This window comes from Triticum urartu, chromosome 7A (genome assembly GCF_056163025.1).
Source record: "Triticum urartu cultivar PI428250 chromosome 7A, HENAU_Tu73, whole genome shotgun sequence".
Classification (NCBI taxonomy): Eukaryota; Viridiplantae; Streptophyta; class Magnoliopsida; order Poales; family Poaceae; genus Triticum; species Triticum urartu.
Genome location: NC_141879.1, coordinates 554,692,527 through 554,764,615, shown reverse-complemented (window position 1 = coordinate 554,764,615; position 72,089 = coordinate 554,692,527). Strand labels below are relative to the sequence as shown.

The 72,089-nt window shown below is 45.4% G+C and overlaps 1 protein-coding gene across 1 annotated transcript; it reads left to right on the top strand.

The window, feature by feature from the left end:
* Positions 1–18,880: 18,880 nt before the first annotated feature.
* LOC147960415 (uncharacterized) lies at positions 18,881–44,341 on the top strand. Its single transcript, XM_087533339.1, has 2 exons — positions 18,881–19,385; positions 44,223–44,341. Exons 1-2 carry the CDS (start codon positions 18,881–18,883, stop codon positions 44,339–44,341), a joined length of 624 nt encoding a protein of 207 aa, XP_087389465.1.
* The last annotated feature ends 27,748 nt before the right edge of the window (positions 44,342–72,089 follow it).

The window sequence follows — 72,089 nt, the reverse complement described above, 5'->3', positions numbered from 1 at the left end:
GGGTTTATGATCAAGATTATATATGAACAATATTTGATTCTTCTCTGAAATATTTTATGCATGATTTAATATCTTTGCAAGTCTCTTCAAATTATCAGTTTGGTTTGGCCTACTAGATTGATCTTTCTTCCAATGGGAGAAGTGCTTAGCTTTGGGTTCAATCTTGCGGTGTCCTTTCCCAGTGATAGTAGGGGCATCAATGCATGTATTGTATTGTTGCCATCGAGGATAAAAAGATGGCGTTTCCATCATATTGCTTGAGTTTATTCCTCTACATCATGTCATCTTGCCTAATGCGTTACTCTGTTCTTATGAACTTAATACTCTAGATGCATGCTGGATAGCGGTCGATGTGTGGAGTAATAGTAGTAGATGCAGAATCATTTCGGTCTACTCACCGCAGACGTGATTCCTATATACATGATCATGCCTAGATATTCTCATAACTATGCGCTTTTCTATCATTTGCTCGACAGTAATTTGTTCACCCACCGTAGAATATGCTATCTTGAGAGAAGCCACTTTTGAAACCTATGGCCCCCATGTCTATCTTCCATCATATTCTTTTCCTATCTATGTACTAGTTTTATCACTGTTTATTTTGCAATCTTTATTTTCCAATCTATACAAGAAAAATACCAAAAATATTTATCTTATTATTTTTATCAGATCTCACTTTCGTAAGTGACCATCAAGGGATTGACAACCCCTTTATCGCATTGGTTGCGAGGTTCTTGTTTGTTTGCGCAGGTACGAGGGACTTGCGTGTACTCTCCTACTGGATTGATACCTTAGTTCTCAAAAACTAAGGGAAATACTTATGCTACTGTGCTACATCACCCTTTCCTCTTCAAGGGAAAACCAACGCAAGCTCAAGAGGTAGCAAGAAGGATTTCTGGCGCCGTTGCCGGGGAGGTTGCATCAAGTCAAGAATACCAAGTACCCATCGCAAACTCTTATCCCTCGCATTACATTATTTGCCATTTGCCTCTCGTTTTCCTCTCCCCCACTTCACCCTTGCCGTTTTATTCGCCCTCTTTTCCATTCGCCTTATTTCTGTTCGCCTTCTTTTCACTTGCCTCTTGTTTGCTTGTGTGTTGGATTGATTGTTTGTCACGATGGCTCAAGATAATACTAAATTGTGTGACTTCTCCAATACCAACAATAATGATTTTATTAGCACTCCGATTGCTCCTCTTACCAATGCTGAATCTTGTGAAATTAATACTGCTTTGTTGAATCTTGTCATGAAAGATCTGTTTTCTGGCCTTCCTAGTGAAGATGCCGCTACCCATCTAAATAGCTTTGTTGATTTATGTGATATGCAAAATAAGAAAGATGTAGATAATGATATTGTTAAAGTGAAGCTATTTCCGTTTTCTCTTAGAGATCGTGCTAAAATTTGGTTTTCATCTTTGCCTAAAAATAGTATTGATTCGTGGAATAAGTGCAAAGATGCTTTTATCTCTAAGTATTTTCCTCCCGCTAAGATCATCTCTCTTAGAAAGGATATCATGAATTTTAAGCAACTTGATCATGAGCATGTTGCACAAGCTTGGTAGAGGATGAAATAAATGATACGCAATTGCCCTACTCATGGATTAAATTTATGGATGATCATACAAATTTTTTATGTTGGATTGAATTTTGCTTCTAGAAATCTTTTAGATTCGGCCACGGGAGGCACTTTTATGGAAATCACTTTAGGAGAATCTACTAAACTTCTAGATAATATTATGGTTAATTATTCTCAATGGCACACCGAAAGATCTACTAGTAAAAAGGTTCATGCTATAGAAGAAATTAATGTTTTGAGTGGAAAGATGGATGAACTTATGAAATTGTTTGCTAATAAGAGTGTTTCTTCTGATCCTAATGATATGCCTTTGTCTACTTTGATTGAGAATAATAATGAATCTATGGATGTGAATTTTGTTGGTAGGAACAATTTTGGTAACAACGCTTATAGAGGAAACTTTAATCCTAGGCTGGTTCCTAGTAATTCCTCTAATAAGTATGGTAATTCCTATAACAACTCTTACGGAAATTTTAATAATATTCCCTCTAATTTTGAGACTAGTGTTAAAGAATTTATGATTTCGCAAAAGAATTTTAATGCTTTGCTTGAAGAAAAAATGCCTAAGATTGATGAGTTGGCTAGGAACATGGATAGAATTTCTCTTGATGTTGATTCTTTGAACTTATATCTATTCCACCTAAGCATGATATCAATTAGTCTCTCAAAGCCATGATAATTTCCATTGATGTGTGCAAAGAAAGAACCGCTAGGATGCGTGCAAAAAAAGGAATGCTTTATAAAAGCGTGTTCTTCTAGTTTTCACGATAATAAGGATGAAGATCTAAAAGTGATTGATGTGTCTCCAATTAAATCTTTGTTTTGCAATATGAATCTTGATAATTATGGGACTGGAGATGAGTCAACTTTAGCTAAAAGGCATCCCAATGATTCGGAGTTTTTAGATCTTGATGCAAAAATTGGTAAAAGTGGGATTGAAGAGGTCAAAACTTTACGTATCAATGAACCCACTATTTTGGATTTCAAGGAATTTAATTATGATAATTGCTCTTTGATATATTGTATTTCCTTGTTGCAATCCGTGCTAAATTATCCTCATGCTTATGATCGAAATAAAGCTTTTACCAAACATATCGTTGATGCTTTAATGCAATCTTATGAAGAAAAGCTTGAATTAGAAGTTTCTATCCCTAGAAAACTTTATGATGAGTGGGAACCTACTATTAAAATTAAAATTAAAGATCATGAATGCTTTGCTTTATGTGATTTGGGTGCTAGTGTTTCCATGATTCCAAAAACTTTGTGTGATGTGTTAGGTTTCCGTGAATTTGATGATTGTTCTTTAAATTTGCACCTTGCGGATTCCACTATTAAGAAACCTATGGGAAGGATTAATGATTTTTTTATTGTTGCAAATAGGAATTATGTGCCCGTAGATTTCATTGTTCTTGATATACATTGCAATCCTTTATGTCCTATTATTCTTGGTAGACCTTTCCTTAGAACGATTGGTGCATTTATTGATATGAAAGAAGGAAACATTAGATTCCATTTTCCGTTAAGGAAAGGCATGGAAAACTTTCCTAGAAAGAAAATTAAATTACCTTATGAATCTATTATGAGAGCCACTTATGGATTGCATACCAAAGATGAAAATACCTAGATCTATTCTTGTTTTTATGCCTAGCTAGGGGCGTTAAACGATAGCGCTTCTTGGGAGGCAACCCAATTTTATTTTTGTTTCTTGCTTTTTGTTCTGTTTAGTAATAAATAATTCATATAGCTTCTGTTAAGATGTGGTTTTATTCTTTTAATTAGTGTTTGTGCCAAGTAGAACCTTTGGGAAGACTTGGGGGGGGGGGGAGTTTTTGCGATCTTGCTGTAAAAAACAGAAACTTTAGCACTCACGAGATTTGCTTCCATTTCTTACTGGAGAGTGAGATTAGGTTGATTCTTTTTGAATATTATTAATATACAAATTCCTCACGTCCAACAATTTATTTCAGAATTTTTGGGGTTACAGAAGTATTCGAAACCTACAGATTACTACAGACTGTTCTGTTTTTGACAGATTCTGTTTTCGTGTGCTGTTTGCTTATTTTGATGAACCTATGGCTAGTATCGGGGGGTATGAACCATAGAGAAGTTGGAATACAGTAGGTTTAACACCAATATAAATAAATAATGAGTTCATTACAGTACCTTGAAGTGGTGGTTTGTTTTCTTATACTAATGGAGCTCATGAGATTTTCTGTTGAGTTTTGTGTTGTGAAGTTTTCAAGTTTTGGGTAAAGATTTGATGGATTTTGGAATAAGGAGTGGAAAGAGCCTAATATTGGGGATGCCCAAGGCACCCCAAGGTAAAATTCAAGGACAACCAAAAGCCTAAGCTTGGGGATGCCCCGGAAGGCATCCCCTCTTTCGTCTTCGTCTATCGGTAACTTTACTTGAGGCTATATTTTTATTCACCACATGATATGTGTTTTGCTTGGAGCATCTTGTATGATTTGAGTCTTTGCTTTTTAGTTTACCAGAATCATCCTTGATGTACACACCTTTTGGAGAGACACACATGAATCGGAATTTATTAGAATACTCTATGTGCTTCACTTATATCTTTTGAGCTAGAAAATTTTGCTCTAGTGCTTCACTTATATCTTTGAGAGCACGGTGGTGGTTTTATTTTATAGAAATTATTGATATCTCATGATTCACTTATATCATTTTGAGATTCTTTTATAACAGCATAGTAATTTGCTTTGGCTATAAAATTAGTCCAAATATGATAGGCATCCAAGATGGGTGTAATAAAAACTATCATAAAAAGTGCATTGAATACTATGAGAAGTTTGATACTTGATGATTGTTTTGAGATATGAAGATGGTGATATTAGAGTCATGCTAGTTGAGTAGCTGTGAATTTGAGAAATACTTGTTCTAAAGTTTGTGATTCCCGTAGCATGCACGTATGTTGAACTGTTATGTGAAGAAGTCGGAGCATGATTTATTTATTGATTGTCTTCCTTATGAGTGGCGGTCGGGGACGAGCGATGGTCTTTTCCTACCAATCTATCCCCCTAGGAGCATGCTCGTAGTACTTTGTTTTGATAACTAATAGATTTTTGCAATAAGTATGTGAGTTCTTAATGGCTAATGTTGAGTCCATGGATTATACGCACTCTCACACTTCCACCATTGCTAGCCTCTCTAGTACAGCGCAACTTTCGCCGGTACCATAAACCCACCATATACCTTCCTCAAAACAGCCACCATACCTATCTATTATGGCATTTCCATAGACATTCCAAGATATATTGCCATGCAACTTACCACCGTTCTGTTTGTTATGACACGCTTCATCATTGTCATATTGCTTTGCATGATCATGTAGTTGACATCGTATTTGGGGCAAAGCCACCTTTATAATTCTTCCATACATGTCATCATGAGTCATTGCACATCCCGGTACACCGCCAGAGGCATTCACATAGAGTCATATTTTGTTCCAAGTACCGAGTTGTAATTTTTCGAGTTGTAAGTAAATAAAAGTGTGATGATCATCATTATTAGAGCATTGTCCCAAGTGAGGAAAGGATGATGGAGACTATGATTCCCCCACAAGTCAGGATGAGACTCCAGACGAATTCTAAAAAACAGAGGAAAAGAAAAAAATGAGAGAAAAAGAGAGAAGGGACAATGCTACAACCCTTTTACCACACTTGTGCTTCAAAGTAGCACCATGATCTTCATGATAGAGAGTCTCCTATGTTGTCACTTTATTATACTAGTGGTAATTTTACATTATAGAACTTGGCTTGTATATATTCCAATGATGGGCTTCCTCAAAATGCCCTAGGTCTTCGTGAGCAAGCGAGTTGGATGCACACCCACTTAGTTCTTTTGTTGAGCTTTCATACACTTATAGCTCTAGTGCATTCGTTGCATGGCAATCCCTACTCACTCACATTGATATCTATTGATGGGCATCTCATAGCCCGTTGATATTCCTAGTTGATGTGAGACTATCTTCTCCTTTTTGTCTTCTCCACAACCACCATTCTATTCCACCTATAGTGCTATGTCCATGGCTCACAGTCATGTATTGTGTGAAGATTGAAAAATTTTGAGAACATCAAAAGTATGAAACAATTGCTTGGCTTGTCATCGGGGTTGTACATGATTTAAATATTTTTTATGGAGAAGATGGAGCATAGCCAGACTATATGATTTTTGTAGGGATAACTCTCTTTGGCCATGTTATTTTAGAAGACATGATTGCTTTGCTAGTATGCTTGAAGTATTATTATTTTTATGTCAATATTAAACTTTTGTCTTGAATCTTTCAGATCTGAATATTCATGCCAAAATAAAGAAAATTACATTAAGAATTATGCTAGGTAGCATTCCACATCAAAAATTCTGTTTTTTGTCATTTACCTACTCGAGGACGAGCAGGAATTAAGCTTGGGGATGCTTGATATGTCTCCAACGTATCTATAATTTTTGATTGTTCCATGCTATTATATTATCTGTTTTGGATGTTTAATGGGCATTAATATACCTTTTTATATTATTTTTGGGACTAACCTACTAACCTAAGGCCTAGTGCAAATTGTTGTTTTTGCCCATTGCAGTGTTTCACAGAAAAGTAATATCAAACGGAATGAAACCTTCAGGAGAATTATTTTTGGAACAAACATGATCCAGGAGACTTGGAGTGGACGACAAGAAAGAAGCGAGGAGGCCACGAGGCAAGAGGGCGCGCCCCCCACCCTCGTGGGCCCCTCGCAGCTCCACCGACGTACTTCTTCCTCCTATATATACCCATATACCCCGAAAACATGCAGGAGCACCATGAAACCCTATTTCCACCACCGCAACCTTCTGTACCCGTGAGATCCTGATGACCCACAAGTATAGGGGATCTATCGTAGTCCTTTTGATAAGTAAGAATGTCGAACCCAACGAGGAGCAGAAGGAAATGATAAGCGGTTTTCAGCAAGGTATTCTCTGCAAGCACTGAAATTATCGGTAACAAATAGTTTTTTGATAAGGTAATTGGTAACGAATAACAAGTAAAAAGTGTAAATAAAGTGCAGCAAGACGGCCCAATCCTTTTTGTAGCAAAGGACAAGCCTAGACAATTTCTTACCGTGAAGCTAGTTTTCATCACGTACATATGATTTGCGTTCGATACATTGATAATTTGATATGTGGGTGGACCGGTGCTTGGGTGCTGTCCTTACTTGGACAAGCATCCCACTTATTATTAACCCCCATTGCAAGCATCTGCAACTACAACAGAAGTATTAAGGTAAACCTAACCATAGCATGAAACATATGGATCCAAATCAGCCCCTTACGAAGCAACGCATAAACTAGGGTTTAAGCTTCTGTCACTCTAGCAACCCATCATCTACTTATTACTTCCCAATGCCTCCCTCTAGGCCCAAACAATGGTGAAGTGTCATGTAGTCGACGTTCACATGACACCACTAGAGGGATGACAACATACATCTCATCAAAATATCGAACGAATACCAAATTCACATGACTACTAATAGCAAGACTTCTCCCATGTCCTCAGGAACAAACGTAACTACTCACAAAGCATATTCATGTTCATAATTAGAGGGGTACTAATATGCATAATGGATCTGAACATATGATCTTCCACCAAGTAAACCAACTAGCATCAACTACAAGGAGTAATCAACACTACTAGCAACCCACACGTACCAATCTGAGGTTTGGATGCAAATATTGGATACAAGAGATGAACTAGGGTTTGAGATGAGATGGTGCTGGTGAAGATGTTGATGGAGATTGACCCCCTCCCGATGAGAGGATCATTGGTGATGACGATGGTGATGATTTCCCCCTCCCGGAGGGAAGTTTTCCCGACAGAACAGCTCCGCCGGAGCCCTAGATTGGTTCCGCCAAGGTTCCACCTCATGGCGGCGGAGTCTCGTCCCGAAAGCTTGCTTATGATTTTTTCTCGGACGAAAGACCTCATATAGCAGAAGATGGGCATCGGAGGGCCACCAGGGGGCCCACGAGGCAGGGGGCGCGCCCAGGGGGTAGGGCGCCCCCCACCCTCGTGGCTGGTGGGTGGCCCCCTCTGGTACTTCTTGCGCTCAATATTTTGTATATATTCGGGAAATAACTTCCGTGAAGTTTCAAGACTTTTGGAGCTGTGCAGAATAGGTCTCTAATATTTGCTCCTTTTCCAGCCCAGAATCCCAGCTGCCGGCATTCTCCCTCTTCATGTAAACCTTGTAAAATAAGAGAGAACAGGCATAAGTATTGTGACATAATGTGTAATAACAGCCCATAATGCAATAAATATCGATATAAAAGCATGATGCAAAATGGACGTATCAGATCCCATCTTGGGGCCATTTCCGGCGCTCCGCCGGATGGGGAATCGATCACGGAGGGCTTCTACATCAACACCATAGCTTCTCCGATGATGTGTGAGTAGTTTACCACAGACCTTCGGGTCCATAGTTATTATCTAGATGGCTTCTTCTCTCTCTTTGGATCTCAATACAAAGTTCTCCTCGATTCTCTTGGAGATCTATTCGATGTAATTCTTTTTGCGGTGTGTTTGTCGAGATCCGATGAATTGTGAGTTTATGATCAAGATTATTTATGAAAAATATTTGATTATTCTCTGAAATCTTTTATGCATGATTTAATATCTTTGCAAGTCTCTTTGAATTATCAGTTTGGTTTGGCCTACTAGATTGATCTTTCTTGCAATGGGATAAGTGCTTAGCTTTGGGTTCAATCTTGCGGTGTCCTTTCCCAGTGACAGCAGGGGTAGCAAGGCACGTATTGTATTGTTGCCATCGAGGATTAAAAGATGGGGTTTATATCATATTACTTGAGTTTATCCCTCTAAATCATGTCATCTTGCCTAATGTGTTACTCTGTTCTTATGAACTTAATACTCTAGATGCATGCTGGATAGCAGTCGATGTGTGGAGTAATAGTAGTAGATGCAGAATCCTTTCAGTCTACTCATCGCGGACGTGATGCCTATATACATGATCATGCCTAGATATTCTCATAACTATGCGCTTTTCTATCATTTGCTCGACAGTAATTTGTTCACCCACCGTAGAATTTGCTATCTTGAGAGAAGGCACTAGTGAAACCTATGGCCCCCGGGTCTATCTTCCATCATATTATTTTCCTATCTATTTACTATTTTTGTCACTGTTTATTTTGTAATCTTTATTTTCCAATCTATACAACAAAAATACCAAAAATATTTATCTTATTATTTTTATCAGATCTCACTTTCGTAAGTGACCGTGAAGGGATTGGCAACCCCTTTATCGCGTTGGTTGCGAGGTTCTTGTTTGTTTGTGCAGGTACGAGGGACTTGCGTGTAGTCTCCTACTGGATTGATACCTTGGTTCTAAAAACTGAGGGGAAATACTTACACTACTGTGCTGCATCACCCTTTCCTCTTCAAGGGAAAACCAACGCAAGCTCAAGAGGTAGCAGACTGGAACCCGGAGGAGGACATCTAGCACATCTATAACGTGTAAGTGGGGTATGGTAAATTGTGAATGGTAGCGCTGTGAATATATGTTGACTAGTCGCACACAAATTTATCACATGAATTGGAGATGAACTTGTGTGGCATATGATACGTCTCCAACGTATCTATAATTTTTTATGGTTCCATGCTATTATATTACTCCTTTCGTCCCAAAATTCTTGTCTTAGATTTATCTACATACGGATGTATCTAGTCATGGTTTAATGTTAGATACATCTGTATCTAAACAAATTTAAGACAAGAATTTTGGGACGGAGGGAGTATCCATCTAGGATGTTTTATATGCATTTATATGGTATTTTATATGATTTTTGGGACTAACCTATTAACCTAGAACCTAGTGCCAGTTTCTGTTTTTTCCTTGTTTTTGAGTATCGCGGAAAAGGAAAACCAAACGGAGTCCAATTGACCTGAAATTTCACGGAGATCATTTTTGGACCAGAAGAAGCCCAAGGAGTACCGGAGATGGGCAAGAAGAGTCCCGAGGCCACCACGAGGGTGGGGGCGCGCCCTACGCCTTGGGCGCGCCCCACTACCTCGTGGCCACCTAGGGGACACCCCTGACTTGTTCCTGACTCCAACACCTCTTATATATACCCAAACTTCCAGAAAGAAACCTAGATCGGGAGTTCCGCCGCCGCAAGCCTCTGTAGCCACCGAAAACCAATCTAGACCCGTTCCGGCACCCTACCGGAGGGGGGAATCCCTCTCCGGTGGCCATCTTCATCATCTCGGCGCTCTCCATGAAGAGGAGGGAGTAGTTCACCCTCGGGGCTGAGGGTATGTACCAGTAGCTATGTGTTTGATCTCTCTCTCTCTCTCTCTTGTGTTCTTGGTTCCGAACGACCTTGATGTATCATGAGCTTTGCTATTATAGTTGTATTTAATGATGTTTCTCCCCCTCTTTCTCCTTGTGATGAATTGAGTTTTCCCTTTGAAGTTATCTTATCGGATTGAGTCTTTAAGGATTTGAGAACACTTGATGTATGTCTTGCATGTGCTTATCTGTGGTGACATTGGGATATCACGTGATCCACTTGATGTATGTTTTGGTGATCAACTTGCGAGTTCCGTGACCTCGTGAACTTATGCATAGGGGTTGGCACACATTTTCGTCTTGACTCTATGGTAGAAACTTTGGGGCAATCTTTGAAGTTCTTTGTGTTGGTTGAATAGATGAATATGAGATCGTGTGATGCATATCGTATAATTACCCACGGATACTTGAGGTGACATTGGAGTATCTAGGTGACATTAGGGTTTTGGTTGATTTGTGTCTTAAGGTGTTATTCTAGTACGAACTCTATGATAGATCGAACGGAAAGAATAACTTTGTGTTATTTTACTACGGACTCTTGAATAGATCGATCAGAAAGGATAACTTTGAGGTGGTTTCGTACCCTACCATAATCTCTTCGCTTGTTCTCCGCTATTAGTGACTTTGGAGTGACTCTTTGTTGCATGTTGACGGATATTTATATGATCCAATTATGTTATTATTGTTGAGAGAACTTGCACTAGTGAAAGTATGAACCCTAGGCCTTGTTTTCTGGCATTGCAATACTGTTTACGCTCACTTTTACCAATTTCTACCTTGATGTTTTTATATTTTCATATTACAAAAACCTATATCTACTACCCATATTGCACTTGTATCACCATCTCTTCGCCGAACTAGTGCACCTATACAATTTACCATTGTATTGGGTGTGTTCGGGACACATGTTATTTGGTTGAAGGGTTGTTTAAGAGAGACCATCTTCATCCTACGCCTCCCACGGATTGATAAACCTTAGGTCATCCACTTACGGGAAATTTGCTACTGTCCTACAAACCTCTGCACTTGGAGGCCCAACAACGTCTACAAGAAGAAGGTTGTGTATTAGACATCAAGCTCTTTTCTGGCACCGTTTCCAAGGAGGTTAGTGCTTGAAGGTATATCTTTAGATCTTGCAATCGAATCTTTTAGTTTCTTGTTTTATCACTAGTTTAGTCTATAAAAGAAAATTATAAAAATTGAATTGAGGATACCTCATATGCTTCATCTTTCTAATATATTTCATGAAAATAAGGATTCTGATAATTGTGCCAAAATGCTACAAGAAGAATGCATTAAAATGTTTGGCACTACATCTTTGAATGATGAGCATGATTGCAATGTTGTTAGTACGAACTCTTTGAATATCCATAGTACTAATGATGATTGCACTAGTCATGATGAAAATGTGTCTTATAAGCATGTCAATTTTTGTGGAGTGCATAGGGTTTGCAAGTACACACCAAATAGGGAAGATAGATTTTGCAAGAGGCATAAGTACTTAGAAACTAAATGGTTGCAAGAAAGGATAGATGTTTGTGCTGAAAATTTAAATTTTCTTAGCCATCCTTGTGAACTTTGCAATGAACATGGTCATTTAGATATCCAATGCAAATTGTTTCATGATCGAATCGTGTCCAAGAATTGTGATGACTTGATTTCCCTTGCGCATCATAATGAACTTACTTTGCTTCTGGGTTATGAAGAAATAAAACGTATAACTAAGGATATTCCAGAATTTGCCCTTGATAAAGTTCTTGATTTTGATCTAGAGGAAATTTATATGTATTGTGCGGTGAATTGCATTGAAAATCCTTATATTGCCAATTACATAAAGTCAAGAAAACAATTAGAAGATGAAGAGAATACTAATGAAAGGGAAGAGATTTCCCAATATCCTCCTTTTTTCTTATGATGAATCAGGTAACGAGGAGGAGCCTTCTATCCAACCAATATCATTAATAAGGAGCTCCAAAAAGAGGGTTAACCCACACATGATGCGAAGAATAAAAAGAAAAGACGTATAAGCAAAGGTAAAAAGGTATCCCTCCCAAATGATTTTGCTCCTATTACTCATTGTGATGACGATAATTGCTATACTATTGGTGCTATCCATACTATTAATGATGAGAGTGATTATGCTTATGATATGAAAAGGCCCAAGATTGGGGATGCTATGTTTGATGAGAATGACATGTTTGAGAATTTATTTGCTGCAATTAATGTTTGTCCCAAGCTTGGGGAAGCTATGTTTGATGAAGATGATATTTTTTGTCTCCCAAGTTTTGATGAGCAAATTTATTATGATGATAGCATGCCTCCTATTTATGATGATTATATTGATGAAAGTGGGTTTGGAAGAGCGTCAACTTTAGGAAGTAATGATCCCACTATTCTGGAGGGTGTTGAATCTTATTGTGACAATTATGAAAGTGGATTTGGAGAGGTCATGACTTTATTTAGTAATGATTCCACTATTTTGGAAGATGTTTCAATTGATTATGATGAGAACAAAGTTGCTACTTATGATGATTATTGTGATGACATTTATGCTATAAAAAGTAATGATGATTATATTTATAAAACTTGTCATGATTATGATTACCCTTTTTCTGAACATTAATCTTTTAATGTGGAAACAATTTATAGTATTCGAGTTTCTAATGATACTCCCACTATTCCGAATGAGAAGAATTTTGCTTATGTGGAGAATAGTAAATTTTCTATGCTTGTAGATCATGAAAAGAATGCTTTATGTGATAGTTATATTGTTGAATTCATTCATGATGCTACTGAAAATTATTATGAGGGAGGAATATATGCTTGTAGGAGTTGCAATAATATCAAGTTTCCTCTCTATGTGTTGAAATCTTGAAGTTATCCTTGTTTTACCTTCCTATGCAAGTTGATTCTTGTTCCCACAAGTTGTTTGCTCACAAAATCCCTATGCATAGGAAGTGGGTTATACTTAAATGTGCTAGTTATATTCTTCATGATGCCCTCTTTATGTTTCAATTCTTATCCTTTATGTGAGCATCATTGAAATCGTCATGCCTAGCTAGGGGCATTAAACGTTAGCGCTTGTTGGGAGGCAACCCAATTTTATTTTTGTTCTTTGCTTTTTCCTCCTGTTTAGTAATAAATAATTCATCTAGCCTCTGTTTATATGTGGTTTTATGTTTTAATTAGTGTTTGTTCCGAGTAGAACCTTTGGGAAGACTTGGGTGAAGTCTTTGCGATCTTGCTGTAAAAAACAGAAACTTTTGCACTCACGAGATTAGCTGCCATTTTTTACTGGAGATTGCGTTTAGGTTGATTCTTTTTGAAGATGATTAATATAAAAATTCCTCAGGTCCACCAATTTATTTCAGAATTTTTTGAGTGACAGAAGTATTCGAATGATACAAACTACTACAGACTGTTTGTTTTTGACAGATTCTGTTTTCATTGTGTTGTTTGCGTATTTTGATGAATCTATGAGTAGTATCAGAGGATATGAACCATAGAGAAGTTGGAATACAGTAGATATTACACCAATATGAATTTATAATGAGTTCACAACAGTACCAAAAGTGGTGATTTATTTTCTTATACTAACGGAGCTTACGAGTTTTCTGTTAAGTTTTGTGTTGTGAAGTTTTCAAGTTTTGGGTAAAGATTCGATGGACTACGGAATAAGGAGTGGCAAGAGGCTAATCTTGGGGATGCCCAAGGCACCCCAAGGTAATATTCAAGGACAATCAAGAGCCTAAGCTTGGGGATGCCCCGGATGGCATCCCCTCTTTCGTCTTTGTTCATCGGTAACTTTACTTGGAGCTATATTTTTATTCACCACATGATATGTGTTTTGCTTGGAGCGTCATTTTATTTTATTTTGTTTTGCTCACTGCTTGAATAATATAACAAGATCTTAAATTCTTAAATGTTAGAGAGTCTTCACATAGTTGCATAATTATTTGACTACTCATTGATCTTCACTTATATCTTTTGTAGTTTGTCATTTGCTCTAGTGCTTCACTTATATCTTTTTAGAGCATGGTGGTAGTTTTATTTTGAAGAAATTGTTGAACTCTCATGCTTCACTTATATTATTTTGAGAGTCCTAAACAGCATGGTAATTTTCTTTGGTTATGAATTTAGTCCTAATATGATAGGCATTCAAGATGGGTATAATAAAAACTTTCATATAGAGTGCATTGAACACTATGAGAAGTTTGATACTTGATGATTGTTTTGAGATATAAAGATGGTGATATTAGAGTCGTGCTAGTTGAGTAGTTGTGAATTTGAGAGATACTTGTGTTAACGTTTGTGATTCCTGTAGCATGCACGTATGGTGAACCGTTATGTGATGAAGTCGGAGCATGATTTATTTTTTGATTGTCTTCCTTATGAGTGGCGTCGGGGACGAGCGATGGTATTTTACTACCAATCTATCCCCCTAGGAGCATGCGCGTAGTACTTCATTTCGATAACTAATAGATTTTTGCAATAACTATGTGATTTTTTATGACTAATGTTGAGTCCATGGATTATACGCACTCTCACCCTTTGACCATTGCTAGCCTCTCTAATACCACACACCTTTTGCATGTATCATACACCCACCATATACCTTCCTCAAAACAGCCACCATACCTACCTATTATGGCATTTCCATAGCCATTCCCAGATATATTGCCATGCAACTTACCACCGTTCCGTTTGTTATGACACGTTACATCATTGCCATGTTGCTTTGCATGATCATGTAGTTGACATCGTATTTGTGGCAAAGCCACCGTTCATAATTCTTTCATACATGTCACTCATGAGTCATTTCACATCCTGGTACACTGCCGGAGGCATTCATATAGAGTCATATTTTGTTCTAAGTATCGAGTTGTAATTCTTGAGTTGTAAGTAAATAGAAGTGTGATGGTTGTCGGCATTCTGGGAACGGGGGTCCCCAGACTTGCCTGCCTGCGGCCTGCGGCGTGGCTCAGGTGGGGGCCCAGCGCAGCCCATCTTCATCAGCCCAAGCTAAAGACCCTCGCGAGGGGCCAAGCCTCGCGGGGTGGACAATAGGAAGCTTCCTCAAGAGCGGCCTCATCAAGCAGGCTCGCGAGGAGGCGGAGAGATCAATGCAAGGGTACTTCGCAAGGATCCCATGACGCAAGCCATGACGATCAAGGCCAGGCGAGCGCCAGGCGGGCGCCGGCCTGCGCAGGGTCCTTGTTTCCCCTTTGGTGCAAAGGGGGCAAGCACAGGCCAAGGTATCAAGCAAAGGTTACCATTCCGGTGCAACAAGACCAAGACCAGCTGGACGGCCAGACGGAGGTCACCGTGGAGCCCAAGATGGCGTCATCACAAGTGCTTTTGGTAGCCGAAGACCACCTTTGGTCAGGATAACTTGTACTAGATGTTCCCCTTCAAAATGGCCAATTGTTGGCGCCCTTCCCTCTCAATTATTCGGGGAGAGGCCCATGGCCTCTATAAATAGAGCTAGCCACCACAAAGGGAATGGAGGGAGGAGAAATCCAGTAGAGACTAAGTAGAACACACCGCACCAGCTCAAGAACACCCCTCGCGAGGCTGTTCTTCCCTTGTAATGTCCATCATCAGCCCCAGAGGCAATCCACCACACCACACACTGGAGTAGGGTATTACACCACAACGGTGGCCCGAACCAGTATAAACCTCGTGTCTCTTGTGTTGATTCATCATTTTCGTCTTAGTTCGCATGAGAGGATCAGACGTAGATCGGTAGGGGAGAGATCTCCGCGTGCACCCCAGTGTTCGAACCTCAAGGGTCTGCCGGAACCCGAAATCCGACATTTGGCGCGCCAGGTAGGGGTGCGCCGGAGTTCCCTCCCGACAGCCCGCTCTCCACCAACACCGCGTTCCGTCCTCATGGCGGACAACGCGCCGCCCGCTCCGGCAGCACATGCCGGCGCTGGGACTAGGGGGCTCCAGGCCTTGGCCCCCACCTTGCGACGGGTGCAGTGGCCGCGCAAGTTCAAGCCCGAGATGCCGCCGTGCTACGGCGGTGCGACGGACCCGCTGGTTTTCCTGCTGGCGTATGAGGACGCCGTCCTCAAGGCCGGTGGCGACAACCGGGTGATGGCCAACTGGTTGCCCATGGCCCTCACCGGTGTCCCGCGCATGTGGCTCCTCCACCTACCGATAGCTTCTCTGACCTCTTGGGAGGAGCTACGCGACCTCTTCCTCGCCCGTTTCGCCACGCCAGGGCCGCCCGTCGTCGCGGCTCTCCTGGGTGGTTCCCAAGCACCACCCTCGAGCCACCATGTCAAGCCATTCACCCGTCAGATCAGCACTGCATCCAAGCGCCAAGAGGCCCCCCGGGGCTGGGCGGCGCCCGAGGCCGATCTGACTTTCGGCGCGGATGATCACCCCTTCAACTCCTCCGGTTCGGGCACACTCCCGATGTTGTGCAACCCCACCATCTGCCAATTGGCCGTTACCATGACCCTCATCGACGGTGGTGCCGGCCTCAACATGCTCTCGGTGGAGGCCTTCAGCCTCCTTCACGTGCCACCGGAGCGGTTCCTGCCCAGCAGGCCCTTCTCAGGCGTCGGAGTCGGTTCCACCGCCTCCTTGGGGCAGATCCACCTCCCAGTGACCTTCGGCACCTACGACAACTTCCGCACAGAGCTGATCGACTTCGACATCGCCCCCATCGGCCTCCCCTACAATGCCATCCTTGGCTACCCGGCCTTGGCCTGGTTCATGGCGGCAACTCAGCCGGCGTACAACCTCATGAAGATGCCTGGGAGCAGCGGCGTCCTCAGCGTGCCAGGAGACGCGAGGGATGCGCTGCAGGTGCTCCAACTCGCCTTCAAGGCGGCCGCGGTGGCACAGCCCACCAGCACCGACGCCCTTGAGCCCAAGGGGGTTGCGCCGGCTAAAAAGAAGCAGTTGTTCACCCAGGACAAGGCGGAAACCAAGCAAGTACCGGTCGACGAGGACGGGTCCACCAGCGCCACCTTCACCATAGGGGCCAACCTCGAGCCCGAACAAGAGAAGGCCCTGATCGGATTCCTGCACACGAACAAGAAGGTGTTCGCATGGGAACCTGATCAGTTAGCAGGAGTCCCGAGAGGTGTGATCGAGCATCACCTCAACGTGTGCCCCAACGTACGCCCCGTGAAGCCGAAGGCAAGGAGGCAGTCTACTGAGAAACAGGCTTGCATTGTTCAAGAGACCCGGAAACTGGAAGCGGCAGGGGTTATCCGCAAGGTCCGCTACCCCGATTGGCTGGCTAATCTTGTTGTCGTGCCAAAGAAGGGGGGAAGGAGCGCATGTGTGTCGACTTCACCAACCTCAACAAAGCCTGCCCGCAGGACCCATTTCCGCTCCCCCGCATTGACCAGGTTGTCGACTCCACTGCAGAGTGTGAACTATTGTGCTTCCTGGATGCCTTCTCGGGCTATCACCAGATCAAGATGGCGGTGGAAGACGTGGAGAAGACTGCTTTCCTAACCCTGTGTGGGGTGTACTGCTATACGTGCATGCCATTTGGGTTGCGCAACGCAGGCGCAACCTTTCAGCGGCTGATGCACATCGCTTTAGGCTGGCAGCTCGGGAGGAACATTGAGGCTTATGTCGACGACATCGTGGTGAATTCTCGGGAGGCAAAAACCCTGATACAGAACCTGGAGGAAACCTTCGCGAGCCTCAACGAAGTGGATCTACGGCTCAACCCGGAGAAATGCGTGTTTGGAGTCCCCTCGGGCAAGCTCCTGGGCTTCCTATTATCCCATAGAGGCATAGAGGCCAACCCGGAGAAGGTCAAGGCGGTCGAGGACATGAGCCTGCCGAAGACCCTCAAGGAGATGCAGAAGCTCACCGGGCGTGTAACCGCGCTAGGGCGCTTCATATCCAAGCTAGGGGAGTGAGCACTGCCCTTCTTCAAGCTTATGAAGAAGAAAGGCCCCTTCGAATGGACTGAAGAGGCCGACAAGGCGTTCCAAGAACTCAAGAGGTACCTTACCAGCCCACCGGTGATGGTAGCCCCTCGCCCTCAGGAGCCCCTGGTGCTCTACCTTGCGGCCACGCCCTACTCCGCTAGCGCAGCTCTGGTGGCGGTCAGGGAGGAGCGTCGGGCCAAGGCCACATCGACTGACCAGGCTGAAGCAGAGCGAGGCCAGGAGGGCCTCGCGAGGACCGCGACACAGCCAGAGAGGGGCAGCCGCAGCAGGAGGGCGCACCCGGGGCAGGGGAGGCCCCTTTAAACGATCAAGAGCTGGGGGCTCCGTTGCCTCAGGAGATGCCTCGACCCCTGGAGGACGCAAGCTGCGTCAGCACCCTCAACCTCATCGAGCACCCCGTGTATTTCGTCAGCACAATGCTACGGGACGCGAGGGCGCGGTACCCCATGCCTCAAAAGCACCTCCTCGCGCTATTGGTGGCCTCACGCAAGCTGCGGCACTACTTCTAAGGCCACCCCATCAAGGTCGTCTCGGCATACCCCTTGGAGAGGGTACCCAGGAGCCCCAACTCAGCTGGAAGGGTCGCTGAATGGAACATCGAACTACAAGCATATCAGCTGGAATTCAGTACGACCAGGGAAATCAAGGGAGCCGCACTTGCGGATTTCGTGGCAGAATGGGCAGAAGCACCAGGTCTCGAGGCAGGCGAAGACCGGTCACTTTCCCCAGGAAGCGAAGCGCCGGACGGCTGGGTCATGTACTTCGATGGGGCATTCTCCCGACATGGCGCGGGAGCTGGCGTGGTGCTCGTATCCCCCACTCAAGACAAAATCTATTACGTCGTGCAACTCTGCTTCCAGCACGGAGAGAAGGTCTCTAACAATATAGCAGAGTACGAAGGCCTGATAGCAGGCTTGAAAGCCACGGTCGCTTTAGGGGTAAAGCGCCTCACCATCAAGGGCGATTCACAGCTCCTCGTCAACTTCTCCAACAAGATATACGAGCCAAAGGACGAGCACATGGAAGCTTACCTCGCTGAAGTCCGCAGGATAGAGAAACAGTTCTGGGGGCTGGAGCTACAGCATGTGCCTCGCGGCACCAATCAGGAGACCGACGACATTGCCAAGAGGGCGTCTAGGCGGCTGCCGCAGGAACCTGGCGTCTTCGAGGAGCGGCTCTTCAAGCCCTCGGCGGTGCCGTCGCTATCAGGAACGGCGCAACCAAGGGAGGAGCCTCCTCAGCCGCCTGCCTCGGGAGCTTCGGTCTGCGGCTCGGCCTCAGGGGCACGCCTGCTCCTGGCGTTGGAGCCTCAGGAAGGATGTTGGATCCCAGAGCTCAAGGACTACTTGATGCAAGGGATTCTGCCGGAGAACGAGGAGGAGGCGGAGCGTGTGGCACGGCAGGCCACGGCTTATTGCATCCAGGATGGCGAGCTCTACAGGAAGCGGCCAAATGACGTGTCCCTATGTTGCATTTCCAGGGAGCAAGGAAAGGAACTGCCGGCATACATACACAGCGGAGACTGTGGGAACCACTTGTCGTCGCGAACCCTCATTGGCAAGGCATTTCGCAGCGGGTTCTACTGGCCCACAGCACTCAACAACGCCGTTGAGCTGGTGAAGGCTTGAGAGGCCTGCCAGTTTCACGCTAAACAGATCCATCAGCCTACGGGGGGTGTGCAGACCATACCCCTCTCATGGTTGTTCTCAGTGTGGGGGTTGGACATTCTGGGCCCGTTCCCTCGGGCGCCAGGGGCTATCGCTACCTCTACGTCGCTGTGGACAAGTTCACCAAGTGGGCCGAGGTGGAAGCTGTCCGCACAATCCCGGCAGGCTCGGTAGTCAAGTTCATCAAGGGCCTCGTGAGCCGGTTTGGGGTGCCTAACCGCATCATCACTGACAACGGTTCGCAATTCACCAGTAATCTCTTCAAAACGTATTGTGCTAACCTTGGAACGCAGATATGCTACGCTTCGGTAGCACACCCCTGGAGCAATGGCCAGGCTGAACGAGCCAACGCCGAGGTCCTGAGGAGCCTCAAGGCCAGGACCTTCAAGAAGAAGCTGGAGGCCTGTGGCAGGGGCTGGTACAACGAGCTCCAGTCCGTGCTGTGGTCAATCCGCACGACAGCGACCAAGCCGACTGGCGAGACCCCGTTCTTCCTCGTCTACGGAGCAGAGGCTGTTCTCCCTCACGAGGTCAGGTGTCGCTCCGCATAGGTCCTGGCATTCGACGAGGCTCGGCAGGATGCCACGTGGGGGACGGATCTCGTGCTGGGGGAGGAACGCCGTCGGGAAGCTGCACTGCGAGCGACAAGGCATCAACAGGCTCTATGACGATACCACTGCCGCAACATCTGCCCAGGACCCTTGAGGTAGGGGATCTCGTGCTCAGACGGGTTCTCTCCAGGGAGGGGCTGCACAAGCTCTCTCCCATATGGGAGGGCCCGTTCAAGGTTGTTCATGTTTCCAGGCCTGGCTCCGCGCACTTGGAGACTCCGGAGGGAGTACCCATCCAGAACGCATGGAACATTCAACATCTCCGGAGGTTCTACCCCTGAGCGAGGCCTAGCGCCTAGGAAAGGCCCGGTGCCTGTGAAGAAGGCCAATGCCTGTGAAGCTATCGCGTTTTGGGAAAGGCCAGGTGCCTGTGAAGAAGGCCAATGAAAGCTATCGCGTTTTGGGAAAGGCCCGGTGCCTGTGAAGAAGGCCAATGCCTATGAAGCTATCACGTTTTGGGAAAGGCCCGGTGCCTATGAAGAAGGCAAACGCCTGTGAAGCTCGCCGCCCGTGACACTCTCACGTAATAATGAGTGGGGCTGTACATGCCCCGGAGTCTCCGGAGTGCCGCCCTTGGGCCTCGGGGGCTCCCGCCCACGCCCAATGGCAGCACTTAGCTCCACGCTGGTGAGAAGACGTTGAAGACTAGAATAGGTGTCGGACGCGGCTTTTTCATTTGCTTTATGCAATTGGCGTGTTTATTCCTGTCTGAAGTCTTATTGGAGTTGTTGGCGTTCCTGGCTTGTGACTCTCTGTCTTTTTCATCCACTCGCCTCGTTTTCTCTCGCACAAGTCTCGCGAGGGATGTTCGCGGGCGCCCTCGTGAGCGTCTTCTACCCCGATCGTCTGGAGCTTTCCTGTCTGAGTCCTCTGCGGGAGCACCCCTCCCAGTCCATGCCTCACGGGCATCACAGCACAAACGCAGGACGGCTGATCGCCCCCGCTACCGGGACCAAAGGTTACCCCTCTAACTAATCCTTGCAGGGCATGAAGCGCACGGCAAGGCCTCAGCCTCCGGAGGCGAGGGCCGCGTCAAGCTCCACCAAGCTCAAATGACTCCCGCACATGGACACGCAGCACGGAAACATAGCGCAGAAATGGCAAAAGCAACACGACACTTGACAGCAACAGCTCTAACACGCCCCCATGGGGCCCTGTACTACCTTCTTCTTACGCAGGAAAGGAAGGAAACAAAATGGACACAACCTGTCCAGCACCAACCTATAGCAAAAGCTCGAGATGCTCCTGGGGTTCAGGCGGACGCCTCCTCTCGCTTCACCAGGGCGCGGCGGCGGGTGGACCCGCTGCCTTCACCTAGGCAGGCGCGACGGCGCGGGGGCTGGTCACGGCCACCGCTGGAGGAGCTGCTGCCTGAGGGAGAGTCGCCGAAACTTAGTGAGCCCCGAGCACCGCCGCCGGCACGCCTGGCACTGTCTTCAGCCTGGTCGATGCTGGGGCTGGGCAGGCGGCCGCGGTCACCATCTTCGGGGCAGCACCCAGCGCGACGACCATCTTCCCCAAACACCCTCACGTAGAGGGTGACGTCGCCATCGAACTTGAAGTGCAGGGTGCACCGCTGACCCAGGCCGCGCGCGGGGGCAAACGTTTGCCAGCCGCGAGTCAGGGCCCCATTTCCGGAAGGGGAGACCTCCAGCGAAGCCCAGAAGGCCCTGCTGCAGCAACCATCCGCCTGGAGCCAGAAGCCGCACCGGGCGCTGGCCGGCAGCTCACCTACGAAGAAGCGGGGGAGCTGGAGCTAGGTGCTGATCGGGTCCGCCGACCACACGACGAACTCCGGCAGCACCTCCACCTAGCGAAAGCGCGGCCTGGGGGTCGCGCGGTCACGACATGCCTCCCCACGGCAGCCGAGCACTCACCACCGCGCAGGGAACCGCCTCCGTGGCCACGGGAAGCCACCGCGGGGACCATGGGATGCTTGCGAGGACGACCCCGGCCACGCCTGGCCGGGGGGAGTCGGGCCCTGCCTGGCGGGCCTTTCCCTTCTCTGCGGCCAAGAATCTCTTCGGAGCAATGAGAACAGCGAGTGGCCAAGAAGAAGAAGGGAGTAGCACAAAGGGGTGAACTAAGGAAGCTCACACGGCCCCGTACTTATAGCCGGGGAAGGCCAACCGCCGAGCACCATGACCTCAGGTAATCATGACCCATATCTCTGCATGCAGGGACTTGTCAAGTCGTGAAGTTGCCGAGGCGTCGTGGGAAGTGCAGACGCCCATGTCCAATCAACCGCCACGTGGCGCCCAAGGCCGCAGGCTGTTAGGGCCCGCGGCGCTTTGCGCTTGCCCCTTTGCTTCTTTGCTAAGCCAAGCCCGCACGCACCTTCGGCCCGAGGGCTACTGTCGGCGTTCTGGGAACGGGGGTCCCCAGACTTGCCTGCTTGCGGCCTGCGGCGTGGCTCAGGTGGGGGCCCAGCACGGCCCATCTTCATCAGCCCAAGCTCAAGACCCTCGCGAGGGGCCAAGCCTCGCGGGGCGGACGACATGAAGCTTCCTCAAGAGCGGCCTCATCAGGCAGGATCGCGAGGAGGCGGAGAGATCAATGCAAGGGTACCTCGCGAGGATCCCATGACACAAGCCATGACGATCAAGGCCAGGCGGGCGCCTGCCTGCGCAGGGTCCTTGTTTCCCCTTTGGTGCAAAGGGGCAAGCACAGGCCAAGGTATCAAGAAAAGGTTACCATTCCGATGCAACGAGACCAAGACCAGCCGAACGGCCGGACGGAGGTCACCGTGGAGCCCAAGACGGCGTCATCACCAGTGCTTTTGGCAGCCGAAGACAACCTTTGGTCAAGATAACTTGTACTAGATGTTCCCCTTCAAAATGGCCAATTGTTGGCGCCCTTCCCGCTCAATTATTCGGGGAGAGGCCCAGGGCCTCTATAAATAGAGCTAGCCTCCACAAAGGGAAGGGAAGGATGAGAAACCTAGTAGAGACCAAGTAGAACACACCGCACCAGCTCAAAACACCCCTCGCGAGGCTGTTCTTCCCTTGTACTGTCCATCATCAGCCCAGAGGCAATCCACCACACCACACACTGGAGTAGGGTATTACACCACAATGGTGGCCCGAACCAGTATAAACCTCATGTCTCTTGTGTTGATTCATCGTTTTCATCTTAGTTCGCACGAGAGGATCGGACGAAGATCGGTAGGGGAGAGATCTCTGCGCGCACCCCAGTGTTCGAACCTCAAGGGTCTGCTGGAACCCGAAATCCAACAATGGTCATCATTATTAGAGCATTGTCCCATGTGAGGAAAGCATGATGGAGAGTATGATTCCCCCACAAGTCGGGATGAGACTCCGGACGGAAAAAAAAGAGAAAAAAGAGGCCATAAAAAAAGAAAGCCCAAATAAACAAAAAATGAGAGAAAAAGAGAGAAGGGGCAATGCTACTATCCTTTTACCACACTTGTGCTTCTAAGTAGCACCATGATCTTCATGATAGAGAGTCTCCTATGTTGTCACTTTCATATACTAGTGGGAATCTTTCATTATAGAACTTGGCTTGTATATTCCAATGATGGCCTTCCTCAAAATGGCCTAGGTCTTCATGAGCAAGCGAGTTGGATGCACACCCACTTAGTTTCTTTTTGAGATTTCATACACTTATAGCTCTAGTGCATCCGTGCATGGCCATCCCTACTCACTCACATTGATATCTATTGATGGGCATCTCCATAGCCCGTTGATACGCCTAGTTGATGTGAGACTATCTTCTCCTTTTGTCTTCTCCACAACCACCATTCTATTCCACCTATAGTGCTATATCCATGGCTCACGCTCATGTATTGCGTGAAGATTGAAAAAGTTTGAGAACATCAAAAGTATGGATCAATCGCTTGGCTTGTCATTGAGGTTGTGCATGATTTAAATATTTTGTGTGATGAAGATAGAGCATAGCCAGACTATATGATTTTGTAGGGATAGCTTTCTTTGGCCATGTTATTTTGAGAAGACATGATTTATTTGTTAGTATGCTTGAAGTATTATTATTTTTATGTCAATGTTAAACTTTTGACTTGAATCTTTTGGATCTGAATATTCTTTCCACAATAAAGAGAATTACATTGATAAATATGTTAGGTAGCATTCCACATCAAAAATTCTGTTTTTATCATTTACCTACTCGAGGACGAGCAGGAATTAAGCTTGGGGATGCTTGATACGTCTCCAACGTATCTATAATTTTTTATTGTTCCATGCTATTATATTATCCATCTAGGATGTTTTATATGAATTTATATGGTATTTTATATGATTTTTGGGACTAACCTATTAACCTAGAACCTAGTGCCAGTTTCTGTTTTTTCCTTGTTTTTGAGTATCGTGGAAAAGGAAACCCAAACGGAGTCCAATTGACCTGAAATTTCACGGAGATCATTTTTGGACCAGAAGAAGCCCACGGAGTACCGGAGATGGGCCAGAAGAGTCCCGAGGCCACCATAAGGGTGGGGGCGTGCCCTACCCCCTGGGTGCGCCCCACTACCTCGTGGCCACCTCGGGGACCCCCCTGACTTGTTCCCGACTCCAACACCTCTTATATATATCCAAACTTCCAGAAAGAAACCTAGATCGGGAGTTCCGCCACCGCAAGCCTCTGTAGCCAGCGAAAACCAATCTAGACCCGTTCCGGCACCCTATCGGAGCGGGGAATCCCTCTCCGGTGGCCATCTTCATCATCTCGGCGCTCTCCATGAAGAGGAGGGAGTAGTTCACCCTCGGGGCTGAGGGTATGTACCAGTAGCTATGTGTTTGATCTCTCTCTCTCTTGTGTTCTTGGTTCGGTACGACCTTGATGTATCGCGAGCTTTGCTATTATAGTTGGATCTTATGATGGTTCTCCCCCTCTTTCTCCTTGTGATGAATTGAGTTTTCCCTTTGAAGTTATCTTATCGGATTGAGTCTTTAAGGATTTGAGAACACTTGATGTATGTCTTGCATGTGCTTATCTGTGGTGACAATGGGATATCACATGATCCACTTGATGTATGTTTTGGTGATCAACTTGCGAGTTCCGTGACCTCGTGAACTTATGCATAGGGGTTGGCACACATTTTCGTCTTGACTCTCTGGTAGAAACTTTGGGGCACTCTTTGAAGTTCTTTGTGTTGGTTGAATAGATGAATATGAGATTGTGTGATGCATATCGTATAATCATACCCACGGATACTTGAGGTGACATTGGAGTATCTAGGTGACATTAGGGTTTTGGTTGATTTGTGTCTTAAGGTGTTATTCTAGTATGAACTCTATGATAGATCGAACGGAAAGAATAACTTTGTGTTATTTTACTACGGACTCTTGAATAGATCGATCAGAAAGGATAACTTTGAGGTGGTTTCGTACCCTACCATAATCTCTTTGTTTGTTCTCCGCTATTAGTGACTTTGGAGTGACTCTTTGTTGCATGTTGAGGGATATTTATAGGATCCAATTATGTTATTATTGTTGAGAGAACTTGCACTAGTGAAAGTATGAACCCTAGGCCTTGTTTCCTAGCATTGCACTACCATTTACGCTCACTTTTACCACTTTCTACCTTGCTGTTTTTATATTTTCAGATTACAAAAACCTATATCTACTACCCATATTGCACTTGTATCACCATCTCTTCGCCGAACTAGTGCACCTATACAATTTACCATTGTATTGGGTGTGTGGGGAACAGGGCCGGCCCTGGGGAGGGGCAGGGGGGCGGCCGCCCCGGTCCCCCAAAGTTCAGGGGGCCCTCCCCAGGTATGCGTACATAGGCTATATGTCCAGCGAGGCAGAAGAAAAAAAAGCCCTATCGGGCTGGCCTGCTGGGCCTCACGCAGCATGCAGCACGCAAGCATCAGGCCATCGAGGCACAACGGCAGCAATCGTTTCTTTCCTTTTTTTCAGGTAAAAATAGGAGCGATTGATCCCTTCATATTTCATCTTGCATTGACGCAGCGATTTCTAGCGGCCGCCGAGGCTTCGATTATTCGCGACTGCGTGCTCGACTCTTCTTTCTCCTTTTCTCCTAATCCTAATTTAGATCATCAGTCCATCGCCACCGATTTCAATTCGCCGGGGCCCCGTCGTAATCCGGCTCCGGTTTCCGTCAATCGGTGATTCGGCCATCCGAGGTACTCCCTCCGTTTCGAATTACTCATCGCAGAAATAAATGTATTTTAGTTCTAGATATATCATTTTTGCGACTGAGTAATTTTGAACGGAGGGAGTATATAACATGTATTCTTATTGCGGTTTTGTAGATGCATAGCCGGCCTAGTGGCACTGTTCAACAATTAATGATTTTTGTTCAGCATTGTGTCATCCGGAAGAAAATATGCATCTGCTAGCGATAAAAGGAAAAAGAAAGAAAATACAAGGTATAACACAATATTTTAAGATGTATATATAGAGATGAGGGTTTTTCTACTAGTTTGATAATTGCGAAAGTTATTACAAATGAAATGAGTGTAGGTCCATTGTTTCCGGTAAGATGTCATGTTACAAGGAAGAAACAATTTGAGGAAAGTGATTGTCGAGAATAAATTCTAGAATTTGAGAAGGCTGTCCAAGATTTTTTTTGTTTTGGTTGGTAGAGATCACTTTTTTGAAGGGTAGATTTAAAGAACCTATGGTGTTTAAAGATATATTTGTATTTTTTTAGCTCGGAATCTATGAAGTCATTGATGATAATGAACTTGAAGAGTGGTGCACAAAATTTGCAAAAACTTTCTCTCTTCAGAGTTCATGTGATGTTGAGTATATGATCTTATTTCTGAATTGAAAATTGCGGGATTCACTTTGCCAGATGACCGTAATATATGCTATGGAGATTTCGAGCATGTAAGAGAAGTTGGTTGTTATCCTGATATCTCCATTGCTTATTGCATCTTATTTACTATACCTGTGACTATCGTATAGGCCGGAAGAAGCTTTTTGAAGTTGAAATTATTGAGGAACTATCTGAGGTCACCGATGACCCAAGAGTGGTTATATGGTTTGGCAACATTATGGAATCGAGAAGAAACTATTGGATGATATTGACAATGACCCCATCATAAGTGATTTTGCATCAGGAATGTTAGTACTATTATTAAAGGTAGTATTTATAAAGTATTTGATATGCATACTAGTACTGGATGCATTTAAGTGCTTGATAATGCATGTACCTATATTCAATGTTATTGTTAAGATGTCTATATTAAGGGCCCCGACTTTTACTTTCGCCCCGGGCCCCCAAAATCTCAGGACCGGCCCTGGTTGGGAACACAAGAGACTCTTTGTTATTTGGTTGCAGGGTTGTTTGAGAGAGACCATCTTCATCCTATGCCTCCCACGGATTGATAAACCTTAGGTCATCCACTTGAGGGAAATTTGCTACTATCCTACAAACCTCTGCACTTGGAGGCCCAACAACGTCTACAAGAAGAAGGTTGTGTAGTAGACATCAGCACACTGGCATTTGTCCTTTAGAATTTATTACTAGTAAATGTGTTATGTGTATGTGAAACTTGTGTGGTTGTTGCACATGCTCCAACACGCTCTTTGAAAAAAAAGGTGGCACGGCTTTGGATATAGCTGACGTGGCGATATCATACAGTAGAATCGTTCGCTATAGTTGTAATACTCCTACTAGGACGACAACTTCCAATGCATCGGTGATTACATGGGGAGCTAAGCACATTAAAAACTTTAGCAACTAAAGCTCCCAATGCATAGGTGCTTAACTTGTTGGTGCTAAGCATCCTTTATTTAATGATTTTGTAACTAAAGTTCTTCATGCATTGTTGTGATTCTTCCATTTAAGTCTTTTGTCTAGGTTCTCGTGCATAGTAGGGTCACCACACTTATCTCTCTCCTCTTAATTACCTTGCCACATCAGGCTTTTTGCCTACATGGCAACCTTAGCACCTGTACAAGGCGGAGAGTTGGGAGGGGCCTAAGCGTACAGGCATAGGGATACTTTAGATAGGAAGTCTTCGCGATCCATTATTCCCCATCTCGGTCAGAGAGAACTATTCAGCTAGTCTTACAGTGAAGTAACAATACCCGCTGCAGCAGATGGGACACTTAATTAATAAGCTGAACCAACGTGTTGGTGTTACTAAATCAGCCTTACCCAGTACTTCCATCATGTTTGCCAGTGGAGCACGCTTCCGCAAATACGACTACGCACCTCTCTCCTCCATTAACTGACATATGGGCCCTCTTGAGGTAGACCCACATGTCATCGGCCTAACTATTTACACTCCAAAGGATGGTATATCCTGGTAGTAGTACTAGTAGAATTGAGATTTAATGCACTTTCTTCCCCGTCTTTCACTCTTCTTCCTCCTCTCTTCTTCTTCCACCTCTCTTCTCCATCATCGGCTACACACCATTCCCCCCGCTCACTGCTCGCCCGCCCGCACCATCTTTCTTGGTAGCTCGCGTGTACCATATCCCCCCGCTCATTGCTCGGCCACACACGCCATCTTATGCGCTCGCCCGCCCGAATCCACTTCCCCGCTGGCTTGCAGGCACCGAAAACCCCAGTCACTTAGCACCCTAAAAAAACTATGGCAAAACCGACTAACACGCAGAGCCGCAATTGGAATCCCCCCCTATGTTCTCTTGGAGCAGATCCGTAACCATATGGACCTGCTCAGCACCATCCGTCTGGCCGCATGCTCGGTGTCTTTGTACCGTCTACTCATCTACAACCGGCCGGCTCTTTTCAAGACACCCTGCTTGCTGATGCCTAATCCTCGTAGGTGGCCCACACACCGACTTGATGATCCTATGGAGGTTGTCGTGGGGCCCCTCGACATGCTACCACTACCCGTCCACCTATCCTTCATGCGCGGCCACTACTGGGCGGGCATGAAGGTCAACTAGATCATCCTCATCCACCAATCCGATAGTCTATAGCGTCTCGTGGATATCTACACCCAGCGAGAGATCACCCTTTCATGATACCACCGCCATCGGACCTCGCGGCCCGCCGAACACTCCTGCCTTCTACGCACGAGACGCGTCGAGCTTTTGGCTCGACCTCTGTTTGCTGAAGGTTGTAATCTGCGAAGTGCCCACACCATCAGAAGACTACATTGGTTACAAGCTCATTGCCGTGTTCAACATGGGATTAGTCTATCTGGAATCCGGTCGCCATACATGGTTATGGCTCGTCGTCAATCCTCTTTAGCCAACATTTCTGTCTGATGCTATATTGCACGATGGCATCGATTACGCGGTCGACGCACAGATTGGCTGCCTATACTGGTGGAATCTATCGTCGTGTAACTGTTCTATCTCATCTCATCTTTACCTTATGAATACGACTGCCTATTCATTGTTACAAATTTAGAGTATATAGTATGTCTATAACCACATCATTGCTATATGTTCCTCTCATTTCCTAGATTTTTATGACCACACATGTTATTGTTAGAGTTGATATGAGAATAATTAGCATCTAATGATTGTTATAATAGATACTATGAGTATAACCTCATGATTGCTATATGTTACTCTCATTTCCAGGATTTTTATAACAATGCATGTTATTGCTTAGAGTTGATATGATAACTGTAGTAAGTGCTATGGTAGAATATGAGTAGGCCCTATCATATCTGTTTTCCTCTCATTGTTACATGATGTTTGAACCATGATATATTGCTAGAATATGAAAGCCATTGGCTTATTTTTTAACTTGGGGTATGATTATGACCACGGCATTGCAATTTTCTGTCTATGATATGTGTCACTGTTATAATAATCTTAATTCCACACATACTCTGAACATGATTGTTTATTTTTGTACTTTTGGTCTCCAATTTGAATTGTTGCAGCAGAAGCAAATGCGTTGGCCTTCATGATTCCAAGACCTGGAATCATACCAGCCGATGGGTGGTGGTTTATCGCTCGTTCAGCTGACAATGGTCATTTGATGCTCATTTGCATGTACCAAATTGACCAAACCATTTCATCAAACCACATGCAGTACAATGCTTGGGGCGTTCGTGACATTGATGGCTATGGCTGCTTCGTGTTCAAGAAAGATCCCAACTCCATTGGGCCAGGCATATTCAATTGGAGGCGGGTTTACAGCCTTGGCAACCACTCTGTGTTCCTCGGCCTCAATTATCCGATCATCCAACCAATCATCGATCATATCACCGGCGATGATTACTGTGCTATGCAACTTCCATTCACCAGGGGGAACTGTGTTTACACATCATACCATGGGTTTTATGAATCACCATATCCAGAGATTCGTCGACACAGCTTGTTGCTAGATAATCTTCAGTGTGTGAAAGGCATCAAGCATCCATGCGATGGATGGCTTTTGCAAACCCGACATGCAGCAATGTGGTTCATGCCAACAGCAAATATGCACAACTTGATTCGTACTAATATCTAGACTGAGCCATGTATCCTGCTGCTGTAGCATGACCCTCTTTTGTTGGATGTTATGTTTTCTTGTTAGTTTGAAGCACTCCTCTGGTTTGAAGGATAGATACCTTTCAGGGATCAAGTGCATCCTAACTCACCTGCGTAGGATATACTGATAATGATGATGGAGATGTTGTGCAGAAGCCATATATCAATTAGGCTTCAAGTGTGTACTTGTTGCTGAAAGTGTTGTCCAATGGGAATTATATTTTGTATTACTCATGTAGCCTACAAAGTCTGTCGCACAGTGATAAACCACAAGTATAGGGGATCACAACAACTTTCGATAAGTAAGAGTGTCGAACCCAACGAGGAGCTAAAGGTAGAACAAATATTCCCTCAAGTTCTATCGACCACTGATACAACTCTACGCACGCTTAACGTTCGCTTCACCTAGAACAAATATGAAACTAGTAGTACTTCGTAGGTGTTGTTGGATAGGTTTGCAAGGTAATAGAGAGCACGTAAATAAAAATTAGGGGCTGTTTAGATAAAGACACAACTAAGTTCGTTTTAGTAAAGAGCTTTTTGTTACGAGAAAGTTATTTGTCCCTAGGCAATCGATAACTAGACCGGTAATCATTATTGCAATTTTATTTGAGGGAGAGGCATAAGATAACATACTTTCTCTACTTGGATCATATGCACTTACGATTGGAACTCTAGCAAGCATCTGCAACTACTAAAGATCATTAAGGTAAACCCAACCATAGCATTAAAGCATCAAGTCCTCTCTATCCCATACGCAGACAACCTACTTACTCGGGTATATGCTTCTGTCACTCACGCCACCCACCATAAGGAAATCATGAACATATTGCAAACCCTACAGCGGGAATCCCTCACGCTTGCACGACACGGAGAGCACCATAGGACAGCACCAATAATAAAACATGCAACTCAGACCAATCACGATCATCAATTAACCCATAGGACAAAACGAATCTACTAAAACATCATAGGATAGCCATACATCATTGGGAAATAACATATAGCATTGAGCACCATGTTTAAGTAGAGATTACAGTGAGTAAAAGAGGGGTTACACCACTGCATAGAGGGGGGAAGAGTTGGTGATGATGGCGGTGAAGCTGTTGGTGAAGATTGCGGTGATGATGATGGCCCCGGCGGCGTCCCGGCGCCACCAGAAGAGAAGGGGATAGGGGGCCCCTTCTTCTTCTTCTTCTTCTTCTTCTTCTTCTTCCTTGACCTCCTCCCTAGATGGGAGAAGGGTTTCCCCTCTGGTCCTTGGCCACCATGGCGTGGGAGGGGCGAGATCCCCTCTGAGATTGGATTTCTCTCTGTCTCTCTCTGTTTTGGCGTTCTGGCTTGCTGTCCTTTCACCGTTTCGTATATATATATATGGAGATCCGTAACTCCGATTGGACTGAAACCTTCGCCGAGATTTTTTCTTCTGAAAATTAGCTTTCTTGCGGCCGAAGAAGGGCATTAACCGCCTTACGAGGGGCCCACGAGGGTCAGGGGCGCGCCCCCCTGCCTCGTGCCTCCCTCGAGCACCGTCTCGCGTTGATTTTCTTCCCATATTCTCCAAATGTTCCAAAAATATTCTCCGTCCATTTTTATCCCGTTTGGATTCCATTTGATATGGGTTTTCTGTGAAACATAAAACATGCAACAAATAGGAACTGGCACTGGGCACTGGATCAATATGTTAGTCCCCAAAAACAGTATAAAAAGTTGCCAAACGTATATGAAAGTTGTATAATATTGGCATGGAACAATAAAAAATTATAGATACAACGGAGACGTATCAGCATCCCCAAGCTTAATTTCTGCTCGTCCTCAAGTAGGTAAATGATAAAAAAGATAATTTTTGATGTCGAATGCTACCTAGCATAATCTTGATCACATAATCTAATCATGGCATGAATATTAAGATACGAGTGATTCAAAGCAATAGTCTATCATTTGACATAAAAACAATAATACTTCAAGCCTACTAATAAAGCAATCATGTCTTTTCAAAATAACATGGCCAAAGAAAGTTATCCCTACAAAATCATATGGTCTGGCTATGCTCCATCTACACCACACAAAATATTCAAATCATGCACAACCCCGATGACAAGCCAAGCAATTGTTTCATACTTTTGATGTTCTCAAACCTTTTCAACTTTCACGCAATACATGAGCGTGAGCCATGGATATAACACTATAGGTGGAATAGAGTATGATGGTAGAGGTTGTGTGGAGAAGACAAAAGAGGAGAAAGTCTCACATCGACGCGACTAATCAACGGGCTATGGAGATGCCCATCAATTGATGTCAATGTGAGGAGTAGGGATTGCCATGCAACGGATGCACTAGAGCTATAAGTGTATGAAAGCTAAACTGAAACTAAGTGGGTGTGGATCCAACTTGCTTGCTCATGAAGACCTCGGGCATTTGAGGAAGCCCATCATCGGAATATACAAGCCAAGTTCTGTAATGACAATTCTCACTAGTATATGAAAGTGATAACTCAAGAGACTCTCTATATGAAGAACATGGTGCTACTTTGAAGCACAAGTGTGCTAAAAGGATAGTAACATTTTCCCTTCTCTCTTTTCTCTCATTTTTTTATTTTTTTTCTCTTTTTTTGGTGGGCTTCTTTGGCCTATTTTTTATGGGCTTCTTTGGCCTATTTTATTTATTTTTTTAAAGTCTGGAGTCTCATCCCGACTTGTGGGGGAATCATAGTCTCCATCATCCTTTCCTCACTGGGGCAATGCTCTAATAATGATGATCATCACACTTTTATTTACTTACAACTCGATACTAGAACAAAATATGACTCTATATCAATGCCTCCGGCGGTGTACTGGGATGTGCAATGATCTAGCATAGCAATGCATAAAAAAATGGACAAGCCATGAAAACATCATGCTAGCTATCTTACGATCATGCAAAGCAATATGACAATAAATGCTCAAGTCATGTATATGATGATGATGATGGAAGTTGCATGGCAATATATCCTGGAATGGCTATGGAAATGCCATGATAGGTAGGTATGGTGGCTGTTTTGAGGAAGGTATATGGTGGGTTTAAGGTACCGGCGAAATTTGCGCGATACTAGAGAGGCTAGCAATGGTGGAAGGGTGAGAGTGCGTATAATCCATGGACTCAACATTAGTCATAAAGAACTCACATACTTATTGCAAAAATCTATTAGTCATCGAAACAAAGTACTACACGCATGCTCCTAGGGGGATAGATTGGTAGGAAAAGACCATCGCTCGTCCCCGACCGCCACTCATAAGGAAGACAATCAATAAATAAATCATGCTCCGACTTCATCACATAACGGTTCACCATACGTGCATGCTACGGGAATCACAAACCTCAACACAAGTATTTCTACTAATCCACAACTACCCACTAGCATGACTCTAATATCACCATCTTTATATCGCAAAACTATTGCAATGAATCAAACATATCATATTCTGTGATCTACAAGTTTTATGTAGGATTTTATGACTAACCATGTGAATGACGAGTTCCTGTCATCTCTCTAAATAGATATAAGTGAAGCAAGAGAGTTTAATTATTTCTACGAAAGGTATGCCCACGCTCTAACAAATATAAGTGAAGCAAAAGAGTATTCTACAAATGGCGGTTTTCTATGCAAAGAGAAACAGGCAATCCAAACTTCATATGATATAAGTGAAGCACATGAAGCATTCTATAAAGCCATACTCAAAAGATATAAGTGAAGTGCATAGAGCATTCTATAAATCAACCAAGGACTATCTCATACCAGCATGGTGCAGAAAAGAAAAATGAAAACTAAATGCAAAAGACACTCCAAGATTGCACATATCGCATGAATGAAACGAATCCGAAAACATACCAATACTTGTTGAAGAAAGAGGGGATGCCTTCCGGGGCATCCCCAAGCTTAGACGCTTGAGTCTCTTTGAATATTTACTTGGGGTGACTAGGTCATCCCCAAGCTTGAGCTCTTACCTCTCTTCCTTCTTCTCATATCGAGACCTTCTCGATCATCGAACACTTCATCCACACAAAACTTCAACAGAAAACTCGGTAAGATCCGTTAGTATAATAAAGCAAATCACTACTCTAAGTACTATTGCAAACCAATTCATATTTTGTTTTTGCTTTGTAGCTACTGTAATATAACTTTTCCATGGCTTAATCCACTGATATAATTTGATAGTTTCATCAAAACAAGCAAATTATGCATCAAAAACAGAATCTGTCTAAAACAGAACAGTCTGTAATAATTTGAACATTCACCATACCTCTAGTACTCAAAAAATTATACCTAAATTAGTAAAAATAAAAAAAATTGTATAGAAAGACAGTGCAAAAAGTTTCAGAACCGTTTGACGTTCTAGTAAGAAAATGTAAAATCGCGCACTACAGCCAAAGTTTCTGTCCTGCACCGTACAAACCAACAAGCATTGTAAACATCCTAAAGGAAAACCTTGGCACATTATTTTTATTTTTAAACTTTATAAAAGCACACAACAGAAATAAATGACTCTCTATAACTTCCAAGTTGTCTCCCTGGCAGCGCATTCTTTAAGCCATTAAGCTAGGCATATAGTGCTCAAGTAATGGATCCACCCGGATCCCAAGGTATATCAAAGCCAATTTGAATCAACAATGATTTGTAATTTAGTAGTGAGCACAAAGTAACATATATCAAGCAATGAAGAAGTCTAACTCTCTTCCTATGCATCGGCATGTCATAAAAGAACAATTCATGCACACATAGTAAAGGCCAATGCATAGTATAAACAATTTCTTGCAATTTTTTCGTGTGGGAAACATAGAGAGGTGGAGATATAGTTCCTCTCTCATAATAATTGCAAGTAGGAGCAGCAAGCACATGCATATTATATCTATCAAAATCATCATGTGTAATAGTAAAACGCAACCCATCAATATAATCCTTAATGAGGGTAAACTTCTCCGATATAGTGTAGTTGGGAGAATTCAAAAAGATAATAGGACTATCATGTGTGGGTGCAATAGCAACAATTTCATGTTTAACATAAGGAACTATAGCAAGTTCATCTCCATAAGCATAATTCATATTGGCATCTTGGCCACAAGCATAGAAAGCATCATCAAAAGGTGATATTTCAAGAGAATCAATGGGATCATAACAATCATCATAGCATTCATCCTTCGGTAAGCACGAAGGGAAATTAAACAATGTATGAGTTGAAGAGTTACTCTCATCAGAACGTGGGCCGGGTAGCTAATCCGCTCTTCCTCCTTTAGTTCTTCGCTCTCCTCATCATCTTTTTCATCCAATGAGCTCGCAGTTTCATCAATTTCTTCTTCCATAGACTCCTGCAAAATATTAGTCTCTTCTTGGACAACGGAGACTTTCTCCATAAAATCATCAATATCGGAGTTGAATTTATAATTCTCATAGCAATATTTAAGGATAGCTAAATTTTTAGGTCTATAAACTGAATCATCAAAATTTTCACACTCTTTAAACAAAGATTCAATTTCATAAGCACCCATAAAAGCAACAAATTCTTCTATTTATTCCACATCATAGTAATCATATATACCATTGCTACGTCTTGAGCTTGCGTTGGTTTTCCCCGAAGAGGAAGGGATGATGCAACAGAGTAGCGTAAGTATTTCCCTCAGTTTTTGAGAACCAAGGTATCAATCCAGTAGGGGCCCACGCTCAAGTCCCTCGTACCTGCACAAAGCGATAGCTACTCGCAAACAACGCGATTAGGGGTTGTCAAGCCCTTCACGGTCACTTACGAGAGTGAGATCTGATAGATATAATATTTTTGGTATTTTTGGTATAAAGATGCAAAGTAAAAAGTAAAGAAAGTAAAAAAGCAAAGCAAGATTAAAGTGATGGAGATATGATGAGAATAGACCCGGGGGCCATTGGTTTCACTAGTGGCTTCTATCGAGAGCATAAGTATTCTACGGTGGGTGAACAAATTATTGTTGAGCAATTGACAGAATTGAGCATAGTTATGAGAATATCTAGGCATGATCATGTATATAGGCATCACGTCCGTGACAAGTAGATCGAAACGATTCTGCATCTACTACTATTACTCCACTCATCGACCGCTATCCAGCATGCATCTAGAGTATTAAGTTAAAAACAGAGTAACGCCTTAAGCAAGATGACATGATGTAGAGAGATAAATTCATGCAATATGAAATAAACCCCATCTTGTTATCCTCGATGGCAGGGATACAATACGTGCCTTGCTGCCCCTTCTGTCACTGGGTAAGGACACCGCAAGATCGAACCCAAAGCTAAGCACTTCTCCCATGGCAAGAACTACCAATCTAGTTGGCCAAACCAAACGGATAATTCGAAGAGACTTGCAAAGATAACCAACCATACATAAAAAAATTCAGAGAAGATTCAAATATTATTCATAGATAGACTTGATCATAAACCCACAATTCATCGGTCTCAACAAACACACCGCAAAAAGAAGATTACATCAAATAGATATCCACAAGAGAGGGGGAGAACTTTGTATTGAGATTCAAAGAGAGAGAAGAAGCCATCTTGCTACTAACTATGGACCCGAAGGTCTGAGGTAAACTACTAACACTTCATCGGAGAGGCCATGATGATGTAGAAGCCCTCCGTGATGACGACCCTCTTCCGACGGAGCTCCGGGACAGGCCCCAAGATGGGATCTCGTGGATACAGAAAGTTGCGGTGGTGGAATTAGGTTTTTGGCTCTTGTTCTGATCGTTTGGGGGTACGTGTGTATATATAGGAGGAAGAAGTACGCCGGAGGAGCAACGAGGGGCCCACGAGGTAGGGGGCGTGCCCTAGGTGGGTGCCCCCCACCCTCGTGACCACCTCTTTTGTTCCTTGGAGCAGGGTCCAAGTCTCCTGGATCATGTTCGGTGAGAAAATCACGTTCCCGAAGATTTTATTCCGTTTGGACTCCGTTTGATATTCCGTTTCTTCGAAACACTGAAATAGGCAAAAAACGGCAATTCTGGGCTGGGCCTCCGGTTAATAGGTTAGTCCCAAAAATAATATAAAAGTGGAAAATAAAGCCCAATATAGTCCAAAATAGTAGATAATATAGCATGGAGCAATCAAAAATTATAGATACGTTGGAGATGTATCAGGCATCCCTAAGATTAATTCCTGCTCGTCCTCGAGTAGGTAAATGATAAAAAGAGAATTTTTGATGCGGAGTGCTACTTGGCATAATTTCAATGTAAATCTTCTTAATTGTGGTATGAATATTCAGATTAGAAAGATTCAAGACAAAAGTTTATATTGACATAAAAATAATAATACTTCAAGCATACTAACAAAGCAATTATGTCTTCTCAAAATAACATGGCTAAAGTAAGTTATCCCTACAAAATCATATAGTCTGGCTATGCTCCATCTTCACCACACAAAGTATTTAAATCATGCACAACCCCGATGACAAGCCAAGCAATTGTTTCATACTCTAACTTTTTCAAAACTTTTTCAATCTTCATGCAATACATGAGCGTGAGCCATGGACATAGCACTATAGGTGGAATAGAATGGTGGTTGTGGAGAAGACAAAAAGGGGAAGATGGTCTCACATCAACTAGGCGTATTAATGGGCTATGGAGATCTTATTATAATTTCCATAAGAGTTGTTGTAGGAATTACCATAATTATTAGAAGGATTACTAGGATATGGCCTAGGATTAGAATTCCCTCTATAAGCATTGTTACCAAAATTATTCCTACCAACAAAATTCACATCCATAGGTTCATTGTTATTCTCAATCAAAGTAGACAAAGTCATATCATTAGGATCAGAAGAAACACTCTTAGTAGCAAATAATTTCATAAGTTCATCCATCTTTCCACTCAACACATTGATTTCTTCTATCGCATGCACTTTTTTATTAGAAGATCTTTCAGTATGCCATTGAGAATAATTAACCATAATATTATCTAGGAGTTTAGTAGCATCTCCTAAAGTGATTTCCATAAAAGTGCCTCCCGCGGCCGAATCTAAAAGATTTCTAGAAGCAAAATTCAATCCGGCATAAAAAATTTGTATAACCATCCACAAATTCAAACCATGAGTAGCGCAATTATGTATCATTAATTTCATTCTCTCCCAAGCTTGTGCAACATGTTCATGATCAAGTTGTTTAAAGTTCATAATATCATTTCTAAGAGAGATGATCTTAGCGGGATGAAAATGCTTAGAGATAAAAGCATCTTTGCACTTGTTACATGAATCAATACTATTCTTAGGCAAAGACGAAAACCAAGCTTTAGCACGATCTCTAAGCAAAAAAGGAAATAGCTTCAATTTAACGACATCATTATTGACATCTTTTTTCTTTTGCATATCACATAAATCAACGAAGCTATTCAGATGAGTAGCAGCATCCTCACTAGGAAGGCCGGTGACTTGATCTTTCATAACAAGATTCAACAAAGCAGTATTAATTTCACAAGATTCAGCATCGATAAGAGGAGCAATCGGAGTGCTAAGGAAATAATTATTATTGGTATTGGTGAGGTCACATAATTTAGTAGTATCTTGAGCCATCACGACAAGCAAGCAATCTAACACACGAGCAAACAAAAAGAAAACGGGCAAAAAGAGGCAAATAGAGAGGGAGGATAGGGAGAGAGAGGGTGAATAAAACGGCAAGGGTGAATTGGCGGGAGAGGAAAATGAGAGGCAAATGGCAAATAATGTAATGCAAGAGATAGGGATTGTGATGGGTACTTGGTATGTTGACCTTTTGCGTAGACTCCCCGGCAACGGCGCCAGAAATCCTTCTTGCTACGTCTTGAGCTTGCGTTGGTTTTCCCCGAAGAGGAAGGGATGATGCAGCAGAGTAGCATAAGTATTTCCCTCGGTTTTTGAGAACCAAGGTATCAATCCAATAGGAGCCCACGCTCAAGTCCCTCGTACCTGCACAAAGCGATAGCTACTCGCAACCAACACGATTAGGGGTCGTCAAGCCCTTCACAGTCACTTCTGAGAGTGAGATCTGATAGATATAATATTTTTGGTATTTTTGGTATAAAGATGCAAAGTAAAAAGTAAAGGCAAAGTAAAAAAAGCAAAGCAAGATTAAAGTGATGGAGATTGATATGATGAGAATAGACCCGGGGGCCATAGGTTTCACTAGTGGCTTCTCTCAAGAGCATAAGTATTCTACGGTGGGTGAACAAATTACTGTTGAGCAATTGACAGAATTGAGCATAGTTATGAGAATATCTAGGCATGATCATGTATATAGGCATCACGTTTGTGACAAGTAGATCGAAACGATTCTGCATCTACTACTATTACTCCACTCATCGACCGCTATCCAGCATGCATCTAGAGTATTAAGTTAAAAACAGAATAACGCCTTAAGCAAGATGACATGATGTAGAGAGATAAATTCATGCAATATGAAATAAACCCCATCTTATTATCCTCGATGGCAGCGATACAATACGTGCCTTGCTGCCCCTTCTGTCACTGGGTAAGGACACCGCAAGATCGAACCCAAAGCTAAGCACTTCTCCCATGGAAAGAACTACCAATCCAGTTGGCCAAACCAAACGGATAATTCGAAGAGACTTGCAAAGATAACCAATCATACATAAAAGAATTCAGAGAAGATTCAAATATTATTCATAGATAGACTTGATCATAAACCCACAATTCATCGGTCTCAACAAACACACCGCAAAAAGAAGATTACATCGAATAGATCTCCACAAGAGAGGGGGAGAACTTCATATTGAGATTCAAAGAGAGAGAAGAAGCCATGTAGCTACTAACTATGGACCCGAAGGTCTGAGGTAAACTACTCACACTTCATCAGAGAGGCCATGATGATGTAGAAGCCCTCCGTGATGACGGCCCTCTTCCGGCGGAGCTCCGGAACAGGCCCCAAGATGGGATCTCGTGGATACAGAAAGTTGCGATGGTGGAATTAGGTTTTTGGCTCCTCTTCTGATTGTTTGGGGGTACGTGTGTATATATCGGAGGAACAAGTACGCCGTAGGAGCAACAAGGGGCCCACGAGGCAGGGGGCGCCCCTAGGGGGGCGCTCCCCCCACCCTCGTGACCGCCTCTTTTGTTCCTTGGAGCAGGGTCCAAGTCTCCTGGATCACGTTCGGTGAGAAAATCACGTTCCCAAAGATTTTATTCCGTTTGGACTCCGTTTGATATTCCGTTTCTTCGAAACACTGAAATAGGCAAAAAAACAGCAATTCTGGGCTGGGCCTCCGGTTAATAGGTTAGTCCCAAAAATAATATAAAAGTGGAAAATAAAGCCCAATATAGTCCAAAACAGTAGATAATATAGCGTGGAGCAATCAAAAATTATAGATACGTTGGAGACGTATCAGGCATCCCCAAGCTTAATTCCTGCTCGTCCTCGAGTAGGTAAATGATAAAAAGAGAATTTTTGATGCGGAGTGCTACTTGGCATAATTTCAATGCAAATCTTCTTAATTGTGGTATGAATATTCAGATTAGAAAGATTCAAGACAAAAGTTTATATTGACATAAAAATAATAATACTTCAAGCATACTAACAAAGCAATTATGTCTTCTCAAAATAACATGGCCAAAGAAAGTTATCCCTACAAAATCATATAGTCTGGCTATGATCCATCTTCACCACACAAAGTATTTAAATCATGCACAACCCCGATGACAAGCCAAGCAATTGTTTCATACTCTAACTTTTTCAAAACTTTTTCAATCTTCACGCAATACATGAGCGTGAGCCATGGATATAGCACTATAGGTGGAATAGAATGGTGGTTGTGGAGAAGACAAAAAGGGGAAGATGGTCTCACATCAACTAGGTGTATTAACGGGCTATGGAGATGCCCATCAATAGATATCAATGTGAGTGAGTAGGGATTGGCATGCAACGGATGCACTAGAGCTATAAATGTATGAAAGCTTAACAAGAAACTAAGTGGGTGTGCATCCAACTTACTTGCTCACGAAGACCTAGGGCAATTTGAGGAATCCCATTATTGGAATATACAAGCCAAGTTCTATAATTAAAAATTCCCACTAGTATATGAAAGTGACAACATATGCGACTCTCTATATGAAGAACATGGTGCTACTTTGAAGCACAATATATGAGACTCGCTATATCATGGAGAGCACGCTGTCGGGGGACCGGACGAAGTCCGCCTTCTTCTTCCCCTCGATGGTTGATGTTCAAGAGCTCCGGGCCTCCTTCAAGCCCCTATGGGGAGTGAAGACGGGGGGAGAGGGTTCGGGACACCCGGCGACGCGCATCATTCCTGCCGCTTGCGATGATCCTGCCTCAAATCGGTACCCCTTCTTCGTTGATTACTTTTCTTGCGAGTTATGCCCTCCTTTCTCCGATTTCTTCTGCGACGTTATGCGCACCTTCGGCTTTTGCCTCTTGGATTTTACTCCGAATGCGGTGGCGTGCATGGCTTTCTTCGCACAACTTTGTGAAGGCTTTGCCGGGGTGCAGCCCAACACGGCGCTCTTCTGCCATTACTTCTTCCCTCGAATCCAGCCGGGAGGAGCCGTCTCCAGTTGCGTCACCTGGATCCCAAGATCCAAGGGGGTGTACCCGGATGGTGCCGTGAAGGAGAGGTGGGAGGAATGGCGTGGCCGGTGGTGCTGGATTGAAGATGAAAACCCGCCGGAATTCTATAAGGTCCGCCGAGCGCCGCTGGTCCGCGGCAGCGATTGAAGCGATGTCGACGCCGCCGATGGGAGGCTCGCCGTCGCCACCACCAAAATTCTCCGGCTCACCCAGGCAGGACTCACCCTTGAGATGATCGGGGCGGACTTCATCCGCCGCCGGATCGCCCCGTTGCACAGCAAGGGGAGGCCAGCTTGGCTCTTCACGAACCCGGCTGACATTATGCGACTCCGCCCCGGCCTCGATCACAACTTCACAGTGCTGGCGCATGCCCACTTCTGCCAGCGGCTTTTCCAGCTTGATGTGTGTCACGATGGCGAGGTCGAGCGGACTGGCAAGGCCGTGAGGGCTGCCGCAAAGGTTGGCAAGGCCCTCAAGGGGCCATTTTTCAAGCTGCCAGCGGGGGTGGTCCCGTTGTGCAACAATTCGCGTCGGTCCGAGATCATCGCCATGATGCCGGACTGTAATGCGCACGGCCCTGTCCTGAGCTGGAAGGAGCCGAAGGTCGAGGATGTGCAGCAATTCTTCGACACCCTGATCGAGGCGTACGTCAATGCCGACGCCGAGCGGTGGCTTATCATGGAACCACCCAGGCAGAGCTGGATTACATCGCCACTAGGGCGAGGGAGGCACAGCTTGCCATGGAGGTCGGCAGCGCCAGGGGCGTGGAGGACATGGCCGCAATGGCGGCGGAGGAAGAGGAGCTCTCCCGGTGGGCGGCGGCCTCCGGGGAGGTCAGCAGCGCCAACACTGGATCTCCGCTCGTCGAAGACGCGGCTGACGAGTCGTCGGGGGAGGAGGAGGACACGGTGGCGAGCTCGACGCCAACCAAGGGAAGAGGGCGAATCCCGCGGAGGGCTGGCTCCGGTGAGCCGGCTCGGCCCGGCAGGGCTGCGCGGCCTCAATTGACCCTGGAGGGGTCTGGGCGCCACACGAGGGCCACGGCAGCCAAGAGGCTGATGAAGGCCGCTGAGAAGAAGAAGACAACAGCCCCTTCCTCATCCGGGCACGCACAAACCCCGCCGCCTCCTTCGCCTCCTCCGGCAGGCGTTGACTCGGATGATGATGCGGAGCTCCCTTTTGATCTCGGGCCTCTCAGCCCGGAGAGGAAAAGGAAACTGGTGGAAGAGGAGGAGACGGATGACGAGTAAGTTCTCCGTTCCTTACTGTCATTTCCATTTCCTTGAATTGGGTCGCTTGTCTTGATCCATTTTTGCTTCCGTAGGGAGACAGAGACGTTGGCCCAGAGGGCGAAGAGGGCGAGGACCTCGGCGAGCAGCCAGCCCCCGGCTGGGGCTTCAAAGACACCACTGCTAGTGCTGAGCAGCCCAGACAGCAGCCCGGACAACAGCCCCCGGCGCAGCCCCCAGCGTAAGTTCGTCACCCTCTTCTTACTCGACATGTGGTAGGTGCTCAATGCCATGACGCTGACCTTGCCGGGTTTGCAGGAGGGGAGCGGCAGCAGGAGGAGCCACAGAGGGCTACTCCTAACACACCACCCGCATCGACTACGCCGCCGCGAGGGGCATCCCCGGCAAGGGCATCAGGCACGGAGCCCACACCCATGGAGGAAGAGGGGAACTTGGGCGCTGGTGGCTCTGCCACGGCGCCAAATGCTGGCGGAGAGGGGACTTCTGCTTCACAGCCTGGCACTGGTGAGTCGCCTGTCCTTCGTCTCTGTTTTTCCCTTATTCTTTTCTTGGCTTCATTGCTCCCGTTGCTGCTCAGGCCCTCCTTCAACAGGTATGGAGGACGTGGATACCGTTGCTGGGAACATTGCTGAGGAGGCCGCCAAGGATGCTGCCGAGGACACCGCGGCGGGGGCCGCCAAGGCGACCGGCGAGGCTTCTACCAAGGGCACCAGCGGTGGACCTGCCGGTGGGGCCGGCAAGGCCTTTGCCGAGGAAGAGGTGGTGGGTGACCAGCCTCCCTCCTCCTCAACCTCGGGCCCCGGTAGGTATCTGAAGGTGGGCAACGATCTCTTCGTCCACCTCCCAGGGGCGTCAAGCCGGGCGCTCGCCGAAGGGGAAGTTTTTGACGGCGAGGTGCTTGCCGCCACCGGGCTTGAGGTGGTTGATGAGCCGGGCGTTGGTGGCGACGGTTCTCCAGAAGAGTAGCTTTTCCGTGCCATGGGGACCAACTTCCGGAAGCTCCAAGTGCTCTACCGTGCTCGCCTGGACAAGGTCAAGTCCAGGATGGCAACGGTGGACAACGTGGAGGTGGACTTCAAGGCGCGCGTTGCCGAGACGCAAACCTGGTTCCACCAGGCTCGCGAGGAGCAGAGGGCCTTCCAGGAGAAATTGGCGAGCGCGATGTGGAGCTCACCATGAAGATGGCCGACATCGAGAAGGCCCATGAAAAGGCGGCGAACTTGGCTGCCGCAGCCGAGGCCGCCCGGAACCAGCATCAAGCCACCTTGAATTCCCAGGAAGAGGACCTCGCCGCGTGTGAGGCGAAGCTTGCCGCAGCGCTCGGTGGCAAGGATGAGGAGATCGAGGCCCTTGTCGCGCGGCGGACTCGCGAGCTGGAGCAGAGGCACAAGGAGGCACTCGATGCCCAGGCTCTGGCCCATGCCGGCAAGGTAAGGGAGTTGGAGGTGGCGCAGGACGAGCTGAAGGAGCAGGCCCTCAAGCTGTCCAACGAGAAGAACAGGCTCAACAGCGCCTTGGTGGAGGCGCAAGGAGCGGTCATCAGCAGGGCTGGGGAGCTCTCCGAAGCGCAAAACTCCGTCAGAGACCTCAAGCTGAAGCTGGAGGATCTCGAGAAGATGCTGTCGGAGAGCAGAGCTCGGGAGGAGACCTTGACCAGGAGCTTGGAGGAGGAGAAGCAGCTGCGGGCGAACGAGGCCGCCTCCCACCAGGATTATGTGGCGGGCAAGAACAGATGGATCAGCCGCCTGGAGGAGGTCGCCGGCAGGGTCACCTCGCAGTTGGCCACCATGGGGATGCCACACATGAGGTACGCCCTTGAGCACAGCGGGACCATCAACACCAAGTTGACCCTGTTCTTCGAGGGCGTCCTCAGAGCCTTGGCGTATCTTCACTCCAACAGGGCGGCCACGCTGGCCGAGGAGGCCCGGTGACTCTGCCGGAGGGTCGTGACCAAGGTCCTCACCAAGACGGCGTACTGGAATCCTGATCTTGACTTCGCGGCCACGATGAAGAGCTTGCCGGATGGTGCTGACCTCACGGCGCTCAAGGAGCGCATCAAGCCCATCACCGACTGCATCGACGAAATCAAGAGGGTGGAAGGCCTGCGCCGGGATTAGGCATCCCGTTCTTCTTTGCCGCTGCGGGTTCCCGACCAAGACAAATTTTATCTTTACTTAGAACCGCGGCTATGATGTGATGTAATATAACTTTGAAGTACTCTTAATTTTCATGCATGTTATTTCCCCATTCGATTCCTCTTTGTATGCGTGCCCTACATCGATCGGGAAGGCTTGCCGGCGCGGAAGCCAATAGCGGCGTTTTGGGGACGGATCCCCATGGCCAGCCGGGTACGCGTGCTGCCGGATGAGCCACCTTTCCGTTCTGAACGCAGCCGCTCGAACTGTCGAGCTTGACTCGAGTCAGAATCGGGGGCGTTGCAGATCGCGGAAGGCTACTCTGCCATTCTCGACGCAGCCGCTTGAGCTATTGAGCGGACTCGAAACAGGGCAAGGGCGTTGCCGATCGTTGGAGAGCCCCCTAGCATGCAGGTTTCTCATACAAAGCAAATATCTCCGGGGGGAATAACCTCAAATAAGAAGGGTAGCACAAATAAGGGTTCAGTGCAACTTAGCTTCTGTTTGCGATCGCTCGAGTGTCGATTTCTAGCCTCCTTTCTTCTTCAAGGGTCACGAATATGATAGAGTGCCGGGCTAACTGCTAGAGCCGATTCTCACAATTGTGCCCCCCTACCTGGCGTGCCAAAGATGTCGGTGGGAACGACACCTATGGGATCACAAGAATCCCTACTACGGTTGCGGGGCGCGGGGTCGTGAGAAGAGTGGATCAAACAGATAGCACACGGTTCGTTTATCCAGGTTCGGGCCGCGAGGATGCGTAAAACCCTACTCCTGCTTTGGTGGATTGTATATCTGTGTTCTTGAGCTAGCTATGGGGCGTGAGGAGCTCCAAAAAGCCGAATCCCCCTCCTGGTCGCCTCGGGCCTCCTTTTATAGGAAAGGGGTTGCCACTGTAGCACCAGGAGGTGGAAAGGGAACAGTGATGTGAGGTTATCCCTCGCATTACATGACAAGGCGCTTTTAATGCGTCTTGCCCAGGTGTCCTTGCTTTATCGAGGACGGGTGAGAGCCCTGTCTCATCCGTCGCCGCTCCCTCTTGCGTCGACACGCGCCCTGGCCAGCGGCGCCCGCGGTGCCATGTAGGCAGGCAGGCAGCTGAGGTGGCGTAGTGGTGGGTCTCCATGAAGATCTGCATGCCGCCACGCAGGTGCCTGCCCAGCTGGTTGGGTTGGCAGCAGCATGCGAACGGCGGTGGAGGTTTGACTGGCGTGGGCCTGATGGTGGCCCAACGGGTTTTCTTGGCAAGGGCCTTGCCGGGGCCCCGGCAAGGGTCTTGCCGTGGTGCCTGCTGTCATCCCCGGCAAGGCTCTTGCTGGGGGCCTTGTGGTCCTCCTTGGCTGGGATCCCGCCAAGGATCATCATCTTCTGAAGGGTGTATCTGATCTCAAATGTCTTCATAAAGATCTGCATGCCACCACGGGGATGTCTCCCGAATCCTTGCCCCATGGGGCCAGTGGACTCAAGGGTGACTCACTCCGTAGGTTTGGGGCAAGTTGCCACGGCAAGGCTCTTGCCGGGGGAGGGGTCCGCTTCGTCCCCTTTGCTCTTTGTGGTCTTGGTCTTGGCGTCGTTCTGCTTCTCCTGAGCTTCGGCCTTACCTTGGCTCACCTCCCTTGCCTTGCTCATTGTGGTGGTGCCTGTGGCTCAGACTGCCCGTGCATAGTTATAGGGGTACAAAAAGTGTACCCCTCTTTTTGTACACCGACATTAGTCATAAAGAACTCATATACTTATTGCAAAAATCTAGAAGTTATCAAAGCAAAGTATTACGCGCATGCTCCTAGGGGGATAGATTGGTAGGAAAAGACCATCGCTCGTCCCCGACCGCCACTCATAAGGAAGAAATCAATAAACAAATCATGCTCCGACTTTGTAACATAATGGTTCACCATACGTGCATGCTACAGGAATCACAAACCTTAACACAAGTATTCTTTAAATTCACAACTACTAAACTAGCATGACTTTAATATTATCACCTCCATATCTCAAAACAATTATCATGCTTCAATCTTTTCTTAGTATTCAACACACTCAAAAGAAAGTTTCACAAATCTTGAATACCAAGCATATTATTATTAAGCAAATTACCATGCTATTAAGATACTCTCAAAATAATTTAAGTGAAGCATGAGAGATCAATAGTTTCTTTAAAACAAATCCAGCACCGTGCTCTAAAAGATCTAAGTGAAGCACATAGAGCAAAATTATAACACTAAAAAGATATAAGTGAAGCGCATAGAGCAAAACTACTTAGCTCAAAAGATGTAAGTGAAGCACATAGAGCAAAACTACTTAGCTCAAAAGATATAATTGAAGCACATAGAGCAAAACTACTTAGCTCAAAAGATATAAGTGAAGCACATAGAGTATTCTATCAAATTTTAATTCATGTATGGCTCTCTCAAAAGGTGTGTACAGCAAGGATGATTGTGGAATACTAAGACACAAAGACACAAATAATACAAGACGCTCCAAGCAAAACACATATCATGAATTCCGGGGCATCCCCAAGCTTTGACTTTTTGGTGTCCTTGGATTATCTTGGGGGTGCCATGGGCATCCCCAAGCTTAGGCTCTTTCCACTCCTTGTTCCATGATCCATCAAAAGAATTCACCCAAAACTTGAAAACTTCACAACACAAAACTCAAAATAGAAAACTCGTGAGCTCCGTTAGCGAAAGAAAACAAAAGACCACTTCAAGGTACTGTAATGAACTCATTCTTTATTTATATTGGTTTTAAGACTACTTTATTCCAACTTATCTATGGATTATAAACTATTTTACTAGCCATAGATTCATCAAAATAAGCAAACAACACACGAAAAACAGAATCTGTCAAAAACAGAACAGTCTGTAGTAATCTGTAGCTAGCGCAAGATCTGTAACCCCAAAAATTCTAAAATAAATTTCTGGACGTGAGGAATTTATATATTAATCATATGCAAAAAGAATTAACTAAATAGCACTCTTCAAATAAAAATGACAGCAGTTCTCGTGAGCACTAAAGTTTCTGTTTTTTACAGCAAGTTCAACAAGACTTTCCCCAAGTCTTCCCAACGGTTCTACTTGGCACAAACACTAATTAAACACAAAAACAACACCAAAACAGAGGCTAAATAATTTATTTACAACTAAGCAGGATCAAAAAGCAAGGGATAAAAATAAAATTGGGTTGCCTCCCAACAAGCGCTATCGTTTAACGCCCCTAGTTAGGCATAAAAGCGAGGATATATCTAGGTATTGCCATCTTTGGTAGGCAATCCATATCTAGGCATAAAAGCATGAAAGGGAAGGTGTGGAGCCTTCACCCTAGAGCAACAAGTATAGTCATATCTCAAGCAAAGTTGACGAGCATACCAATGCAACATATGAATTTGATCCCATAATATTTTCCCTTTTGTGTCAAGCGATAATACCTAAAGTATTCACGTTGATCCAACGTGTATCCCATTATATAATTGAATGGGGTTTTCTCAGGATTATCAAAGTAGTAAATGATATCTTTCATATAATGAGCATCGAGGGTTTTAGGAGGTTCCCCATCTCCATGAGTAGCAGGTACACCTAATTTTTTTGGTATTTCGTGTTCCATATCCATAACTAAAGATAGAGATCAACTTAGAATAGGAAATAAAAATTACTTAGTGATAAAGCAAACAAGCACACACGAGTATATTCACCCCATCCTATTGCTCCCCGGCAACGGCGCCAAGAAAAGGTCTTGATAACCCACAAGTGTAGGGGATCGCAACCGTTTTCGATAAGTAAGAGTGTTGAACCCAACGAGGAGCTAAAGGTAGAACAAATATTCCCTCAAGTTCTATCGACCACCAATACAACTCTACGCACGCTTAACGTTCGCTTCACCTAGAACAAATATGAAACTAGAAGTACTTTGTAGGTGATGTTGGATAGGTTTGCAAGGTAATAAAGAGCATGTAAATAAAAAGTAGGGGCTGTGTCGGTGTCAAAACCGGCGGATCTCGGGTAGTGGGTCCCGAACTGTGCGTCTAGGCCGGATGGTAACGGGAGGCAGGGAACATGATGTTTTACCCAGGTTCGGGCCCTCTCGATGGAGGTAAAACCCTACGTCCTGCTTGATTAATATTGATGATATGGGTAGTACAAGAGTAGATCTACCACGAGATCAAGGAGGCTAAACCCTAGAAGCTAGCCTATGGTATGATTGTTGTATATGGAGTTGATGTCCTACGGACTACCACCCTCCGGTTTATATAGACACCGGATAGGGTTAGGATTACACAGAGTCGGTTACAATGGTAGGAGATCTTGAATATCCGCATCGCCAAGCTTGCCTTCCACGCCAAGGAAAGTCCCATCCGGACACGGGACGAAGTCTTCAATCTTGTATCTTCATAGTCCAGGAGTCCGGCTGAAGGTATAGTCCGGCTACCCGAACACCCCCTAATCCAGGACTCCCTCAGTAGCCCCCGAACCAGGCTTCAATGACGATGAGTCCGGCGCGCGGATTGTTCGGCATTGCAAGGCGGGTTCTTCTCCAAATCCTGTGTACCTGTAGGAATAATGTCCGATTTTTGTAATGTAGTGCTCCTCGACTCCCACGCCCAATAATGGCCGTCTTCCACATGTCAAACGAATGCGAAAAGCCAGGGTGTTTTTACATCCACGCCCCTAGCCGTATAAACGAGCCGCCTATTTAACGGGATGGGGATTTAGGTCCAAACCACATCTTCTCCTCTCCGCGAGTTATCATCAGAGCGCTTCCTGCAAAGGTCCATTCCAACATGACCAGCCGTCGCAGCTCCTCCCCTCGCCCCTCCGGTCCCAAACCCGGGGACTGGGAGAGTTGCACCATCCCGCATAGCGAGTTAGTGTCACTTCAGGCCAAGGGATTTCTCCCTCAGGCATACATGGTCCCGGTCCGAGCCGGTCTCGCCACCTATAATGGCGGAAAACAAGCGGAGAGCACCCCCAATCCTTCTAAAGGAGAGCGGGTGTGCCTCGTCCCCTATCTAATAAGGGGACTGGGGTTTCCAATTCATCCATTTCTCCACGGGCTTCTGGAGTTCTACGGCCTCCAGCTGCACAATCTCACGCCCGCCTCCGTATTACATATTGCGGGTTTCGTTGCCCTTTGCGAGCTATTTTTAGGCGTTGAGGCTCATTTCGCACTGTGGAAGAGGTTATTCTGCCTGGTGCCCCGTTCTCGAGAGGGGTCTATATACCAAGTGGGCGGAGCCGAAGTATGGCGCATCGCCAGGACCGGATACCTATCCGGAACCCCAAAGAAGGCGTCCGAGGACTGGCCTTCAGAATGGTTTTACATAGATGATGTCCCGCTACCGGACCCTATCCGGGTTGGTCTCCCTGAGTTCAACAGTGCCCCATTGAAGAAACGCTTGAGCTGGCGTCCGCAGAGCTCTCAGAAAGAAAGCGACAGAGACGTCCTTTACCTGATGGGCCGGATAAGACTGTTGGCTCATTCCGGACTAACCATGATTGGAGTCATGGCCGCATGCATTATGCGAGGGGTGCAGCCGCTTCAATATAGAGGCCACCCCATGTGGGATTTCAACGGGGAGGATGACGCCACCCGTTACGGTCGTAAGGGGCCGGCCTCAGCCGCCGCCCTAGTAAGGATCTTATCCTCTTTGTAAAAGGGAGAAAAGGAGGAATTACTCCGCGTCAATCCGCAGGCCGGATTTACTATGTACGATCCTCCAAGTTGGGTAAGTGAATAATTGCGCTTGCCCGTCTGTTTTATACTCCCACGGTTAGATATGTAGTCTAACGACTTCAGTGCAGGGACTGTGACAGGAGGTAAAGGATATAAACAGCCGCCCTCCACAGCCCGAGGACCCAGAACGGTCCCTCGATCCGGACTCCGAAGAGGACCCGGACATATCGGTGGAGCTTATCGACGGGGTGTTCCATCAGCTAAGCAAGGACAATATGGTAGCCATCACGGCTGATTACCTAGGGTTAATCCCGGCCTCCCAGGTGACAGAAACCGGAGTCTCATTCCCTTGAGAGAGATTCCACTCTCACGTATTCCGGTGTTTCTGACGACAACCGTGTTTTGTAGGGGAGATTTCCGAGGCAGGAGGCCGAACCTGCGGCGGCTAGCCAACGAGGGGCCGCAGGACCCCGTGGGGCAAAAAGGAATGCAATCCGGACTGAGATGCCGGTGCAAAGGTATAGCGCACCCTCTGTTTCCCTGGTGTTATTCTGTCAGGGCATATTAACGTTCGTGCTATCTTCAGAACGAAGAGACCTCGCCGGACTACATCCGGAGAGGTTGCCAATCGCGCCCCCACCAGCCAGGCTCCAACGTCTGGCCAGGAAGCGGAGGCGAGCACAAGACGCGCACCGGACGCTCCTCCGACAGAGGATGCGAACAGGCTGTCTGCCACAAATTCTGAAGTGGAGAGTGCCATGAACCACAGGCGTCGCCGGACAGTTCTACACGACGCATGTTTCTCCCAAGAGGCTTTAGATGCCTTTAATTCGGGAGATGCGTACCTCCGTGCCGCTCAAAATGGTTTAGCCAGAGCCACGGAGCAGTATGTAAAAGACATACGGGTAAGAAAATTTTGGTCAAATATAGATATACCAGTAGCCCCCGAGACTTGAAACAGTTAGAGCAACTGATTTAAGGATCATTTAATAAGCAGGTTCTTACAGAGAAGAATACCGTACTGTCCCAGGAGCTGGAAAAGTGCAAGGCCCAACTAGAGGCCGCACTAGCCGCAGCAGGGGAGCCCAAAGAGACCCCCTCAGGTAAGATACGCTTCGAAAGATTAGTATTGTGCGGTGTGGGTGCAAATCTAACAAATCATGTTGCAGATGGCGCCGGACTCGATCCGGAAAAGCAACAACTCTTACGCCGGCTAAAGGCTGGTGAGAGTACGTTGACAAAGGTGAGGCAAGAGAAGAATGATCTTCAGGATGCCAACACCAGGCTGGACGTTGAACTTAAAGATGTTCGTGGCCAGCTGTCAGACTCCACGAGGGAGAATCAGCGGCTTCGACGCGGCATATTCAGTAAGTGCTTGAACGAACTTTGAAAAAAAAAAAGAGTTCGGCGAGGAAGTCGACTAACAGAGTAATGTCTATAGGTATGCTCACAGGTCGTCCTGCAGAGGAGATGCCTAGTTCTACGGGTGAACTTCTTCCCGAACTAATGCAACTGCACGAGCGAATTCGGCAGGCGATGCGAGGTGTTGCCCAAGCCTTATGGCCTGCCCACTCCATGCCCGAGGGCCTTGGAGAGCATGTGGAGAAGCTGAAGGGAGCTCGGCGGCGCTTCCGGTTGTGGAAGATATCGGCCTACCGACAAGGCGCTAGGGAAGCCTGGGCCATGGTGAAGACCCGTTTTACGAAGTCCGACCCAAACCACATGGCCGAGGTCGGACCAGTGGGGCCTGACGGGAAGGAGATCCCTCTGAGCTTAGTATACGGCCAAGTAGAGTTGGCCGCGAAGTATTCCCAGCAGGACTGTAAATTAGACAGCCTGTTAGATGGTATAGAAGAGGAATACAATCAGTCAGAATGACTATGTAATTTTGAATTGACATGTGTAATGCCTTCTAGCCGGATTGTAGATCGTTTGTCATTGCCGACCTTTTGGCTTCAACCTCGGGACCTGACGGTCCGGAGTGTGTCCGAATACCATAGCGGTTATATAAGAACCGTGGTATGCGTGGAGACCAGGCGTAGGGGTCATTACTGCTTTATCAGACAAATGCCCAACTAGTTATGTTATATTACATGGTTAGTAAGAAACATCTTCCAGAGAGAATAGTTCCGTTAGGGGTTCCTTTCGCTGGGAGGCATGCCCTAAAGTGCATGTCCAGACTGCGTAAAAAGACGCAGAAAAAGCATCTGGGGGCGCATAAAATGAGTAAAAAGATCATCTTTTATCTCACCGACCGAATATTCCCTTAAGAACGCTAGCTTTCGGCTTCACCCAGTCTGAGGTACACATCCGGCTGACCCGGCAGTAACAATTGCAGAGGTGCTCCCTTTACCGCCTAGCCGAACAATCGGGAACGTAGGGGTAAGCACAGGAGCCAAGCAACCCAGCTTGGCCAAAACTTAAGTCATATCGATGCATATAATGGTGAAGAAAAAGGTACATGCGGAAGTTTGACGCATGTGTTGGGCGTGAAGCCCATATAAATAAGCTTCTGTTAAAGAAGCCCCCAGGTTTAATGAGCGCGAGTGGCGCGTCACTAGATGAGCCTTTAAGGGCTATAAAAGAAAAGAGGGGAAGGAGAGAAATGTAAGACAGAAAAATGCAAAAAATGGACAGAGGAAGGAGACGAACACAGAGTCCGGCGCTAGGCATAGAATCTTCGAAGACGGGTGGCGTTCCACGGGTTCGGCTCGAGTCGGTTATCCGACGCATCTCGCAGGCGGTACGCCCCGCCAGTCAGGACTTGGTCGATTATGAATGGACCTTCCCACTTGGGCTTGAGTTTGTCCTTTTTCTTATCCGGCAGGCGTAGAACTAGTTCGCCAACATTGTAATTTTTGGCCCGTACTTCTCTGCTTTGATATCTTCGGGCCTGCTATTGATAAAATGCGGAACAGGCTTTTGCCACGTCACGCTCCTCCTCCAGGGCATCCAAGTTGTCCTGCCGATCGAGCTCGGCTTCTCTTTCTTCGTACATGCGCACTCTAGGTGAGTCATGAATTATGTCACAGGGCAGAACTGCCTCTGTGCCGTACACCATAAAAAATGGTGTGTATCCGGTGGTGCGATTTGGCGTGGTCCGCAGCCCCCATAGCACGGAGTCAAGCTCCTCTACCCAGTGCATGTTAGATTCCTTGAGGGACCGCACCAGTCTAGGTTTAATGCCGCTCATGATAAGACCATTTGCACGTTCGACCTGGTCGTTGGTTTGTGGGTGATAGACGGAAGCATAATCGAGCTTGATGCCCATGTTTTTGCACCAGAGTTTTACCTCGTCAGCGGTAAAGTTTGTACCGTTATCGGTTATGATGCTGTGGGGGACGCCATAACGGTGTACAACCCCGGATATGAAGTCTATCACAGGTCCGGATTCAGCCATTTTAACAAGCTTGGCTTCTATCCATTTGGTGAATTTATCCACCATGACCAGTAAGTATTTTTTTCCTATCGGTCCCACCTTTAAGGGGTCCGACCACGTCAAGCCCCCAGACCGCAAAAGGCCAGGTGATGGGTATAGTTTGGAGTGCGGTGGGTGGCATATGGCTTTGGTTGGAAAAAAGTTGGCAACCAGCGCATCGTTGGACTAGGTCCTGAGCGTCTGCCCGGGCCGTCGGCCAATAAAAGCCTGCACGGAAAGCCTTGCTAACAAGGGACCGAGCAGCGGCGTGGTGACCACCGAGTCCGGCATGAATTTCAGCCAGAAGGTTCCGCCCTTCCTCTTCGGAGATGCACCTTTGAAGGACTCCGGTAGTGCTTTTCTTATAAAGCTCTCCCTCATGGACTCTATAGGCTTTAGATCGCCGCACTATGCAGCGGGCCTCGTTTTGGTCCTCCGGGAGTTCCTGCCTAGTAAGGTAGGCTAGGAATGGTTCTGTCCACGGGGCGACGACCGCCATTATTACGTGGGCTGAAGGTGTAATTTCATTGGCAGAGCCTCCAATTGTGTCAGATTGTTTGGCGTCGAGTGGTGCGGCTGGGTCCGGGCTATTATTTGCGGGTTCCCCCTCCCATGCTATGGATGGCTTGAACAATCTTTCCAAAAAGATGTTGGGGGGACTGCATCGCGTTTTTCTCCGATGCGTGCCAGGACGTCCGCTGCTTGATTGTTTTCTCGGGCTATATGGTGAAACTCCAGCCCTTCAAACTGAGCTGACATTTTTAAGACAGTGTTGCGTAAGCTGCCATTTTTGGGTCCTTGGCGTCGAAGTCTCCATTTATTTGGGATATCGCGAGGTTTGAATCCCCGCATACCTCTAGGCGCTGGATACCCATGGATACTGCTATCCAGAGACCATGTAGGAGGGCCTCATATTCGGCTGCATTGTTGGAATCCATGTACATGATTTGGAGCACATATTGGACTGTGTCTCCTGTGGGGGACATCAGGACGACGCCAGCCCCCAGTCCGGCCAACATTTTGGAGCCGTCGAAATGCATAATCCAGTTTGAATATGTGCCGTACTCTTTAGGGAGCTTGGCCTCCGTCCATTCCGCGATGAAGTCGGCCAAAACTTGCGATTTAATAGCTCGCCGTGGCTTATAGGTTATATCGAACGGGAGCAGCTCGATGGCCCATTTTGCAATCCGGCCCGTTGCGTCGCGGTTCTTGATAATATCGTTGAGTGGTACTTCCGAGGCTACTGTTATGGAACACTCTTGAAAGTAGTGTCGTAGCTTCCGGGATGCCATGAATACCATGATTTGCATGGAGTGAGGACAGTGGGTACGTAGTAGACCGGCCTTTGATGGGGGAATTTGTGTCCATCCGTTTCCCGCTCGACAATGAGCACTGCGCTGACAACTTGATGTGTTGCTGCAATGTACAATAACATTGGTTCGCCGGTGTTCGGCGCGGCCAGGACTGGGTTTGTTGCCAATATGGCTTTTATTTCATCAAGTCAGGCCGTGGCGGCCTCCGTCCACTCGAAGTGTTCGGTGCGCCGAAGGAGGCGATAGAGGGGTAGTGCCTTTTCTCCCAAGCGGGAGATGAAGCGGCTTAAAGCCGCCATGCATATGGTTAATTTTTGTATTTGTTTGAGGTCCTTTGGGATATCCAATTGTGACAAAGCTCGGATCTTGGCTGGATTTGCTTCAATTCCTCTACCGGATACAATGAAGCCCAAGAGCTTTCCGGCTGGAACGCCGAAGACGCATTTTTCCGGGTTGAGCTTGATGTCATATTTTCGGAGGTTATCGAATGTAAGCCTTAAGTCATCTACTAGAGATTCGACATGTCTTGATTTGACGACCACATCATCAACATACGCCTCCACTGTTTTGCTGATCTGATTTGCCAGACATGTCTGGATCATGCGCTGATATGTTGCGCCGGCGTTTTTCAGCCCGAAGGGCATTGTGTTGAAGCAGAATGGGCCGTATGGTGTGATGAATGCTGTTGCGGCTTGGTCTGATTCTGCCATCTTGATTTGATGGTATCCGGAGTATGCGTCGAGGAAACACAACGAGTCGTGTCCTGCGGTGGCATCGATAATTTGATCGATACGGGGGAGGGGGAAGGGATCCTTTGGGCAAGCCTTGTTGAGGTCTTTAAAATCGACACACAGGCGCCAGGATTTGTCCTTCTTTGGTACCATCACCAAGTTTGCCAGCCAGTCCGGATGTTTTATGTCTCTAATGAATCCGGCCTCCAATAGCTTGGCTAGCTCCTCTCCCATAGCTTATCTCTTGGGTTCGGAAAAACGCCGAAGGGCTTGTTTGACAGGTTTGAATCCTTTTAGGATATTTAAGCTGTGTTCGGCCAGCCTGCGTGGGATCCCTGGCATGTCTGAAGGGTGTCAGGCGAAAATGTCCCAGTTCTCTCATAGGAACTCTTGCAGTGCGGCGTCTACATCAGGGTTCAGTCGTGCCCCGATGGAAGCTGTTTTATTGGGGTCCGTTGGATGGACCTGGAATTTGACTGTTTCATCAGCTGGCTTGAAGGATGTGGATTTGGATCTCTTATCGAGTATCACATCATCCCTGTTAACTGTGGAGCGCAGCGCAGTCAGTTCCTCGGCCGCTAAGGCTTCAGATAGTGCCTCAAGGGCTAATGCGGCCGTCTTGTTTTCGGTGCGGAATGCTACGTCCGGATCACTAGCTAGAGTGATAATTCCGTTTGGCCCGGGCATCTTAAGCTTCATGTACCCGTAATGGGGTATTGCTTGGAAGATTGAGAATGCTTCTCGTCCCAGTAAAGCATGATATCCGCTTTTGAACGGGGCCACCTGAAACGTGACTTCTTCGGACCTGTAATTATCCGGTGTGCCGAACACCACATCTAGTGTGATTTTTCCTGTGCAGCGCACTTCCCGACTGTGGATTATTCCTCTAAAGGTTGTGCTGCTTCGCTCGATGCGGTTCCAGTCTATTTCCATTTTTTGAAGGGTTTCCTCATAAATGAGGTTCAGTCCGCTGCCTCCATCCATGAGCACCTTGGTGAGGCGAAAGCCGTCCACTATGGGACTCAGGACCAATGCGGCTGGTGCTCGGGCTGTTCGGAATCTAGGTTCATCACTTGCGTTGAAGGTAATAGCAGTGTCGCTCCATGGATTTATTGTTGCAACTTGATAGACTTTGGCGAGGCTGCGGAGTGTTCTTTTTCGCATACTGTTTGATGCGAAAGTCTCGAAGACTGTGAGAATGGTACTGGTGTCCTCGGGCTGGCTTTCTGCGGCCTCCAGAATTAAGAGGTCCTCGCCAATTTTGGCCACCTGCCGGAGTATCCAACATGCTCTAAGGCTGTGAGTTGGTGTGGCGTCCTCTGTACTGTGGATTCTACAGGGTCCATCAAGCCACCTTTCCAGTACGGTTCCATGCCCTGTAGAGGGTTTTGGCTTTTTGGTGTTTATCCCGGGTGTCCTATGATGATGCACCCTCTTAGTTCGGACGGGATTACTATTCAAGGCCGGATTATCCCAAAATTTTATTTCGGTTTTCCAGGCGCTTTCCATCGCACAGTATTTTTGTACTATGGACGCCAAGTCAGCGAAGCGTGTAATATCACGACGACTTACGCGTTAAGGATTCCCTCGTCCGTGCAATTACTGCAGAAAATTGAGATTGCGTCTCCCTCGCGGCAATCCTTTATCCTGTTCATAACCAGGAGGAATCTGGCCCAGTAATGATGTACTGTTTCCTCGGGCCTCTGCCTGATTTGGGAGAGATCGCTTATGTTCGGGTGGGCGGGTGTCATTGAATCTGAAACCTCACCCAATCCAAGATTCGGAGGCCGAAGAGTTTCCGAACTCTGAAGTTCGGATTCTTGGATGTTGTCCAATGAATCTAGCCCGTTGCCTGATCCTAAGCTCAGGTCTTGAGTTACATCCTCCTCTCCGCGGGTATCCGGCTTGGAGGAGTCGAGAATTCGGACGTAGCTAGTCCTTAAAATAGATGAAGGGTCGCCGCACTGCGCCTCGACCACGGCAACATGGTGGGTGACTTGGGGAGAGTTAATTTCTCTTAGATCGGGTTTAATCCCAACCTGGTCGTAATCCGTAGCGACCCCCAGGGCGGCGATGCGATCCAAGAGCTCGTTTACGGAAGAGAGCTCCATTGGATCTAGCTGCTCGACGAGCTCCGAGCCGACGTGTAGGTTGCTTTTGATGACCCGAGAGGTCACCGTCAGCGCAACAGCCGAACAGGCGGTCATGAGGAAACCACCTAGCCGGAGAGTTTGGCCGACAGCCAAGGCTCCCTTAGCAACGGTGCCGTCTTTAAAGACGGGAGGAGGCATCCTTCCTGATTGCGACGGCACAGAGGAACTCTCAATGAAAGCACCAATGTCGGTGTCAAAACCGGCGGATCTCGGGTAGTGGGTCCCAAACTATGCGTCTAGGCCGGATGGTAACAGGAGGCAGGGAACACAATGTTTTACCCAGGTTCGGGCCCTCTCAATGGAGGTAAAACCCTACGTCCTGCTTGATTAATATTGATGATATGGGTAGTACAAGAGTAGATCTACCACGAGATCAAGGAGGCTAAACCCTAGAAGCTAGCCTATGGTATGATTGTTGTATATGGAGTTGATGTCCTACGGACTACCACCCTCCGGTTTATATAGACACCGGATAGGGTTAGGGTTACACAGAGTCGGTTACAATGGTAGGAGATCTTGAATATCCGCATCACCAAGCTTGCCTTCCACGCCAAGGAAAGTCCCATCCGGACACGGGACGAAGTCTTCAATCTTGTATCTTCATAGTCCAGGAGTCCGGCTGAAGGTACAGTCCGGCTACCCGAACACCCCCTAATCCAGGACTCCCTCGGGCTGTTTAGATAAAGACACAACTAAGTTAGTTTTAGTAAAGAGCTTTTTGTTATGAGAAAGTTATTTGTCCCTAGGCAATCGATAACTAGACCGGTAATCATTATTGCAATTTTATTTGAGGGAGAGGCATAAGCTAACATACTTTCTATACTTGGATCATATGCACATATGATTGGAACTCTAGCAAGCATCCGCAACTACTAAAGATCATTAAGGTAAAACCCAACCATAGCATTAAAGCATCAAGTCCTCTCTATCCCATACGCAAACAACCTACTTACTCGGGTATATGCTTCTGTCACTCATGCCACCCACCATAAGCAAATCATGAACATATTGCAAACCCTACAGCGGGAATCCCTCACGCTTGCGCGACACAGAGAGCACCATAGGACAGCACCAATAATAAAACATGCAACTCAAACCAATCATGATCATCAATTAACCCATAGGACAAAACGAATCTACTCAAACATCATAGGATAGCCATACATCATTGGGAAATAATATATAGCATTGAGCACCATGTTTAAGTATAGATTACAATGGGTAAAAGAGGGGTTACACCGCTGCATAGAGGGGTGAAGAGTTGGTGATGATGGCGGTGAAGTTGTTGGTGAAGATTGTGGTGATGATGATGGCCCCGGCGGCATTCCGGCGCCACCGGAAGAGAAGGGGAGAGGGGGCCCGTTCTTCTTCTTCCTTGACCTCCTCCCTAGATGGGAGAAGGGTTTCCCCTCTAGTCCTTGGCCTCCATGGCATGGGAGGGGCGAGAGGCCCTCCAAGATTGGATCTCTCTCTGTCTCTCTCTGTTTCTGCGTTCTGGTATGCTGTCCTTTCACTGTTTCGTATATATATGGAGATCCGTAACTCCGATTGGACTGAAACCTTCACCGAGATTTTTTTCCTAAAAATTAGCTTTCTTGCAGTCGAAGAAGGGCATTAACCGCCTTACGAGGGGCCCACGAGGGTCAGGGGCGCGTCCAGGGGGTGGGGCGCGCCCCCCTGCCCCGTGCCTCCCTCGAGCACCGGCTCGCGTTGTTTTTCTTCCCATATTCTCCAAATATTCCAAAAATATTCTTCGTTCGTTTTTATCCCGTTTGGATTCCGTTTGATATGGGTTTTCTGTGAAACATAAAACATGCAACAATTAGGAACTAGCACTGGGCATTGGATCAATATGTTAGTCCCCAAAAGTAGTATAAAAATTTGCCAAAAGTATATGAAAGTTGTATAATATTGGCATGGAACAATCAAAAATTATAGATATGGCGGAGACGTATCACACAGCCTTGTAACTTCTTATCTCATTTCTAAACTTGTATTAGTCCTCTATACCGTATATTGCGCTACTCGTACTACTACCCCCCTCCTGGTTTACTGGTCCCCTTCGTAATTTGTGTCAAATTTTGACCATAAATTTCACTAACTAAATGTTAATGCATGTCACAAAAAATTATATCGTTTTATTCGCATTTGAACATAGTTTCCAATGGAATAATTTTCTGTGACAAGCATTGAAATTTTGTTAGTTAAACCTATGGTTAAAATGTGACACTAAATACGACTAGTAAGTAGTACAGTAGCAGTACTAGTATACGTCGGTCAAATTATTCATCATGTCCTCACATTGAATTGACGTGACAACACGTTGCGCGTGAGGTGACACAAGAATCTCAGCGGCGTGTTCGGGTATTGTGGACTTCAGATTTGGAGTACTACCACTTATCTGTCGAAATCTTTCATCATTCACTTCAAACAGTCGATTGATCATACATTGAGTACCATATAACTGGAATTAATTGATGCAACTCCAAGAAGGATTGGTCAGTGCTGCTGGCTGGCATCAAGTTTTATGCCACGGATCAAGAGCTGATCGAGCACCTTGAGGCCAAAGTGAGTGCTGACAGCGCGAGATCTCACCCTCTCATCGATTTGTTCATACCAACCATCGACAGCGAGCACGGAAAATGCTACACCCATCCTGAGAAACTTCCAGGTAAGACACCAATCGGCCGTCTATTTGCACAAACATATTCCTTTGTTTATAGCTCTATTTTTCTTTTTAGATGCAAACCTAGTGAAGCAATTACAATTTGATAGTTAATAAAAAGTGAAACAAGTGACTGCAACATGCCAAAGATGTCATGAAAATGCCAACTACGTACACTAAAACCTGTATTCGACAATACTGCAGGTATCACACTGAGTGGCCTAAGCGATCATTTCTTCCAGCGCAATTCCAGGGCGTTCAAAAGGAGCACGTGGACGCGTCGCAAGATACAGTCGGAGTGCGGCATGCACGCGATGTGGCACAAGACCAGGAATACCTTGCCGGTGATGGTCACCGGCCGGCAGACCGGCAGCAAAAAGGTTCTGGTGCTGCACACCAACAAGAACTTCGACCAGTAGAGGACCAACTGGGTGATGCACCAGTACCACCTCGGGGACCTGGAGCAACAGAAGGAGCGGGAGCTGGTCCTCTGCAAGATTTTCTACTAGATGAACACTAGGGCCAGGAGTAAAATGATTATAAGTTAGTTTGGTATTGGTACTTTTACTACCTTGTTGTCTGCAAATTGGTATTGTTGTTAACGATCTTTCGGTATGAACTTGACATTTGCTTCCAACCATCATGGCGAGGGTCGACGTGGATATAAAGCTGAATCATTTGTTTCGAAATGAATTTTCAGGCACCTGATTTTTATTTTATGGGTAGCATAAGCACCTGCCGTTTGGATTCCCAATTCTCCAAATTTTTCAAAACAAGTGCATACACTTATTATCACGGTGAGAAAACAATATACCTGTTGCATCCCTGTTATCAGTCTGTACTTGCAGAATTCTCTCGTTTATTGAGCACGTATATTGTTTTTTCAGGTCGAGCAAGTTTCAATTGGGCTGTAGACTGCCCAGGCTTGGTTTTGTTTCTAACAGGCATAGCCCATGACGACAACGGGGCACAAAGATCCAGGAGGTATCTACTGGCCTCTGGCCCGTCAGCGTTAGTTATATTTTGTCTTACAACATCCGCAGGCAGTTTTTTTACTGAATCAAACACACAATCCAGCTCTATTTTATTCTTGAAACGCCATGTCCTACTTCTGTTTTCTAATCCCTATCTATAGTTTTACTAGTTCATATACACATATCATTATATTGAAAATACATAAAGTTCCCTTTTCATATTTACATCCTTATTTTTGTTGTTGTTTTCCCTCCCAGCGCTGCTTTTTTACCACTGGTTTTCCCTTAAACCAACTCAATTGTCCCACGTCTTGTTTGCTTACAAAAACAAAACGATTTTTTGGCAAATCAATAAGTTCTTAAAAAATGTTTATCATTTCGGGATTACAACAGTTCGGACTCCGCCAAAATATGCAAAATAAGGTTGAACTTTTTGATCGTGGTCCTGGGCAGAAAATGGGATCTAATAAATTACTTAAGAATTAGCAAATGGGGTGCAAATTATTAAAAAATAGCAAATGGGAATTATGTTGTCTGCCACAGATTTGGAGGCTGACTTGTGGGCCTACTAAGTTCATGCGTACACAAGGTTTCTCAAAAAAAGAAACTTAGTCAACAACCGACTCTACCAACGTCAGACCGTTAGATGTCAATCCAATGGCAATCATGCTTCTTCAGTCTCTGATCTTCCTGCTCCAGCCGCTCAAACCAGCGCCGGCAGAACCGTCTGCTCCCGCCTCCCATGGTCGGCTGTGCTGCCGAGCAGGCCTCACAGCCCCACCAAACTCGCATCCCTGGCCTGGCTATCCCTCTACTCACCAACACCTCCTGTTATTTTTCGGCGACGGCAGCCGAACCAGTCAACCCTCGTACTCCCCACCACGTGGGCAACCACTGTTGTGTCTTCCCCGGCTCCATGTCGTTCCCTTCATAGGCCTTGCCATCGTCATCCGCCCCGGTGCTCTCGGTGCAGTGTGGTCAACGTGGTCAACGAACGACATCCATCGGAAGTGGACTGTACGTGGAGAGGCTGACAGTTGGGTCCACGGCCGCACACAAGGAAATGCCTCCTTATTACGCGCAAAATAATGATTCCTCCACCTGACATCTGGGATCAATTGAAAGGGCCTCTGTATTTCGTGAAAAAAATGTTCTCGCTGCTGACAGCTTGGACCCACCAGCTATATCTTCACACGCAAGAAAGTGCTTCCTAATTACACACAAAAAAAGAATACTCCCCCTGCTAGCTGGGACCCACCATATAGGAGGCTGACTTGTGGGCCTACAAAGTTGACGCGGACGGAGGGCTTTATCAACTTAGTCAATATGAACGATTCTAGCTTCAGTGACCGTACGATGTCCATCCAACGGCTGTAGTGCTTCTTCAATCTCTGGTCTTCTCGCTCTAGCCGCCCAAACCAGAGCTGGTCATGCCGCGTGCTCCTTCCTCCCGTGGCCGGCTGTGATGCCGCGGAGGCCTCGCCGCCCCCTACTACTCCCACCGCTGGCCAGGCCTTGCGGCGACGGTAGGCTCACACCGCAGCCGAACCAGTGAACTGATACATCTCCGTCGTATCTACTTTTCCAAACACTTTTGCCCTTGTTTTGGACTCTAACTTGCATGATTTGAATGGAACTAACCTGGACTGACGTTGTTTTCTGCAGAATTGCCATGGTGTTATTTATGTGCAGAAACAAAAGTTCTTGGAATGACCTGAAACTCCACGGAGATTATTTTTGGAAATAATAAAAAAAATACTGGCAAAGAATCAAGGCCAGGGGGGCCACACCCTAGCCACGAGGGTGGGGGCGCGCCCCCTACCTCATGGGCCCCCTGGAGCTCCACCGACCTCAACCTTGACTCCATATATTCGTGTTCGGGAGAAGAAAATGAAGAAGAAGGATTCATCGCGTTTTACGATAGGGAGCCACCGCCAAGCCCTAAACTCTCTCAGTAGGGCTGATCTAGAGTCCGTTCGAGGCTCCGGAGAGGGGAATCTGTCGCCATCGTCATCATCAACCTTCCTCCATCACCAATTTCATGCCATCGTCATCATCAACCTTCCTCCATCACCAATTTCATGATGCTCACCGCCGTGCGTGAGTAATTCCATCGTAGGCTTGCTGGACGGTGATGGGTTGGATGAGATTTATCATGTAATCAAGTTAGTTTTGTTAGGGTTTGATCCCTAGTATCCACTATGTTCTGAGATTGATGTTGCTATGACTTTGCTATGCTTAATGCTTGTCACTAGGGCCCGAGTGCCATGATTTAAGATCTGAACCTATTATGTTTTCATGAATATATGTGAGTTCTTGATCCTATCTTGCAAGTCTATAGTCACCTACTATGTGTTATGATTCGGCAACCCCGAAGTGACAATAATCAGGACCACTTCCGATGATGACCATAGTTTGAGGAGTTCATGTATTCACTATGTGTTAATGCTTTGGTTCGGTACTCTATTAAAAGGAGGACTTAATATCCCTTAGTTTCCACTAGGACCCGGCTGCCACGGGAGGGTAGGACAAAATATGTCATGCAAGTTCTTTTCCATAAGCACGTATGACTATATTTGGAATACATGCCTACATTACATTGATGAATTGGAGCTTGTTCTGTGTCACCCTAGGTTATGATTGTTACATGATGAACCGCATCCGGCATAATTCTCTATCACTGATCCATTTCCTACGAGCTTTCCATATATTGTTCTTCACTTATTTACTTTTCCATTGCTATTGTTTTCATCACTATAAAACACCAAAAATATTACTTTTGCTACCGTTACCACTACTATCATATTACTTTGCTACTAAATACTTTGCTGCAGATATTAAGTTTCTAGGTGTGGTTGAATTGACAACTCAGCTGCTAATACTTGAGAATATTCTTTGGCTCCCCTTGTGTCGAATCAATAAATTTGGGTTGAATACTCTACCCTCGAAAACTGTTGCGATCCCATATACTTGTGGGTTATCAAGACTATTTTCTGGCGCCGTTGCCGGGGAGCATAGCTCTATTCTTTGAGTCACTTGGGATTTATATCTGCTTATCATTATGAAGAACTTGAGAGATCCAAAAACCAAGATTTATCCCTCAACTACGAGGGGAGGTAAGGAACTGCCATCTAGCTCTGGACTTGATTCACCTTCTGTTTTGAGTAAGCTTGCGACACCTAAACCCGCTTCTGCTATTAATTCTGATATGTCGCATATTATTGATGATGCCACTTCTGCTATGCATGATACTTATGATGAAACTACTTCTATGCTTGATACTACTGTGCCACTTGGTGAATTTCTTGATGAACAACTTGCTAGGGCTAGAGAGAATGAAATTATTGAAACTGATAATATTGATGAAAGTAATGATGAAGGCTATCCTAATAAATATGAATTGCCTGTTGTGTTTGAGGGCTATGTTATGGATGAAGAAACTAAAAGAGATTTTCTTGCTTGCAATGATAGAAGTGATCTTAAGAAATTATTAGCTAAGCTTAAACAAAAAACTATGAATGCTAGAATGGAATATGATCCTGCTTATGCTACTTCACCTATCTTTGTTACTGATAAGGATTATGAATTCTCTATTGATCCTGATATAATTACTTTGGTTGAATCTGATCCTTTTTATGGTTATGAATATGAAACTGTTGCGGCACATCTTACTAATTAAATGATATAGCCACCCTGTTCACTAATGATGACAGAACTCGCTACTTTTATATCCTTAAAATATTTCCATTCTCATTAAAGGGTGATGCTAAGATATGGTTTAATTCTCTTGATCCTGGTTCTATGCGTAGTCCCCAGGATATGATTTATTACTTCTCTGCTAAATATTTCCCTGCTCATAAGAAACAAGCTGCCTTAAGGGATATATATAATTTTGTGCAAATTGAATAAGAGAGTCTCCCACAAGCTTGGGGGAGGCTTCTCCAATTACTTAATGCCTTTCCTGATCACCCTCTTAAGAAAAATGAAATACTTGATATCTTTTATAATGGACTAACCGATGCTTCCAGAGATTACCTGGATAGTTGTGCTGGTTCTATTTTCAGGGAAAGAACACCGGATGAAGCTGAAATTCTATTGAATAATATGTTGACAAATGAAAATAATTGGACACTTCCTGAGCCAGCTCCTGAGCCTATTCATAAACCAACTCCGAAGAAAAGAGGTGTTCTATTTCTCGGTCCTGAAGATATGCAAGAGGCAAAGAAATCCATGAAAGAAAAGGGTATTAAAGCTGGAGATGTAAATAATTTACGTCCTATTGAAGAAATACATGGTCTTAATTTACCACCTGTTGAAGAAATATATGGTTTTAATCCATCACCTATTGAAGAAACACATGGTCTTGATAACCCGACACGGGTAGTAAAGGTAAATTCTCTCTATAGATATGATAAAGCTGAAATCCTCCTACTAAGTTTGCTAGCCAATGTTTGGATGAGTTTGATAACTTTATGGTTAGACAAGAAGACTTCAATGCTTATTTTGGTAGACAATTGAAACAAAATGCTTATATGATTGAACACTTGGGTGATTATATGTCTAGAGTTAAAGGTGAACTTAAACTCATTAGTAAACATGCTTCTATGGTTACCACTCAAGTAGAACAAGTACTTAAAGCTCAGAATGATTTTCTCAATGAATTAAATAGTAAGAAAAATGATAATGTTGTTAGAGTTATGACTAGAGGTGGTAAAATGACTCGGGAACCTTTGTATCCTGAGGGCCATCCTAAGAGAATTGAGCAAGATTCTCAGAGAAATAATATAGATGCACCTAGTCCTTCTAAAAGGAAGAAAAAGAAAAATGATAGGGCTTTGCATGCTTCTAGTGAACCTGTTATTGACATAACTGAGAATCCCAATGATATCTCTATTTCTGATGCTGAAACACAATCTGGTAATGAACATGAAACTAGTGATAATGTTCATGTTGATGTTGAACCTAGCAATGATAGTGATGTAGAAATTGAACCTGCTGTTGATCTTGATAACCCATAATCAAAGAATCAATGTTATGATAAGAAAGACTTTGTTGCTAGGAAGCACGGTAAAGAAAGAGAACCATGGGTTTGGAAACCCATGCCTTTTCCACCCAAACCATCCAAGAAAAAGGATGATGAGGATTTTGAGCGCTTTGCTGAAATGATTAGACCTATCTTTTTGCGTATGCGTTTGACTGATATGCTTAAAATGAATCCTTATGCTAAGTACATGAAAGATATTGTTACTAATAAAAGAAAGATAACGGAAGCTGAAATTTCCACCATGCTTGCTAATTATTTAAAGGTGGAATACCTAAGAAACTAGGAGATCCCATAGTACCAACTATAAGATGCTCCATTAAAAGAAACTATGTTAGAACTGCTTTTTGTGATCTTGGAGCCGGTGTTAGTGTTATGCCTATCTCTTTATATCGTAGACTTGATTTGAATAAGTTGACACCTACTGAAATATCTTTGCTAATGGCTGATAAATCAACTGCTATACCTGTCGGTATTTGTGAGGATGTGCCTGTTGTAGTTGCAAATGTTACTATTTTAACGGACTTTGTTATTCTTGATATTCCCGAGGACGATAGTATGTCTATTATTCTTGGAAGACCTTTTTTGAATACTGCAGGGGCTGTTATTGATTGCAACAAAGGCAATGACACTTTTCATGTTAATGGTAATGAGCATACGGTACACTTTCCGAGGAAACAACCTCAAGTCCACAGTATCAATTCTATTGGAAAAATTCCATCGATTATTTTTGGAGGTTTTGAATTTCCTCTTCCTACTATCAAGAAGAAATATGATATTCTTATTATTGGGGGTGTGCATATCCCCGTTGAGGTAACATAGTGTTATTCGAAAATTCTCCGGTTCCATGTTATTCGGAATGAGTTTGTTAACAAGACTTGATCAACCTTGTTAGTGGATTCCTTTTGATGAGCATGAGATGGATGAATTTAGAAAACACAACCTTGTGTACCCTCTTTTTACTTTCTGTTATTTAGTTGAAATAAAGTAATAATAGTAATTTTTGTCTATTTTCTGAATTATCTATGCAATATAAAAATACCCCGAAAATAAAAGTTCTCCAAATGCCCTGCCAATTTAATATGATTTTTTCTGGAATATTTGAGAATATCTGGCACTGAGAACACAGTAGGGGGAGCAAGCACCTCGCCACGAGGGTCCACGGCGCGCCCACCCCCCTAGGCGTGCCCCCCTGCCTCGTGGGCCCACGGTGGCTCCCCTCCACTTATTCCTACACCCGCACACTCCTTCTTCCTCCCACAAACACCACTAACCAGCTCAAGCACGACTTCTAGCTCATTTTGCTGCGATTTTCGATCTCATTGCTCAAAGCACCTCTCACAAAACTGCTTTGCGGGATTGTTCCTTGGTATGTGACTCCTCCATTGGTCCAATTAGTTTTTGTTCTAGTGCTTTATTCATTGCAAATTTGTGCTGCCTAGGTGACCATGTTCTTGAGCTTGCATGTCAAATTTATATGGTTACATGTAGTTCTAATGCATGATATAGGCTCTAGGCACTTGTAGGAGTAGTTGCTATCAATTTTGTTGAGTTTGGTTTACTTTTACTTTGAAGTTACTAAAGATTTCAGAATTTTTTAGAAAATAATGAAGAGATTTTTGAGGGGCTCATTGAGCCAAAGCTCGAAGGATAAGAAAAGTGAGGAGGATAAGAGACCCAAGTATAATCTCCCTCGCACCGCGGAGGTCCGGCCGTGTGAATGGCCTTGTGATGATTTCTTAAGCGCAGCCGGGATTTATGATGATTTCTATGAATTGGATGAGAATGCAGGCCTCACCGCCTTCCTCCACGACCAACGAGAACAGTATCTCTTACTCACCAATATCTTTGTGCAAAAATTTCATTTCCATGCTAGGAGCTCACCACCTACGGTGGAGTTTCATTTATATGATGAGCATAAGGAGATGTCACTTTGTGATTTTTGTCGGGTTTGTTTGATCCCTTTCAAGGGCATCATAGAGGAACCACATCATGACGATGTGGATGGGTTTATTGATACCATCACTGTAGGGGAAACGAGGAAGGTTTCCGACGCACGAACTACTAGCATACACTTTCCTGCTCTATGTTACTTTGCTATATTTGCTAGTAGATGCTTAATTGGGCGCGGAAACTGTGGAAACCCGAGTGCCCCTGATATTGTTATTTTGTGCCATGCCTTATTTCGTGATGATACATTCAGCTTGGGTGCTATTATTGCAAAGCGGTTAAATCTTAACCGTACTAAGGGACCCGTCTTTGGAGGCATCTTCGCCTCGCGCCTAGCTGCACATTTTAACATACCTATTAGGTATTATGAGAAGGAAGAAAAATTGCTGCCTCTTGTTTATTTAGATTATAAGAGTATGGTAGCACATGATTTTATTATTAAGAATATGGGAAATGAGCTTAAATACAAATTGTTCTTTGATAAACATCATCCTGAGACTATTACCCTGCCTGCTCCTTCCTTGTTTGATTTATCTGCAGGCAAGTACCTTGTTCCGTTGGAGGCCATTCACGCCTACCGGAACCCTACATCAGCTGCAGAGCCAGAGCTGGAACCACAATTTGAGCCTCCAGGACAGTCTGATTACCAGTGGGATCCGGAGGCGATTACCAGCTAGTGGCAATCTAACTATGCATCTCAGTACGACCCCAACTACAACTTTGGATATCCGCCAGGCCATCCGTGTCATTAGACCAACTTAGGCCAAAAGCCTAAGCTTGGGGGAGTACGTATTTCCCACCGACATTACATTCATGTTCACACACTCATTGCTAGTTGTCGGTGCTCATACTTTTTGATTGTAATATCCATGCTAGTTTATTTCCTTTTTATGCTTACTTCTTGTGTGTTTGATAAACCTTAAGAAAAACCAAAAAAATTAGTTGTAGCTTTTTAGCTGGTTTTAATTTCTATGCTTGTAGTAGTAATTAAAAAGAAAACCCAAAAAGATTTCCTGATCTTCTTTTACTTGTTGGGAGCTTTCCCATATAAATAGTTTTATTTCTTTTCTTTTCTTTGGGGGTCGATAGGAGAAGACCATAATTAAATTGTTGAAGTGACTCTTATATGCATTATTGTTGATCTAACAAAACAGTCCATATTGCCTTATCTTCTCCTATTTATTGAATGCTTGCAGATTCTAGCTTAGTCCAATGCACGTGCACTATTATTATTATTCACATCATTCGGTCGTGCAAGCGAAAGGAAATTATGATGATATAAGATGAACTTATTGAGATGGGAGAAGCTGGTATGAACTCGACCTCTCTTGTTTTTGTAAATATGATTAGTTCATCGTTCCTGATTCAGCCTATTACGAATAAACATGTTTGCAATGACAATTAGAGATTATAGTTGCTTATGCCATGCTTAATTAGCTAGGAGCTTATAATGGTTTACCTTGCATGCCAACATGCTATTAAAATGGTTGTGATGTGGTATGACTTGGCACATGTTCACGCATGTAGTTGAAACAAAATCAACATAGCCCCTACGATATTTATGTTCATGGTGCATTATATCCTACTCATGCTTGCATTCGGTGTTGATTAATTTTAATGCATGTTCATGACTGTTATCGCTCTCTAGCTGGTCGCTTCCCAGTCTTTTTCTAGCCTTCACCTGTACTAAGCAGGAATACTGCTTGTGCATCCAATCCCATAAACCCCAAAGTTATTCCATATGAGTCCACCATACCTACCTATATACGGTATCTACATGCCGTTCCAAGTAAATTTGTATGTGCCAAACTCTAAACCTTCAAATAAATATCATGTTTTGTATGCTCAAATAGCTCATGTATCAACTAGGGCTGTCCGTATCTTCCATGTTAGGCGGGTTATTCTCAAGAGGAGTGGACTCCGCTCCTCACTCATGAGAAAATGGCTGGTCACCGGGATGTCGAGTCCCATGCTTTATGCAAATCAAATCAAAATAATTGCAAACAAAACTCCCCCTGGGACTGTTGTTAGTTGGAGGCACTCGTTGTTTCGAGCAAGCCATGGATTGATGCTTGTTGGTGGAGGGGGAGTATAAACTTTACCATTCTGTTTGGGAACCGCCTATAATGTGTGTAGCATGGAAGATATCGCCATCTCTTGGTTGTTATGTTGACAATGAAAGTATACCGCTCAAAATATTATTCATCTCTATTTCAAAACCGAGCTCTGGCAGCTCTACAAATCCCTGCTTCCCTCTGCGAAGGGCCTATCTATTTACTTTTATGTTGAGTCATCATCCTCTTACTAAAAACCACCACTTGGAGAGCACCGCTGTCATTTGCATTCATTATTGTTAGTTTACATTGAGTATGACTTCAATGGATCTCTTTTACCATGAATTACAATGTCTAGTCAGTCCTTGATCTTTAAAGGTGCTCTGCATTTATGTTTTACGGTCTCAGAAAGGGCTAGCGAGATACCATCCTGTTATATCATATTATGATTGTTTTGAGAAAGTGTTGTCATCCGAGATTTATTATTATTGCTCGCTAGTTGATTATGCCATTGATATGAGTAAACATGAGACCTAAGAGTTATTATGAATATGGTTAGTTCATAATCTTTGCTGAAAACTTGAATGCTGGCTTTACATATTTACAACAACAA

What these genes read in the sequence shown, in the direction of transcription:
- LOC147960415 (XM_087533339.1), top strand. Translation starts at nt 18,881, where the DNA reads ATGGAAGCTTACCTCGCTGAAGTCCGCAGGATAGAGAAACAGTTCTGG. An exon ending in ATACATACACAGCGGAGACT is followed by an intron (nt 19,386 to 44,222) that starts GTGGGAACCACT and finishes TCCACCTCCCAG; the next exon opens with GGGCGTCAAGCCGGGCGCTC.